This window comes from Triticum dicoccoides, chromosome 7A (genome assembly GCF_002162155.2).
Source record: "Triticum dicoccoides isolate Atlit2015 ecotype Zavitan chromosome 7A, WEW_v2.0, whole genome shotgun sequence".
NCBI classification, from domain to species: Eukaryota; Viridiplantae; Streptophyta; class Magnoliopsida; order Poales; family Poaceae; genus Triticum; species Triticum dicoccoides.
This window is the reverse complement of record NC_041392.1, coordinates 711,860,399-711,932,487: the sequence shown is the minus strand read 5'-3', so window position 1 is coordinate 711,932,487 and position 72,089 is coordinate 711,860,399. Positions and strand designations below refer to the sequence as shown.

The 72,089-nt window shown below is 43.4% G+C and overlaps 2 protein-coding genes across 5 annotated transcripts; both read left to right on the top strand.

Annotated features, from left to right (window-relative positions):
* The first annotated feature begins 37,944 nt into the window (after positions 1 to 37,944).
* LOC119331828 (protein MIS12 homolog) lies at positions 37,945 to 46,378 on the top strand. 4 transcript variants are annotated; one of them, XM_037604999.1, is made up of 11 exons: positions 37,945 to 38,275; positions 38,416 to 38,494; positions 41,401 to 41,423; positions 41,652 to 41,781; positions 41,879 to 41,942; positions 42,932 to 43,051; positions 44,342 to 44,434; positions 44,515 to 44,653; positions 45,481 to 45,615; positions 45,725 to 45,847; positions 45,998 to 46,378. In XM_037604999.1, the coding sequence occupies exons 4-10, from the start codon at positions 41,657 to 41,659 to the stop codon at positions 45,790 to 45,792; spliced, it is 744 nt and encodes a 247-aa protein (XP_037460896.1). In that variant the 5' UTR covers positions 37,945 to 38,275; positions 38,416 to 38,494; positions 41,401 to 41,423; positions 41,652 to 41,656; the 3' UTR covers positions 45,793 to 45,847; positions 45,998 to 46,378. The 4 variants fall into 4 exon arrangements, with proteins under 4 accessions (XP_037460896.1, XP_037460895.1, XP_037460897.1 ...); XM_037604998.1 differs by having other exon boundaries at positions 41,401 to 41,453; XM_037605000.1 differs by lacking the exon at positions 41,401 to 41,423 and having other exon boundaries at positions 46,069 to 46,378.
* Positions 46,379 to 48,910: 2,532 nt separating this feature from the next.
* LOC119327336 (isoleucine--tRNA ligase, cytoplasmic-like) lies at positions 48,911 to 61,854 on the top strand. The gene is made up of 27 exons (XM_037600458.1): positions 48,911 to 49,545; positions 50,496 to 50,561; positions 50,648 to 50,791; positions 51,576 to 51,772; positions 52,292 to 52,454; positions 53,175 to 53,288; positions 53,746 to 53,843; positions 54,408 to 54,486; positions 55,032 to 55,190; positions 55,339 to 55,428; positions 56,053 to 56,186; positions 56,572 to 56,731; positions 56,907 to 56,990; positions 57,143 to 57,355; positions 57,440 to 57,565; positions 57,811 to 57,948; positions 58,363 to 58,466; positions 59,096 to 59,159; positions 59,320 to 59,408; positions 59,479 to 59,620; positions 59,949 to 60,012; positions 60,086 to 60,153; positions 60,400 to 60,519; positions 60,603 to 60,668; positions 61,088 to 61,193; positions 61,328 to 61,419; positions 61,499 to 61,854. The coding sequence occupies exons 1-27, from the start codon at positions 49,012 to 49,014 to the stop codon at positions 61,598 to 61,600; spliced, it is 3,516 nt and encodes a 1,171-aa protein (XP_037456355.1). The 5' UTR covers positions 48,911 to 49,011; the 3' UTR covers positions 61,601 to 61,854.
* The last annotated feature ends 10,235 nt before the right edge of the window (positions 61,855 to 72,089 follow it).

Genomic DNA, 72,089 nt, shown 5'->3' with positions numbered 1-72,089 from the left:
TCTTCACAACCGTCAACGCCGTGAAAAATATATACTTAGACATGTCCCATGACACCAGTTTATGTAGTGCGCAGATACTCCTTCATTCTTTTTTATTTTATTTTTAGCACCAATTTGCGTCAAGGTACCAGGATCTTTTCAATTAGCGTGCAGGATCAGGCGCGCCTGAGACTTGAGAAAGGCTTTCGTTGATTAACGAGACACCAGGATCTCATTAGCGACTAGTGAGATCAGAGGTGCTCTATACGATAGCTTCATTATTGGCACGTGCTTTCGTGAAGACAAGTCGTTAAGAGAGTGTCGCGGCCGGCCGGGGTGCTAATGACCGACTGGTAGTCGTTCAGTCATTTTCCTATTCTGACAGTCCATCGATTCTCTCTCAGCAGACGTTAATGAGGTAGTGCTAACCCACTTGGGGTTGGGGGCCGTGGGTGCATATGCGCCTGTCGGCCTGGATGCATGGTGGGTGTGCACACGCGTGAGAGCACCATCTTTGCTTTCTTCGATTGGTCGATTGTCAAATCTATCAACTTCCATGACTGTTAAAACGATTCCAGTCAAGAGTCCAGGCGGTGCTGCATGTGGGCACGACGTGGCCGGAGATTTTTAGTTGGACGCGTCTAGTAGGCGACCGGCTGCCCACTAATGCAACCGAACGGCCGGTTGAAAAGGGAGACTCCTTATCCTCCGCGAAACAGAATAGAAAGGCCACCTACCCGACCGATCGACTGGCCACCAAAACAAACCGATCGAGCGGCCGTCAACAGAAACCGCCCCATGTGGCCAGCTGTCCCCAGCTCGCACCCACGCCCCGCTCGCCCCCACGCCTCAGCCCCTCCCACGCTGCCTTCTTCTTCTTCTCCACGCCAGAAGCAGATCCAACAGAATCGCCCCCAGCCCTTCTTCCTCCTCCTACACAGCCGCCATGGAAGCCCCAAAGTAGAAGGAGCTGCTTCAAAAAAGAAGATCTAAGGGCAGGGTGATCAGAGCCATACCAGGCAGTAAGATCAAGTAGGTAAGCCCCCTCTGCCCCTCTTCACTTCCCCCTTTCTTCTACTGCATAGGCATATATAAACCCCCTTCTCCATAGATCTAGGACAAATCCAAGGAGAAGCTGCTTCAAAAAAGAGGTGAATCTGGCACATCACACCAGCCTACTTGATGTTACTGCTGGATGTGTTAAACAAGCCAAAAACTACTTGATGCATGCCATACAATTTTCTACCACCTGAATGTGTTAAACAAGCCAACTAAAAATAAGTTCTCTGGCCAATTAAAACATGATTAAAGCCAACTCAACAAAGCATTGTAGCCAAAAACTAAACATGCATTCTACCAACTTGTAGCTATTGTTTGCAAAATGAACAAAAATTGACTGCCCAATAGATATGCAACGAAAAATTCATAAATGTGCAACTGAACATGCATCCCAACCAACTGAACCTATATTCTGGCAACTCGGCATGCATGCTAGCCAAAACTAAAACATGCATTGTACCTTACGTGTTTTCTGGCCAACTAAAGAACATGTATCCTGGCCAACTAAACATGTATTCTGGCCAACTAAACATGTATATTTGGCAATAGATGTTTGTGAGTGAACACTTTAGAAAAACTGTAGTATATGTGCAAATAAAAAACATGTTTTCTGGCCAACTAAACATGCATGTTGGCCAAAAACTGAGAAAATGTATCCTGGCCAACTGAGACATCTATTCTAGCCAACTGAATGCATTAACTGTCCAACTGAACATGCATGTTGGCCAAAAACTGAAATAAATGCAACCTGGCCAGCTGAGACATCTATTCTAGCCAACTAAAAACATTGAATGTCCAACTGAATATGTATGCTGGCCAAGTGGAAAAATGCATCCTCGCAATTGAGATGTCTATTCTAGCGAAAACCAGAAATCTGTAGTGCAACAGCAAAAACACAAGAATTTTTGTCCATGGCTAATGAAGCCACATACCATATTAACATATTCACACATATAATCTTGTCTCACACATATATTTTGGTCCCACACCTATTGCAAACCATATTAATATGTTCAAATATACCAGAACTAGAAACATAAACGGCTATGAAAAACATATAACTATAATCTGTCCTCCAATTCTTCTTTCTTCTTTCACCTGGATTTTCCTTATCAAATGTAACATCCAATTACGTGCAGAAAAATATGAAAAGAGCTCCTTGCGAAACGGAAACCTACAGATCATTGCAACAAAACAAAAAGGAAAAAGTCAGAAAACTCTGTAGTAAAAAGAAGTCATGCTCTTGCCAGCTATTTACTGCAAACTGTGCAACTAATATAACAACTCTGTGCAAACAAAAAAATTCATAACTATTATAATAAAGATTATGCTACAGTCATGTTGCTTTTGGAACTAAGAATATCACAAAATGGTGTGCAACTGCCTATTTACTAAATTTTTAGGTTGTTTGAAACACTCTTTTCTGTGGTTACCAACTGATGACATCAATTTCTTCTTTTATATATGTGCAGGGAGTGTGTGGCAGCATCCAAAAAAAGGAAAAAAATGCTTGATCTCAATGAGTTGCGCCCTGATCTCAATGAGCTTCCTCATGATATGGATCAGCAGCAACCCAACATACAACAAGGAAATTGGGCAGAAAGTGGTCGATCTGTTTACTACACGCAGGCAAGTCGTGATGGTAACCCTACGAGCCATGACGATGTGGCAGGTCAGTCATTAGCCCGTGGTGCCCCTGTAATGGTGTCTTTGTAGTCAGAGAGTCATACTCTTGATCACACGGGAACCGAGGCAAATGTTCCTGTTGGGGAACGTAGCAGAATTTTAAAATTTCTACGCATCACCAAGATCAATCTATGGAGTCATCTAGCAACGAGGGATAGGGGAGTGCATCTACATACCCTTGTAGATCGCGAACGGAAGCGTTCAAGAGAACGGGGTTGATGGAGTCATACTCGTCGTGATCCAAATCACCGATGACCGAGCGCCGAACGGACTGCACCTCCGCGTTCAATACACGTACGGTTGGGAGAGACGTCTCCTCCTTCTTAATCCAGCAAGAGGAGAGGAGAGGTTGATGGAGATCCAGCAGCACGATGGCGTGGTGGTGGAAGCAGCGGGATCTTGGCAGGGCTTCGCCAAGCACCAACGAGAGGGAGAGGTGTCACGGGGGGAGAGGAAGGCGCCAGGGACTTGGGGTGCGGCTGCCCTCCCTCCCCTCCACTATATATAGGGGTCAGGGGGGCACCGGCCCCTCTAGATGGGGGGGCGGCGGCCAAGGGGTGGCTTGGCCCCCAAGCCAGGTGGAGGCGCCCCCACCCCTAGGGTTTCTAACCCTAGGCGCAGGAGGAGGCCCATGGGGGCGCACCAGCCCACCAGGGGCTGGTTCCCTTCCCACTTCAGCCCATGGGGCCCTCCGGGATAGGTGGCCCCACCCGGTGGACCCCCGGGACCCTTCCAGTGGTTCCGGTACAATACCGGTGACCCCCCCGGTGGCCAAAACTGGACTTCCTATATATAAATCTTTACCTCCGGACCATTCCGGAACTCCTCATGACGTCCGGGATCTCATCCGGGACTCCGAACAACTTTCGGGTTACCGCATACTAATATCTCTACAACCCTAGCGTCACCGAACCTTAAGTGTGTAGACCCTACGGGTTCGAGAACCATGCAGACATGACCGAGACAACTCTCCGACCAATAGCCAACATCGGGATCTGGATACCCATGTTGGCTCCCACATATTCCACGATGATCTCATCGGATGAACCACGATGTCGAGGATTCAATCAATCCCGTATTCAATTCCCTTTGTTAATCAGTATGTTACTTGCCCGACATTCGCTCGTCGGTATCCCAATACCTCGTTCAATCTCGTTACCGGCAAGTCACTTTACTCGTTCCGTAACACATCATCCCGTGACCAACCCTTAGTCACATTGAGCTCATTACGATGATGTTTTACCGAGTGGGCCCAGAGATACCTCTCCGTCATGCGGAGTGACAAATCCCAGTCTCGATTCATGCCAACCCAGCAGACGCTTTCGGAGATACCCGTAGTGCACCTTTATAGTCACCCAGTTACGTTGTGACGTTTGGCACACCCAAAGTATTCCTACAGTATCCGGGAGTTGCACAATCTCATGGTCTAAGGAAAAAGATACTTGACATTAGAAAAGCTCTAGCAGACGAACTACACGATCTTGTGCTATGCTTAAGATTGGGTCTTGTCCATCACATCATTCTTCTAATGATGTGATCCCGTTATCAATGAGATCTAATGTCCATAGTCAGGAAACTATGACTATCTGTTGATCAACGAGGTAGTCAACTAGAGGCTTACTAGGGACATGTTGTGGTCTATATATTCACACATGTATTACGATTTCCGGATAACACAATTATAGCATGAACAGTAGAAAATTATCATGAACAAGGAAATATAATAATAACCATTTTATTATTGCCTCTAGGGCATATTTCCAACAGTCTCCCACTTGCACTAGAGTCAATAATCTAGTTACATTGTGATGAATCGAACACCCATAGAGTTCTGGTGTTGATCATGTTTTGCTCGAGGAAGAGGCTTAGTCAACGGATCTGCCACATTCAGGTCCGTATGCACTTTACAAATATCTATGTCTCCATTTTGAACATTTTCACGAATGGAGTTGAAGCGACGCTTGATATGCCTGGTCTTCCTGTGAAACCTGGGCTCCTTGGAAAGGGCAATAGCTCCAGTGTTGTCACAGAAGAGAGTCATCGGGCCCGACACATTGGGAATAACTCCTAGGTCGGTAATGACCTCCTTCACCTAGATTGCTTCTTGTGCTGCCTCTGAGGCTGCCATGTACTCCGCTTCACATGTAGATCCCGCCACGACGCTTTGCTTGCAACTGCACCAGCTGACTGCCCCACCATTCAAAATATACACGTATCCGGTTTATGACTTAGAGTCATCCAGATCTGTGTCGAAGCTAGCATCGACGTAACCCTTTACGACGAGCTCTTCGTCACCTCCATAGACGAGAAACATATCCTTAGTCCTTTTCAGGTACTTCAGGATATTCTTGACCGCTGTCCAATGTTCCATGCCGGGATTACTTTGGTACCTTCCTACCAAACTTACGGCAAGGTTTACATCAGGTCTGGTACACGGCATGGCATACATGATAGACCCTATGGCCGAGGCATAGGGGACGACACTCATCTTTTCTCTATCTTATGCCGTGGTCGGGTATTGAGCCGTGCTCAATCTCATACCTTGCAATACAGGCAAGAACCCCTTCTTGGACTGATCCATATTGAACTTCTTTAATATCTTGTCAAGGTACGTACTTTGTGAAAGACCAATGAGGTGTCTCGATCTATCTCTATAGATCTTGATGCCTAATATATAAGCAGCTTCTCCAAGGTCCTTCATTGAAAAACACTTGTTCAAGTAGGCCTTTATGCTTTCCAAGAATTCTATATCATTTCCCATCAATAGTATGTCATCCACATATAATATGAGAAATGCTACTGAGCTCCCACTCACTTTCTTGTAGACACAGGCTTCTCCATAAGTCTGCGTAAACCCAAATGCTTTGATCATCTCATCAAATCAAATGTTCCAACTCCGAGATGCTTGCACCAGCCCATAGATTGAGCGTTGGAGCTTGCACACCTTGTCAGCATTCTTAGGATCGACAAAACTTTCCGGCTGCATCATATACAATTCTTCCTTAAGGAAACCATTAAGGAATGCCGTTTTGACGTCCATTTGCCATATCTCATAATCATAGAATGCGGCAATTGCTAACATGATTCGGACGGACTTCAGCTTCGCTACGGGTGAGAAAGTCTCATCATAGTCAACCCCTTGAACTTGTCGATAACCCTTAGCGACAAGCCGAGCTTTATAGATGGTCACATTACCATCCGCGTCTGTCTTCTTAAAGATCCATTTATTTTCTATGGCTCGCCGATCATCGGGCAAGTCAGTCAAAGTCCATACTTCGTTTTCATACATGGATCCTATCTCGGATTTCATGGCTTCCAGCCATTTGTCGAAATCTGGGCCCGCCATTGCTTCTTCATAGTTTGAAGGTTCACCATTGTCTAACAACATGATTTCCAGGATAGGGTTGCCATACCACTCTGGTGCGGAACGCGTCCTTGTGGACCTTCGAAGTTCAGTAGCAACTTGATCTGAAGTTTCATGATCATCATCATTAACTTCCTCCCTAGTCGGTGCAGACACCTCAGAAACAATTTCTTGAGCTGCGCCACTCTCCGGTTCAAGAGGCAATACTTCATCAAGTTCTACTTTCCTCCCACTTACTTCTTTCGAGAGAAATTCTTTCTCTAGAAAGGATCCATTCTTGGCAACAAAGGTCTTGCCTTCGGATCTAAGATAGAAGGTATACCCAATAGTTTCTTTAGGGTATCCTATGAAGACGCATTTTTCCGATTTGGGTTCGAGCTTTTCAGGTTGAAGTTTCTTGACATAAGCATCGCATCCCCAAACTTTCAGAAATGACAGCTTAGGTTTCTTGCCAAACCACAGTTCATACGATGTCGTCTCAACGGATTTCGACGGAGCCCTATTTAAAGTGAATGCGGCAGTCTCTATAGCATAACCCCAAAATGATAGCGGTGGATCAGTAAAAGACATCATAGATCGTACCATATCCAATATGGTGCGATTACGACGTTCGGACACACCATTACGCTGTGGTGTTCCAGGCGGCGTGAGTTGTGAAACTATTCCATATTTCCTTAAGTGTGTGCCAAATTTGTGACTCAAATATTCTCCCCCACGATCTGATCGTAAGAACTTGATTTTCCTGTCACGTTGATTCTCAACCTCACTCTGAAATTCCTTGAACTTTTTAAAGGTCTCAGACTTGTGTTTCATTAAGTAGACATACCCATATCTACTTAAGTCATCAGTGAGGGTGAGGACATAATGATAGCCACCGCGAGCCTCAACGCTCATTGGACCGCACACATCAGTATTATGATTTCCAATAAGTTGGTTGCTCGCTCCATTCTTTCGGAGAACGGAGTCTTGGTCATTTTACCCATGAGGCATGGTTCGCACGTGTCAAATGATTCATAATCAAGAGACTCCAAAAGTCCATCTGCATGGAGTATCTTCATGCGTTTGACACCAATGTGACCAAGGCGGCAGTGCCACAAGTATGTGGGACTATCATTATCAACCTTACATCTTTTGGCATTCACACTATGACTGTGTGTAACATCACGTTCAAGATTAAATAAGAATAAACCATTGACCATCGGGGCATGACCATAAAACATGTCTCTCATATAAATAGAACAACCATTATTCTCAGATTTAAATGAGTAGCCATCTCGCATTAAACGAGATCCAGATACAATGTTCATGCTCAAAGCTGGTACTAAATAACAATTATTGAGGTTTAAAACTAATCCCATAGGTAAATGCAGAGGTAGCATGCCGACGGCGATCACATCGACCTTGGAACCATTCCCAACGCGCATCGCCACCTCGTCCTTTGCCAGTCTCCGTTTATTCCGCAGTTCCTGTTTTGAGTTACAAATATGAGCAACTGCACCGGTATCAAATACCCAGGAGCTACTACGAGCGCTGGTAAGGTACACATCAATAACATGTATATCACATATACCTTTGGTATTGCCGGCCTTCTTTTCCGCTAAGTACTTGGGGCAGTTCCGCTTCCAGTGACTATTTCCCTTGCAATAAAAGCACACAGTCTCAGGCTTGGGTCCATTCTTTGACTTCTCCCCGGCAGCTTGCTTACTGGGCGCGGCAACTCCCTTGCCGTCCTTCTTGAAGTTCTTTTTACCTTGCCTTTCTTGAACTTAGTGGTTTTATTCACCATCAACACTTGATGTTCCTTTTTGATTTCCACCTCCGCTGATTTCAGCATTGAATATACCTCGGGAATGGTCTTTTCCATCCCCTGCATATTGAAGTTCATCACAAAGCTCTTGTAGCTAGGTGGGAGCGACTGAAGGATTCTGTCAACGACCGCATCATCCGGGAGATTAACTCCCAGCTGAGACAAGCGGTTATGCAGCCCAGACATTTTAAGTATGTGCTCGTTGACAGAACTGTTCTCCTCCATCTTACAACTGTAGAACTTTTCGGAGACTTCATATCTCTCGACCCGGGCGTGAGCTTGGAAAACCATTTTCAGCTCTTGGAACATCTCATATGCTCTGTGTTGCTCAAAACGCTTTTGGAGCCCGGTTCTAAGCTGTAAAGCATGCCGCACTGAACCAGGGAGTAATCATCACTACGTGTCTGCCAAGCGTTCATAACGTCTTGTTCTGCAGGGAAAACAAGTGCTTCACCTAGCGGTGCATCAAGGACATATGCTTTCCTGGCAGCTATGAGGATAATCCTCAGGTTACGGACCTAGTCCGTGTAGTTGCTGCCATCGTCTTTCAGCTTGGTTTTCTCTAGGAACGCGTTGAAGTTGAGGGCAACATTAGTGTGGGCCATTTGATCTACAAGACATATTGCAAAGATTTTAGACTATCTTCATGATAATTAAGTTCATCTAATCAAATTATTAATGAACTCCCACTCAGATAGACATCCCTCTAGTCATCTAAGTGATACATGATCCGAGTCAACTAGGCCGTGTCCGATCATCACGTGAGACGGACTAGTCATCATCGGTGAACATTTTCATGTTGATCATATCTTCTATACGACTCATGTTCGACCTTTCAGTCTTCCGTGTTCCGAGGCCATGTCTGTACATGCTAGGCTCGTCAAGTCAACCTAACTGTATTGCGTGTGTAAATCTGGCTTACACCCGTTGTATGCGAACATTAGAACCTATCACACCCGATCATCACATGGTGCTTTGGAACAACGGACCTTAGCAACGGTGCACAGTTAGGGGGAACACTTTCTTGAAATTATTGCGAGGGATCATCTTATTTATGCTACCGTCATTCTAAGCAAATAAGATGTAAAACATGATAAACATCACATGCAATCAAATAGTGACATGATATGGCCAATATCATTTTGCTCCTTTTGATCTCCATCTTCGGGGCGCCATGATCATCGTCGTCACCGGCATGACACCATGATCTCCATCATCGTGTCTTCATGAAGTTGTCTCGTCAACTATTACTTCTACTACTATGGCTAACGGTTAGTGATAAAGTAAATTAATTACATGACGTTTATGTTGACACGCAGGTCATAAATAAATTAAGACAACTCCTATGGCTCCTTCCGGTTGTCATACTCATCGACATGCAAGTCGTGATTCCTATTACAAGAACATGATCAATCTCATACATCACATATATCATTCATCACATCCTTTTGGCTATATCACATCACATGGCACATGCTGCAAAAACAAGTTAGACGTCCTCTAATTGTTGTTGCAAGTTTTTACGTGGCTGTTATAGGTTTCTAGCAAGAACGTTTCTTACCTACGCCAAAACCACAACGTGATATGCCAATTTCTATTTACCCTTCATAAGGACCCTTTTCATCGAATCCGATCCGACTAAAGTGGGAGAGACAGACACCCGCTAGCCACCTTATGCAACTAGTGCATGTCAGTCGGTGGAACCAGTCTCACGTAAGCGTACGTGTAAGGTCGGTCCGGGCCGCTTCATCCCACAATGCCGCCGAATTAAGATAAGACTAGTAACGGCAAGTAAATTGACAAAATCAACGCCCACAACAACTTGTGTTCTACTCGTGCATAGAAACTACGCATAGACCTAGCTCATGATGCCACTGTTGGGGAACGTAGCAGAATTTTAAAATTTCCTACGCATCACCAAGATCAATCTATGGAGTCATCTAGCAACGAGGGAGAGGGGAGTGCATCTACATACCCTTGTAGATCGCGAGCGGAAGCGTTCAAGAGAACGGGGTTGATGGAGTCGTACTCGTCGTGATCCAAATCACCGATGACCGAGCGCCGAACGGACGGCACCTCCGCGTTCAACACACGTACGGTTGGGAGAGACGTCTCCTCCTTCTTGATCCAGCAAGGGGAGAGGATAGGTTGATGGAGATCCAGCAGCACGATGGCGTGGTGATGGAAGCAGCGGGATCTTGGCAGGGCTTCGCCAAGCACCAACGAGAGGGAGAGGTGTCACGGGGGGAGAGGGAGGCGCCGGGGACTTGGGGTGCGGCTGCCCTCCCTCCCCTCCACTATATATAGGGGCCAGGGAGGCGCCGGCCCCTCTAGATCCCATCTAGATGGGGGGGCGGCGGCCAAGGGGTGGCTTGGCCCCCAAGCCAGGTGGAGGCGCCCCCACCCCTAGGGTTTCTAACCCTAGGCGCAGGAGGAGGCCCATGGGGGGCGCACCAGCCCACTAGGGGCTGGTTCCCTTCCCACTTCAGCCCATGGGGCCCTCCGGGATAGGTAGCCCCACCTGGTGGACCCCCGGGACCCTTCCGGTGGTCCCGGTACAATACCGGTGACCCCTGAAACTTTCCCGGTGGCCAAAACTGGACTTCCTATATATAAATCTTTACCTTCGGACCATTCCGAAACTCCTCGTGATGTCCGGGATCTCATCCAGGACTCCGAACAACTTTCGGGTTACCACATACTAATATCTCTACAACCCTACCGTCACCGAACCTTAAGTGTGTAGACCCTACGGGTTCGGGAACCATGCAGACATGACCGAGACAACTCTCCGGCCAATAGCCAACAACGGCATCTGGATACCCATGTTGGCTCCCACATATTCCACGATGATCTTATTGGATGAACCACGATGTCGAGGATTCAATCAATCCCGTATTCAATTCCCTTTGTCAATCGGTACGTTACTTGCCCGAGATTCGATCGTCGGTATCCCAATACCTCGTTCAATCTCGTTACCGGCAAGTCACTTTACTCGTTCCATAACACATCATCCCGTGACCAACCCTTAGTCACATTGAGCTCATTACGATGATGTTTTACCTAGTGGGCCCAGAGATACCTCTCCGTCATTCGGAGTGACAAATCCCAGTCTCGATTCATGCCAACCCAACAGACGCTTTCGGAGATACCCGTAGTGCACCTTTATAGTCACCCAGTTATGTTGTGATGTTTGGCACACCCAAAGTATTCCTACAGTATCCGGGAGTTGCACAATCTCATGGTCTAAGGAAAAAGATACTTGACATTAGAAAAGCTCTAGCAGACGAACTACACGATCTTATGCTATGCTTAAGATTGGGTCTTGTCCATCACATCATTCTTCTAATGATGTGATCCCGTTATCAATGACATCTAATGTCCATAGTCAGTAAACCATGACTATCTGTTGATCAACGAGCTAGTCAACTAGAGGCTTACTAGGGACATGTTGTGGTCTATATATTCACACATGTATTACGATTTCCGGATAACACAATTATAGCATGAACAATAGACAATTATCATGAACAAGGAAATATAATAATAACCATTTTATTATTGCCTCTAGGGCATATTTCCAACAGTTCCTGGTCCAACCAGGACTGAGCTAGGAGCTGGGGCTGTTGACGGAGCTGTGCAAGGAGAAGAAGGAGAGGATGAGGCTGGTTCTCAACCTATGGAACCCTATGTTGGCATGAGGTTTGACAGCCTTCAAATTGCTAAGGATCACTACAATAGCTATGCACTATGGATGGGTTTCTCTATCAAGATGAACACCTCTAGACGGACACCCCGCACCAATGAATTGATAAAACAACGGTTTTGCTGCAACAAGTTCAAGAAGCCCAAAGCTGATGATGGAGGAGCCGAGGCTCCTCCTGTCCTGGACCCTATTCCAGATCCAAAATCTGTTGACAGTGATGAGGAGATGAAAGAAGAACCTCCAATATTTGCTGAAGAGGAGGCTGGTACTAGTAAGAAGAAGAAGAAGAAGGGCAAACGCGAGACAATAAAGCAGACTGAATGCAAGGCGAAAATGTTGGTGAAGCTGGTAGATGGGCGATGGGAGGTGACACACTTTGTTCGTGACCACAATCATCCGCTCGTGAACAAACCTTCATTGTCCAAATATTTGAGATCCCACCAAGGCATCTCACCTGATGAAAAGGAGTTTCTGCGCATCTTGTATAACTGCAACTTGACTACAGGTGTGGTGTTTTCTATATCCCTTAAAGAATTAAGTTTCCCTCTAGGCAGTCCAGTGTGCAACTGTTATGGTACTACTGTGCAACTAAAATGGCTTAACTGTGCAACTGCTATCCAACTTCCCATGCTGTTTGTACATCACTTTTGGTGCTTGTTGTGCAACTACATTGTCTTTACTGTGCAACTACACAATGTCCTGTATGCAAAAACTACAAAGTGATTTTAAAAGGTGCAGCTAGGTGTCCATTTCCTGCGATTATCTTCTGTGCCAACACATGTCCTATTACTGTGCAGCTGGATGTGCACATTCATGCAACTAAAAAAGGATATACTGTTTGTTTTTGTATTATGCAGGACGAATGGTGCATGTAATGGCAGAGTTCTATGGATCTGAGATGATGGTGCCGTTCGGACCAAAGGCAATAACAAATCTTTGTACAAGTTTTCGTAGAGATGACACAAAGGAGGGTGATCTGATTGAGACAATTGCGCACTTTAAGGATATACAAAAAACCGATCCAGACTTCTTCTATAAGGCGAAATATGATGAAGAGGACAGAGTTGTCAATATATTTTGGGTTGATGGCTTAGCTCGAAAAGCTTATGCGGAGGCGTACCACGATTGCATATTGTTTGACACCACCTACATGACCAACATGTACAATATGCCGTTCACGTCCTTCATAGGAATAAACCGACATGGCCAATCTTTCATGCTGGGTTGCGCGTTTGTGAGGCAGGAGTTGGCATCGAGCTTTGATTGGGTCTTTGGAGCATTCCTAGAGGCTATGGATGGCAAACCTCCTGACAACTTCATCACCGATCAGGATGGTGCGATGAGGCAGTCAATACAGAGCATCTTTCCAACCACCATGCACCGTTGTTGTCGATGGCACATCATGAAAAAGGCTCAGGAAAAAGTTGGTTGGCTGTTGTGCCGGAATCCAGGACTCTCTGATGATTTCAACAAGTGTGTTGACTTCAGCTTCACTATAGACGAGTTTGAGCAGAATTGGGCTGGGTTAATGATGAAGTACGAGGCTATGACACACACGCACTTTGAGAAGTTGTACGAATACAGGTCAACTTGGGTGTCGTGCTACTTCAAAGTTCAAACACAGGTTCTTCCCCTTCCTCCAGTCTACACAGCGTAGTGAGGGGTTCAACGCCGTCCTGAAAAGATATGTGAACCCACACAAGTCAATGCTGAACTTCGTCAAGCAATATGAAAAAAATCCAGAACCACATCCTTGCCAAGGAAGGCTGCAATGATTACAGGACAGAACACCTTGAGATTGAGTTGTAGTCCAACTTCCCAATAGAGAAGCAAGTTACAAAACCTATACTAGGGACCTTTACCGCAACTTCAGAGAAGAGTTTGAGCTGATTGGACGTTATAATGCATTCCAAGTTGGTGCTGATATATTTGAGCTCAGACCGAATCAGGAATTTGTTGCCAAATATGGTTCTCGAAACTAGTTGGTGCGGGCAAGGGTGGAGGAGGGTTCCTATTTGTGTGAGTGCTATAAAATGGACAAGGACGGCATCCTATGTTGCCACATCCTCAAGGTGTTCACTCATATTGGAGTTGATGTCATACCGGAAAGGTACCTGCTAAGACGGTAGACACCTACTGTTGTACCTAGTGCGCCAGGGACTGGTTATGAGCAACCGGATGAAATGCCTCCTCAATCAAAGAAGCAGATAAGGGAGAGGAACATGATATACGATTTTCGGAAACTAGCAAAGTTTGCGAGTGGTTCTGATCCGGCACAAGCTATTGTATACAAGCATATGCGTGCAGCACGTACCGAGATCGGCCACCTGAACAAGTTCAAGAAAAAGAAAAAACTGACTGCTGCCACGGGGCCATCAGATGATGGCAACCCTCGAGGACCTCCTCCACCTCCAGGCAGCAATCAAGGGGCTCATCATCCAGGTAATTACCTGCCCCAACTCCTGATCTAACTAGGTGTGTAACTTCAGTTGCACACATCATTGTGCCCAGTTGCACACACCATGGTAGCCAGTTGGACAGAACAGGATGCCTAGTTGCGCACATTGTGTTAGTTCAAGCATCAAAGATAACACAACTAACTTAATTTTCCTGTTCTGGATATAGGTGATGTCAACCCTCAAGGACCTCCTCCCCCTTCTGGCTGTACACGGCATCCTCCTCCACCTCCTCCCCCGCGTGCTCCTCCCAATGGCTCTACAGGCAGCACTCAGGGGGCTCATTGTCCAGGTAATTACCTACCCCCAACTCCCCATCAAACTAGGTCTGTAACTCCAGTTGCACACATCATGGTGCTCAGTTGCACCGAACAGGCTACCTAGTTGCGCACGCTGTGTTAGTTCGAGCATCAAAAGATAAACACAACTAACTTGTTTGTCCTGTTCTGCCTATAGGTGATGTCAACCCTCAAAGACCTCCTCCCCCGCCAGGCCCAACTAGTAGTGCCCTGCGTGCTACTCCCAATGGACCTACAGGCAGGACTCAGGGGGCTCATCACCTAGGTAAGTACCTTCACCGACTCCAAACAAAAACTAGGGTGTGTGACTTTAGTTGCACATATCATAGTGCCCAATTGAACAAAACATGCTGCCTAGTTGCGTGCGCTGTGTTAGTTTGAGGATCAAGCTAAAAATCTAACTTGTTTTTCATGTTCTGCCCATAGGCGATTACAATCCAAGTACCATGACGGGCCGAGCTACTACAGGTGTTTTTTTCAACTTAACTTGCATACAGCAACTAGTTAGTTGCACAAAAATGTGTTGTGTGGTTGCACAGAACATCAGTGCTGGATGCACAATAACAAAAATACTAAACTTTTTATATGATTATTACACAGGTGATCGTGACGATCCTACTACCCCGTTGGAGGCTACATCCCTTGCACAAGCTTCTGATGATTTTGTGCCCAGGGATCCTCCAAGGTCTACTACAAAGGGTAGGGCAAAGAGTCGACGGTACAAATCGGCGCTGGAGCTACACCCAAAGAAGAAAAACAAATGCAGCAATTGCCAATCTACAGAGCACACTGTTGGTGTGTGTCCACTCAGGCTCCTGTGATTCTGTTTCCTCATTTGTAACTTTGGAACATAAAAGGAAAAAGAATGATGTTTTTTTAGCAATGTTGGGACCAAGTGAACACATTCAGCATCTATGATTCCTCTTTATCTAATTTATGCTCCTTGAATTAGTTCATGCACTGTGTAAACAAAAGTTGCTATTTGTGCCTTTGTTGGCAACTGGTTAAATATTTAGTTGTTGAACAATTGTATGTCCAGTGCTCCTAATGTATCAACAAAAGTGATGGTATTGAGTTGCAAACGGAATTACTAGTAGTGTGCAACTACAAAATCTTCTTAAACAAATTGTGCAACCCAGCAACTTCCTCCATGGAGCAGAAAAAAAGAAAAATAGTATTGACCTAGTCCTTGTCGTATCTCAGCAACTTCCTCCATGGGGCGGTGTTGTGCACGCTGGTGACCCAATCATATGCTAGCTTCTTCCTAATGTTGAGTACTTCCTTGGGGTCGTAGTTGGGCAGTTGGCTACTATTCCACTCGATGGCGTTAAGAAGTGCGAACAACCCACACTCATTACTGCGATGGGCAAAAAAAATTTGTCACATAAAATTAAAACCAATAAAGATAATGCACTCTGTGCAAGTGCTTATGTTCTACTGTGCAACTGCTTATGTGCCAGTGTGCAACTACTTATGTGCCACTCTGCAACTGGCTAGATAATCCATTAGAAACCCATAAAAATGATAAACAGATTGCAGACTAGTTCTGTGTCTTGAAAAACTAAAGATTGCACAAGTAGAAAAATTGTAAAAGCTACAAATTGATGGTGAGAAATTGAGAACAATGCCATTCTTAATGTCTTACTTGCCGAGCTGCTTTGGTATGTCAATGTCAATAATTTGGAAGTGCTCGATGCTGAACTTTGGGTAATGCTTCCTCCATAGCTGGCGTACTGCCCCCGCGATGGTAGAGGCAGTGTTCATTGGCTCAATGTTGTCCAACTTCCTGCTTGAATCAAGAACTTCGAAGCGTCCGTCCCTCAAGTTGACATTGAAGACCCAATAATGCCTCCCTCCGTCCTTATCGGTTACATCGGCGCACTCGAGCACTGGCAGCATGACCTGCAAGTGTGAACGATTTCAGACACAGATCAGGTTGTAGCTAAGAAAAACAGTAAAAGACTTGGTCAAGTTAAAAACAGGTTGCAACAAGTATTTGCCAACTAACAGATGTATCATGTGCAACTGAACATGCTGTGGGTGCCAACTAAAAAGAGATGGATCATGTGGGCGCAACACTCACCAAGTCTTTCTTGTCGAGACGGTTCTTGTAATCAAACTTCTTATTTATCTCATTCACATTGTGGATCCCTTGCTGTAAATTTATCTGCTGAGATTATAAAAACATGGCTCAAAACTCCTTAGTAGGTGAAAGGCCTCCCTCAAATGGTCAATGAAAAAAGTGCTACAGAACAAAGATGAGGGTAAAAGAAGGTTTTGGAAAAACTTACAGAAAACCTCAGTGGCATAACAACCTTCTTTGACCCTTCTGGTAAGTTATCCATGATGTGTAAGATTCCAGTCTCAATAATAATTTTTGACAACCATTGAACCGGCTTCATCGAATCAACTAACTCCTTTAAAGAAACATAGAAAGCACCATACCTGATTATCTCATGGCTGATTATTTTTTGAAAGCAATAAAAAGACAAGTTAGCTCGAAGGATCACAGCAGCAAAAAAATGTGCATGAAATTGAAAACAGAACAGTGTGCAACTAAAAGCCCTGTTCTGTGCAACATGCTATGCTTTCTGTGCAACTAAGTGGCTGGTCCTGTGCAACTGAAAAAATATGTATGTAGGTTGTGGGGAGTTAGTTTACCTGGTAGCTTCATCATTTGCTCATTTGTGATGCCTGGCCCAATACAAGAGGGCAGCGTAAAGCTTGTTCACTGCCTCATTGGAGCTGAAAGTCTTCTTCTTGTTGTAGTCAATGAATGGAGACCTTTGAGATGTTGCGGGCCTTATTACCCTCCTCTGTCTTCGTGCAATAGGTGGTCCTGAAGAACTGCTCGTGCCAGCTTCTGGTTCTGCGCATATCGGGGTGTGGCAATTCTCTGGTGAACCAACATCTAGCTCTTGAGCTATTGCCTTGCCAGCATCGGCAGCAGCACATCCTTCATTCACATCTGTTGGGTCCAACTCACACTCATCAATGCAAATCACACCGGCTTCTGCTGTTTTTGCTGCTGGAGCAGGTGCTGGAGCATCACCATCTATGCCGAGGTCAAAAGATGGTGCATTGCAGAACCCGTCACCATGATAAGACTTTGATCTTCGTAAGGGTTCAAGGACCATGGCATCTCCTTGCGGCACAAACACGGGTGCATCATTCACTGACTTGGTTCGCAATAGTGTTGTAGTTGGCGGTCTTGGAGGCTTGCACCTACTTATAATGTTGAACACCTCCTCTTGTGTTAATGGTTGCTGAAAGTCAGCTCTTGGTGATGTAGGCTTGCTTGGCTGCTGTGTGCTAGCTCTTGGGGACGGCACTTTGATAGTTGGATCACCTCCTTTTGTGTTTGGCATTGAAGCATCTCTATGAGTAGGCACCTTGGGGCTTGCAGTTGCAGTGGTGCCTTCCTGATCAGCTGTGGTGGTTTTGACTGTGACCATGCTGCTAACTGACACATCAGTTGGCACACTGGTATCTGTAGTTAACATCTTTCCAGTCTGAGTTGGCAGCAACCTAGCAGAACTTGGCACCCTTGCATCAATGGCTGCGGCTTGCAGTTCTCTCTCGTCTCTGAACCCCAAACCTTTTGTGGCATGTTCCCCCTTTGTGCCCCTGGCAAACTTGACAATCTTCTGCTTAGGTGGTTTTGGTGGGACTGTTGAAAGAGGAGTCTTCCACTTGATCTGTTGAACTTCTGTGACATTGGTTGGCTCTCTGCTCACTACAGTTGGCATATCAGTTTGAAGCACAGCTTCCCTGACCATATTTACTTCAGCATCTGCACTCACCATCTTCTCCTTGGTTTGAGGCAAGTGCAGATTCTTCTTCATTGAAACTGCTTTACGCTTCTGGACCACGTGAGGGTTTGCCATGGATGCTGCTTTGCTCTTGCTGGAGCTTAGATCTGAGAGCTGCTTTAAATATTCCTTGTATTTTTCTTTTGAATGAACCCAGTCAAGACCCTTTCCTGCTTCCTCCATGTCAATTTGATTCTTTTCAGCATCACTTGATAAGAACAGACTCTTGTCAATGGCAAAGTTGATCTTCTCACACATATCTTTGTCGCTGAAATCTGGCACAGGAAAGGTGGTTGGCAAAGCTGGCTTCAAGTTGCAGAGCTTGAACATATCAATGCTGCCCTGAGACTCTGCTTCATCATTTTTCTTTGACTTCGGCAAATCCTTGTCTTTCCAGCAAGTTTTGTCAATCAACATCTGTAGTGTGCTCCTGCTACTCAATGAATTACCGCTGCTGGCAGGGGTGGCAGAAGTGCTAGTCCTCCTGGATGTGTTGCCACCTGTACCACCAGAACCAGGGGCGTTGTCATCATCATCGTCATCGCTGCTGTCGCTGCCTCCATTGGATCACCCTTTATCAACACCATAACCATCCTCATCTTCTTCATCATCGTCTTCTTCCCTCTCACTGCCATCAGCTGCTGTGCCTTTGTCTTCTCCCCTCTCACTGCCATCAACTGCTGCCCCTTTGTCCATGTCCCCCTCTTTGGCCTCACCTTCTTCTTCCTCCTCCTCTGCCTCACTATCTTCTTCCTTGTCCTCCTCCTCTTCTTTTTCCTCTTCTTGTTTGTCCTCCTCCTCCTCTTCCTCTTCGTCCTCCTCCTCCTCTGCATCTTCTTCATTGTCATCCTCATCCTTGTCCTCCTCCTCTGATTCATCCGCATCTGTGTACTCGTCGTCGTCAGCATCTATCGATGCTTCCATTTCCTCATCTTCTTCTGACTCATCCTCAACAAACTCTTCTTCTTCTTGTATAGTTGACCCCCGTCTCTTTCTTCTTGGAGCACGGCGTGACGCCCCAGTTTGCATTGATGGCTGCTGTACGTAAGGATCAATATCTGGTTCCTCATCATCGATCTTGGCAACTGCTTCAATGAAGGTGCCAACCTGTTCAGTTACAACCTTGCACAGCTCATTGACCACTTTCGCAATCTTTGCCTTTTCTGCATCAACACAAAAAGATTCAGTACTGATTCAGTTAGAAAAAATAAAAAGTAAAAATGTCTGTAACTGACCATGATGTGATAAGCAAAAACGACTAATACACACTTTCTAGCCAACTAAAGACATGATTCTAGCCAACTACACATGCACTGTGGCACAAACTAAAAAACATGCATTCTGCCAAAAGTTGATGACAATGGTTGTAAATGAACACTTTGACTGTCCAAAAGAACATGTGCAACTACAGAAGCTTATATGTGCAACTGAACATACATCACAGCCAACTGAATTCTGTATTCTCGCAACTACAAAAGTTATACATGTCCAACTGAACATACATCCCAGCCAATAGAAAAATACTGGTAAGTGGTACAAGTTTCTGTATGCAAAACACTAACCTGCGGATTGTAGGTTATTGGTAACTTGGATGCCACGAATGCTTCAGCTTGCAAAATTCCACCAAACAGTGGTGTCTGCTCCGTGCCTCTATACTCCTCTTTAAGCTGATGTGAAAAAAAAAGAGAAACAGAAAATAACAAGGTTATCAAAATAGATTTGTGTATTGAACGAAACTACACATTACAACCTGTGCAACTACAACAAGATATCGGGGTAGACAAATTCAACTATACATATATGCAACTGAACAAAGACACAAAAACTCTGCAACCCACATGGCACCTAAAAAAATTTTCTACCAACTGATGCAACACATCTGTGCAACAAGATTAGTAAAATTGTGCAACTTAAAAAAGATGGTGTGCCAATTTAAAATGAACATGCGTGCAGATTGCCAAACTTAAAGCTACAAGCTGTGCAACTACATGCATTGTTGTGCCAACTGATGACAGTTTTCTGTGCAATTTCCAAAAAAGTGACTAGACATCAAAAGAACATAGAAGGAAGACACTGTTGAAAAAAAACAAAAAAGAACTCACTTGTAATTTGTCGGACACACCAGGAGAGATAGTATTCTTCTTGATCACCTTGACAATTAGAGTACTATCCCATGCATTCGATCGTATCGCGTAGTTGCTTACTGGGATGTCATGTACGAGCGCATCAAGGTATAGTATCTGCACCAGACCCAAACAAAAGAAAAGGCCAAGTTCAGTTATTGTTATGAGTATTTCAGCAAACTATAACTGCACAGAAAGAACAAGAATAGATGGAAAAAGTAGTCATTTTCACTAACCATCAAGTGATACAAGCAGCAGCAGATAGTTTGCTTCTCCTGGTCCATATTCCAGAAAGCTTCATTAATGTGTTCTGCTACAAAGAGGCAGATGTTTGTATTCTTTAGCATTTGATGATCTAGCACAAGTCCATAACACTTTGGGCTGAGCTTCAAGGCCGTGGTTGGTGCTAGAAAAGTGTTGAAGGCAACCGCAAGCCAGGCCATAAAGAATGTGTCATCCATTCTTCCAGCCATATCCTGAATCATCTTGAGCCATGTAGTGATTTGGGGATGAGAATTTCTAGTTATGTTGAAAGCCTCTCTGAATCTCCTAGTGGCATCATTGTCAACTAAATATCTGACTTTTTGACCCCTGTTTGGGAGATCAAATACCCTCTGAACACTATCAGCATCGACACAGATCCTTCCCCTTCCTGGGAAAACTATTTCAGAGGTCTGTGGCTGGTAGGACTGCACCAGGAACTTAGTGAGGTCCGCTGGAAGTGTGTCTGATAAGTTCAATAGTCCCCCGAACAACCTCGAAACTAGCTCTGACTTCTGTGGTGGGGCTAGAGAGGCATTGAAATTTGCAAACCGCGCTGGTGATGCCCTTATCCTGCCTGCTTGTGATGGTCGCTCTGTTGGGAACATAGTAATTTCAAAAAAATTCCTACGCACACGCAAGATCATGGTGATGCATAGCAACGAGAGGGGAGAGTGTGATCTACGTACCCTTGTAGACCGACAGCGGAAGCGTTAGCACAACGCGGTTGATGTAGTCGTACGTCTTCACGGCCCAACCGATCAAGCACCGAAACTACGGCACCTCCGAGTTTTAGCACACGTTCAGCTTGATGACAATCCCCGGACTCCGATCCAGCAAAGTGTCGGGGAAGAGTTCCGTCAGCACGACGGTGTGGTGACGATCTTGATGTTCTGCCGTCGCAGGGCTTCGCCTAAGCACCGCTACAATATTATCGAGGATTATGGTGGAAGGGGGCACCGCACACGGCTAACAAAACGATCACGTGGATCAACTTGTGTGTCTAGGGGTGCCCCCTACCCCCGTATATAAAGGAGCAAGGGGAGGAGGCCGGCCGGCCCTATAGGCGCGCCAAGGAGGAGTCCTCCTCCTAGTAGGAGTAGGACTCCTACTAGGAGGGGGAAGGAAGTGGGGAGGGAGAAGGAAACGGGGGCGCCCCCCCCCCCTCTCCTAGTCCAATTCGAACCAAGGGGGGAGGAGGCGCGCGGCCCACCCAAACTGCCCTTCTCTCTCGCTCCACTAAGGCCCATATGGCCCATTACTTCTCCCGGGGGGGGGTCCGGTAACCCTCTGGTACTCCGGTTTTCTCCGAAATCACCCGGAACACTTCCGGTGTCCGAATATAGTCGTCCAATATATCAATATTTATGTCTCGACCATTTCGAGACTCCTCGTTATGTCCGTGATCACATCCGGGACTCTGAACTAACTTCGGTACATCAAAACTCATAATATAACTGTCATCGAAACCTTAAGCGTGCGGACCCTACGGGTTCGAGAACAATGTAGACATGACCGAGACATGTCTCCGGTCAATAACCAATAGCGGAACCTGGATGCTCATATTGGCTCCTACATATTCTACGAAGATCTTTATCGATCAGACCGCATAACAACATACGTTGTTCCCTTTGTCTTTGGTATGTTACTTGCCCGAGATTCGATCGTCGGTATCTCAATACCTAGTTCAGTCTCGTTACCGGCAAGTCTCTTTACTCGTTTTGTAATACATCACCTTGCAACTAACTCATTAGTTGCAATGCTTGCAAGCCTTATGTGATGTGCATTACCGAGAGGGCCCAGAGATACCTCTCCGACAATCGGAGTGACAAATCCTAATCTCGAAATACGCCAACCCAACATTTACCTTTGGAGACACCTATAGAGCTCCTTTGTAATCACCCAGTTACGTTGTGATGTTTGGTAGCACACAAAGTGTTCCTCCGGCAAACGGGAGTTGCATAATCTCATAGTCATAGGAACATGTATAAGTCATGAAGAAAGCAATAGCAACATACTAAACGATCGGGTGCTAAGCAAATGGAATGGGTCATGTCAATCACATCATTCTCCTAATAATGTGATCCGTTAATCAAATGACAACACATGTCTATGATTAGGAAACATAACCATCTTTGATTAACGAGCTAGTCAAGTAGAGGCATACTAGTGACGTTTAATTTGTCTATGTATTCACACAAGTATTATGTTTCTGGATAATACAATTCTAGCATGAATAATAAACATTTATCATGATATAAGGAAATAAAATAATAACATTATTATTGCCTCTAGGGCATATTTCCTTCAGTCTTCCACTTGCACTAGAGCCAATAATCTAGATTACACAGTAATGATTCTAACACCCATGGAGCTTTGGTGCTGATCATGTTTTGCTCGTGGAAGAGGCTTAGTCAACGGGTCTGCAACATTCAGATCCGTATGTATCTTGCAAATCTTTATGTCTCCCACCTGGACTAGATCCCGAATGGAATTGAAGCGTCTCTTGATGTGCTTGGTTCTCTTGTGAAATCTGGATTCCTTTGCCAAGGCAATTGCACCAGTATTGTCACAAAAGATTTTCATTGGACCCGATGCACTAGGTATGAGACCTAGATCGGATATGAACTCCTTCATCCAGACTCCTTCGTTTGCTGCTTCCGAAGCAGCTATGTACTCCGCTTCACATGTAGATCCCGCCACAATGCTTTGTTTAGAACTGCACCAACTGACAGCTCCACCATTTAACGTAAACACGTATCCGATTTGCGATTAAGAATCGTCCGGATCAGTGTCAAAGCTTGCATCGACGTAACCATTTACTATGAGCTCTTTGTCACCTCCATATATGAGAAACACATCCTTAGTCCTTTTCAGGTATTTCAGGATATTCTTGACCGCTGTCCAGTGATCCACTCCTGGATTACTTTGGTACCTTCCTGCTAGACTTATAGCAAGACACACATCAGGTCTGGTACACAGCATTGCATACATGATAGAGCCTATGGCTGAAGCATAGGGAACATCTTTCATTTTCTCTTTATCTTCTGCATTGGTCGGGCATTGAGTCTTACTCAATTTCACACCTTGTAACACAGGCAAGAATCCTTTCTTTGCTTGATCCATTTTGAACTTCTTCAGAATTTTGTCAAGGTATGTGCTTTGTGAAAGTCCAATTAAGCGTCTTGATCTATCTCTATAGATCTTAATGCCCAATATGTAAGCAGCTTCACCGAGGTCTTTCATTGAAAAACTCTTATTCAAGTATCCCTTTATGCTATTCAGAAATTCTATATCATTTCCGATTAGTAATATGTCATCTACATATAATATCAGAAATGCTACAGAGCTCCCACTCACTTTCTTGTAAATACAGGCTTCTCCAAAAGTCTGTACAAAACCAAATGCTTTGATCACACTATCAAAACGTTTATTCCAACTCCGAGAAGCTTGCACTAGTCCATAAATGGATCGCTGGAGCTTGCATACTTTGTTAGCTCCCTTTGGATCGACAAAACCTTCTGGTTGCATCATATACAACTCTTCTTCCAAAAATCCATTCAGGAATGCAGTTTTGACATCCATCTGCCAAATTTCATAATTATAAAATGCGGCAATTGCTAACATGATTCGGACAGACTTAAGCATCGCTACGGGTGAAAAGGTCTCATCGTAGTCAATCCCTTAAACTTGTCGAAAACCTTTTGCGACAAGTCGAGCTTTGTAGACAGTAATATACCGTCAGCGTCAGTCTTCTTCTTGAAGATCCATTTATTCTCAATTGCTTGCCGATCATTGGGCAAGTCAACCAAAGTCCATTCTTTGTTCTCATACATGGATCCCATCTCAGATTTCATGGCATCAAGCCATTTTTGCGGAATCTGGGCTCACCATCGCTTCTTCATAGTTCGTAGGTTCATCATGATCTAGTGGCATGACTTCCAGAACAGGATTGCCGTACCACTCTCGTGCGGATCTTACTCTGGTTGATCTACGAGGTTCAGTAGTATCTTGTTCTGAAGTTTCATGATCATCATCATTATCTTCCTCACTAATTGGTGTAGGTGTCACAGAAACTGGTTTCTGTGATGTACTACTTTCCAATAAGGGAGCAGGTACAGTTACCTCGTCAAGTTCTACTTTCCTTCCACTCACTTCTTTCGAGAGAAACTCCTTCTCTAGAAAGTTTCCGAATTTAGCAACAAAAGTCTTGCCTTCGGATCTGTGATAGAAGGTGTATCCAATAGTTTCCTTTGGATATCCTATGAAGACACATTTCTCCGATTTGGGTTCGAGCTTATCAGGTTGAAGCTTTTTCACATAAGCATCACAGCCCCAAACTTTCAGAAACGACAACTTTGGTTTCTTGCCAAACCACAGTTCATAAGGCGTCGTCTCAACGGATTTTGATGGTGCCCTATTTAACGTGAATGCGGCTGTCTCTATAGCATATCCCCAAAACGATAGCGGTAAATCAGTAAGAGACATCATAGAACGCACCATATCTAGTAAAGTACGATTACGACGTTCGGACACACCATTACGCTGTGGTGTTCCGGGTGGCGTGAGTTGCGAAACTATTCCGCATTGTTTCAAATGTACACCAAACTCGTAACTCAAATATTCTCCTCCACCATCAGATCGTAGGAATTTTATTTTCTTGTTACGATGATTTTCAACTTCACTCTGAAATTCTTTGAACTTTTCAAATGTTTCAGACTTATGTTTCATTAAGTAGATATACCCATATCTGCTTAAGTCATCTGTGAAGGTGAGAAAATAACGATATCCGCCACGAGCCTCAACATTCATCGGACCACATACATCTGTATGTATGATTTCCAACAAATCTGTTGCTCTCTCCATAGTACCGGAGAACGGTGTTTTTGTCATCTTACCCATAAGGCACGGTTCGCAAGTACCAAGTGATTCATAATCAAGTGGTTCCAAAATTCCATCAGTGTGGAGTTTCTTCATGCGCTTTACACCGATATGACCCAAACGGCAGTGCCACAAATAAGTTGCACTATCATTATCAACTCTGCATCTTTTGGCTTCAACATTATGAATATGTGTGTCACTACTATCGAGATTTAATAAGAATAGACCACTCTTTAAGGGTGCATGACCATAAAAGATATTACTCATATAAATAGAACAACCATTATTCTCTGATTTAAATGAATAACCGTCTCGCATCAAACAAGATCCAGATATAATGTTCATGCTTAACGCTGGCACCAAATAACAATTATTTAGGTCTAATACTAATCCCGAAGGTAGATGTAGAGGTAGCGTGCCGACCGCGATCACATCGACTTTGGAACCATTTCCCACGCGCATCGTTACCTCGTCCTTAGCCAATCTTCGCTTAATCCGTAGTCCCTTTCTTCACCTTGCCATCCTTCTTATCCGTCAAATACTTGGGGCAGTTCCGCTTCCAGTGACCAGTCTGCTTGCAGTAGAAGCACTCAGTTTCAGGCTTAGGTCCAGGTTTGGGTTTCTTCTCTTGAGTAGCAACTTGCTTGCAGTTCTTTTTGAAGTTCCCCTTCTTCTTTACTTTGTCCTTTTTCTTGAAACTAGTGGTCTTGTTGACCATCAACACTTGATGCTCCTTCTTGATTTCTACCTCTGAAACTTTCAGCATTGCGAAGAGCTCGGGAATAGTCTTATTCATCCCTTGCATATTATAGTTCATCACGAAGCTCTTGTAGCTTGGTGGCAGTGATTGGAGAATTCTGTCAATGACGCAATCATCTGGAAGATTAACTCCCAATTGAATCAAGTGATTATTATACCCAGACATTTTGAGTATATGCTCACTGACAGAACTGTTCTCCTCCATCTTGCAGCTATAGAACTTATTGGAGACTTCATATCTCTCAATCCGGGCATTTGCTTGAAATATTAACTTCAACTCCTGGAACATCTCACATGCTCCATGACGTTCAAAACGTCGTTGAAGTCCCGATTCTAAGCCGTAAAGCATGGCACACTGAACTATCGAGTAGTCATCAGCTTTGCTCTGCCAGACGTTCATAACATCTGGTGTTGCTCCAGCAGCAGGCCTGGCACCTAGCAGTGCTTCCAGGACGTAATTCTTCTGTGCAGCAATGAGGATAATCCTCAAGTTACGGACCCAGTCTGTGTAATTGCTACCATCATCTTTCAACTTTGCTTTCTCAAGGGACGCATTAAAATTCAACGGAACAACAGCACGTGCCATCTATCTACAATCAAACATAAACAAGCAAGATACTATCAGGTACTAAGTTCATGATAAATTTAGGTTCAATTAATCATATTACTAAAGAACTCCCACTTAGATAGACATCCCTCTAATCCTCTAAGTGATTACGTGTTCCAAATCAACTAAACTATGTCCGATCATCACGTGAGATGGAGTAGTTTCATTGGTGAACATCATTATGTTGATCATATCTACTATATGATTCACGCTCGACCTTTCGGTCTCCGTGTTCTGAGGCCATATCTGCATATGCTTGGCTTGTCAAGTATAACCTGAGTATTCCGCGTGTGCAACTGTTTTGCACCCGTTGTATTTGAACGTAGAGCCTATCACACCCGATCATCACGTGGTGTCTCAGCACGAAGAACTTTCGCAATGGTGCATACTCAGGGAGAACACTTCTTGATAATTAGTGAGAGATCATCTTAAAATGCTACCGTCAATCAAAGCAAGATAAGATGCATAAAAGATAAACATCACATGCAATCAATATAAGTGATATGATATGGCCATCATCAGCTTGTGCTTGTGATCTCCATCTTCGAAGCACCGTCGCGATCACCATCGTCACCGGCGCGACACCTTGATCACCATCGTAGCATCGTTGTTGTCTCACCAATCTTATGCTTCCACGACTATCGCTACCGTTTAGTGATAAAGTAAAGCATTACAGCGCAATTGCATTGCATACAATAAAGCGACAACCATATGGCTCCTGCCAGTTGCCGATAACTTGGTTACAAAACATGATCATCTCATACAATAAAATTTAGCATCATGTCTTGACCATATCACATCACAACATGCCTTGCAAAAACAAGTTAGACGTCCTCTACTTTGTTGTTGCAAGTTTTACGTGCCTGCTACGGGCTTAAGCAAGAACCAATCTTACCTACGCATCAAAACCACAATGATAGTTTGTCAAGTTGGTGCTGTTTTAACCTTCGCAAGGACCGGGCGTAGCCACACTCGGTTCAACTAAAGTTGGAGAAACTGACACCCGCTAGTCACCTTTGTGCAAAGCACGTCGGAGAACCGTTCTCGCGTAAGCGTACGCGTAATGTCGGTCCGGGCCGCTTCGTCCAACAATACCGCCGAACCAAAGTATGACATGCTGGTAAGCAGTATGACTTATATCGCCCACAACTCACTTGTGTTCTACTCGTGCATATAACATCAACACATAAAACCTAGGCTCGGATACCACTATTGGGGAACGTAGTAATTTCAAAAAAATTCCTACGCACACGCAAGATCATGGTGATGCATAGCAACGAGAGGGGAGAGTGTGATCTACGTACCCTTGTAGACCGACAGTGGAAGCGTTAGCACAACGCGGTTGATGTAGTCGTACGTCTTCACGGCCCGACCGATCAAGCACCGAAACTACGGCACCTCCGAGTTTTAGCACACATTCAGCTCGATGACGATCCCCGGACTCCGATCCAGCAAAGTGTCGGGGAAGAGTTCCGTCAGCACGACGGCGTGGTGACGATCTTGATGTTCTACCGTCGCAGGGCTTCGCCTAAGCACCGCTACAATATTATCGAGGATTATGGTGGAAGGGGGCACCGCACACGGCTAAGAAAACAATCACATGGATCAACTTGTGTGTCTAGGGGTGCCCCTACCTCCGTATATAAAGGAGCAAGGGGAGGAGGCCGGCCGGCCCTATAGGCGCGCCAAGGAGGAGTCCTCCTCCTAGTAGGAGTAGGACTCCTACTAGGAGGGGGAAGGAAGTGGGGAGGGAGAAGGAAAGGGGGGCGTCGCCCCCCCCCCTCTCCTAGTCCAATTCGGACCAAGCGGGGAGGAGGCGCGCGGCCCACCCAGGCTGCCCTTCTCTCTCTCCACTAAGTCCCATATGGCCCATTACTTCTCCGGGGGGGGGGGGGTTCCGGTAACCCTCCGGTACTCCGGTTTTCTCCAAAATCACCCGGAACACTTCCGGTGTCCGAATATAGTCGTCCAATATATCAATCTTTATGTCTCGACCATTTCGAGACTCCTCGTTATGTCCGTGATCACATCCGGGACTCGGAACTAACTTCGGTACATCAAAACTCATAAACTCATAATATAACTGTCATCGAAACCTTAAGCGTGCGGACCCTACGGGTTCAAGAACAATGTAGACATGACTGAGACATGTCTCCGGTCAATAACCAATAGCGGAACCTGGATGCTCATATTGGCTCCTACATATTCTACGAAGATCTTTATCGATCAGACCGCATAACAACATACGTTGTTCCCTTTGTCTTCGGTATGTTACTTGCCCGAGATTCGATCGTCGGTATCTCAATACCTAGTTCAATCTTGTTACCGGCAAGTCTCTTTACTCGTTTTGTAATACATCATCTCGCAACTAACTCATTAGTTGCAATGCTTGCAAGGCTTATGTGATGTGCATTACTAAGAGGGTCCAGAGATACCTCTCCGACAATTGGAGTGACAAATCCTAATCTCGAAATACGCCAACCCAACATTTACCTTTGGAGACACCTATAGAGCTCCTTTATAATCACCCAGTTACGTTGTGACGTTTGGTAGCACACAAAGTGTTCCTCCGGCAAACGGGAGTTGCATAATCTCATAGTCATAGGAACATGTATAAGTCATGAAGAAAGCAATAGCAACATACTAAACGATCGGGTGCTAAGCAAATGGAATGGGTCATGTCAATCACATCATTCTCCTAATAATGTGATCTCGTTAATCAAATGACAACACATGTCTATGGTTAGGAAACATAACCATCTTTGATTAACGAGCTAGTCAAGTAGAGGCATACTAGTGACGTTTAGTTTGTCTATGTATTCACACAAGTATTATGTTTCCGGATAATACAATTCTAGCATGAATAATAAACATTTATCATGATATAAGGAAATAAAATAATAACATTATTATTGCCTCTAGGGCATATTTCCTTCACGCTCCACATCTTCCCCTGCAGCCACCTCAACTCCTTCACCGCTGGCCTGTTGATGAGAAAATGAAAACATTACAGAAACATTAAACACAAGAGAAAAAACAATAATGAAAAAAACTAGCAATCATCATTTGGATCAATATTAGAGTGAGCTATATATTCATAAAATGGATCATGCCAACTAATATGATGTATTTGTGCAACTAATAAAGCTCATGAGGACAACTGCAAGACTGCCAGTGTGCAACCTTGAAAAAAATAAAAAAAAGTACGAGACCTGTCAGCTATAAAAAGTTCTAGTGGATGTGCAACAATAAGAAATGATATTACAAACAAGAAAAACAGCAACTAAAAAAAGGTTTGCAAAGAACTATTCAAATAGATCATAAACACACACAAAAAACCCACATACATCAGCATCTGCTGTGGAAGATGCGACAGTTTCTCCAGCAACTGCTGCCTGCACAAAAAAATGACCATTGATGTCAACTATGAAAGATGCCAACTAGTCAACTACAAGATGCCAACTAATGCCAACTAATGTCAACTGTATTTAAATCAAATATGACTAGAGATGTCAACTACAAAAGGTTGTTATTGACAAACTAAAAACAAAAATAGTGGTGCGAACTGCTGCATAATTTCATCACTATCTAAAAAAGTGAGAAAAACACTTATATTCGACATTTTACTTACCCTAGAAGATGACTCAGCTCCCTTACCAAGTGTTGCACGTCTAGTCCGCTTTACAACATGGAACTGATCAGCATCCTAAGAAAAAAAAATATGAGCATGGGAAAAAACAAAAAAAAATGTTATATGACCCAAACAAAACCAAAAAAATTGGACTTGTGTCATCAGCATGCCACTTACCTCAACATCCTCTCCCTGCTCAACACTCCGCGCAGGTCGTGGCTGGCGATTAGCAGGACGCTTCGAGTTCCGGCGAAGCGCGGCTGACTTCCAGAACGCTGATTAAGCAACCAAAAGAAAACATGAAAAAAAGACATTAGCATACATGCATAAGTTGAAAATAACTCAAAAACAAAAAAATGAAAAAAAATACATCTCCTTCATTGCCATCCGCATCTCCTCCTATTATAACCATTGTTTCCCTGTGGCAGGAAATACAACAAAAAAACATAGTTAGAAGATGTGGACAACCAACTACTACAATGATGCAGCCAACTGGCCAGTAAATCTTGTGCAAACTGGACATCAAATAAGCCAACTAACTATTTTCTGCCTAGGTATTACTTGCCAACTGTGACAAGTAATACCTAGGCAGAAAAAAGTTAACTAAAGGCAACAAGCTCAGTAAGATAACTTATTTTGAAAAAGCGTCCCTGGTTGCACATGAGGGAAGACACATGAAAACAACCACATCCACAACAAAAGGTTTGCACATTGAGAAAAATTAAAATGGAAAATTGGCAAGCATTGGTACTAATTTGCACAAATCAAGGGGTCCTAGTTGCACAAAGCAGGAGAATAACACATAAACCACCACAGCCACCACAAGGCTGGTGGATTGGGTAGACTATATTGGAAAACTGGCAAGCATTGGTGCTAAAATTGCACAAACAAGAGTCCCTAGTTGCACACAACAGAGGAGGAAATAGCAAAACCAACTAAGTACAGCAACTGGCACAAGTGTATAACATATGAACAGCCAACTAGTAAAAGTGCTGCATCCAACTGAGCAGGCAATTTGTGCAACTGAACACCGTATAGACAACCACCTAGTATAAAAACAGTGAGCCAACTGACCAAAACAACTGCTGCAACTTCAGAGCATATGGACAGCCAAGTACTATATGGACGCAACCAACTGAGGAGAATTTTGTGCAACTAACCACTTGAATCTCTGAACACCAACTACAAAATCAGCCAATGCATTGCACACAAACATTGCGCACATCTAATGCAACTTGCAGAATGACTAAGAATCATGAACAGATCTCAAATCTCTGCAAAATTGAACGGAACATGAACTAAACAGCCAAATCGCCCTAAAATCGCGCAGCGGGCGCCGTGGACATGCATCCCTTCTACCTAACGACTACCGCGTACCCTGGCCAACTACACGTTGACCTTGGCCAGCCACCACGTGCCGTGAACTACGCCTCCAGTGATTCCCCGCGAGGAGAACCACCTGCAAGCCGCCGCCAAACTAAGCACTCCGCCGTGACGCCCCGTTCGGTGGAGAGAATGGCGAGGAGGAAGACGAATACGGAATGGGGAGAGAGCTCGTTGCGGCGAGGGATTTCAGGCCACCTTGCAGATCCCAACCACCGTTGGGCGCGTGCTACGAGATAGGAGAAGGGAACTCAACGTAACCAGGAAATCAAGGATAAGCGGGGGTAGTTCGCGCCATTCCCGAACCCTAGAGAGCACTCCCCTCGCATTTCGGAACCATCCGCGCTCCGCAAGATAGAGAGAGGGAGGAGAAGCATGTAGAAGTGGAGGGCGAGCATACCTCCGACAGCGAGGAGCACCGGCGATTCCCCCGCGAGGAGAACCACCTGCAAGCCGCCGCCAATCCGAGCACTCCGTCGCGACGCCCCATTCGGTGGAGTGGATGGCGAGGAGGAAGACGAAGACGGAATGGGGAAGAGAGCACGCTGCGGGCGAGGGATTTCAGGCACAGATTTTGAAACCGCCGCCCACGACCCCCACTACTCTCCTCCTCTACTGCTTACAGGCGGGGCCCCCACGTCCGGATGTGGACAAACCGCCCACGACCGCGGTACGCGACCAATCCAGACCAGGTGGCACCTGGTGGATCTGGGCGTGATCGCTGGCGCGATCGAACGGCCACGAGTCGTCCGCCCGACTCTATTAGTTGGTGGCCGGCCACTTTTTAGATTTTAGGTTTTTAGTTACTACTCCCTCCATCAAGAGCTCTTTTTACTTGCAGTGGTAAAGATCAAAAAGGAAACAATACAATAAGATTTTCCATGTGTCTATGTCACATAACCTGGGCCTGTCCTTTTTTTTTAAGTTGGGCCTGTCCTTTTTTAGCTGTGGTTGTTTATGTTATTGGTTGGGCTTTGTTGTTGAAAAGGAAGAAAAAACATTCAAGTACCCCGCATTGACAGGCTGGTAGCACCGAAGCCCATACCCTATTTACTTGAGATGAAACAGAGCATCAACTCTCTCGCTCGTGTTGCCCGATTTGGAAAAAAAAGTTAGCAAAAATAGAAAGAAATTACCAAATTTGAAAAAATGATCACGAATTCAAAAAGATTGGCGAATACAAAAACTATGTTAAACTACTAAAAATTACCCATGAATTTGTAAAAATTGTATTATCTTTCAAATAATTTAATGGATATAAAAAATCATGATAAAAGTTCATAATTTTAAGAGGACGTTCATGACTTGTTATAAAATATGAAAATTAAAAAGAGGGGAAAACATGATTGTTTTTAATGTGGACATGCTACCGACCGACAATCCTCCTCACGTCCCTAACTGCAGTGTCGTTATGCGCATGCAGTTGTGTGTTGCTGGTGGACTCGCAACTGGGATAAAAAGGGATCGGACCCAATTATGTGTTGAGGATGGACTTGTAATAGGGACGAAAATGAGCCAAGCCCCAAGTTGTGTATCGAGGATGGAGTTGCAAGTGGGACAAAACGGGGTCGGGCCCTCCTCCCCGGTTGTGTGTCGAGGGTGGATTTACAACTATGACAAAAATTGGCCATACCACCAGTTACATATCAAGGGCGGACTTGCAATGGGGACAACCCCCCCCCCCCCAACGCACACACACAGAGACACCAAATTGCATGTCAATGGTGTAGTTGGACTTGCAACTAAGACAGAAAATGGGTGGGCCGCAGTTGCGTGTCGAGTGTGGACTTGCAATTAGGGCACAAAAAGCGTCTCCCCAAGTTGCACGTTGGGGTGGAGTTAGGGACAAAAAGGGGCACCCCAAGTTGCGTGTCGAGGATGGACTTACAACTGAAACAAAAAATTGGCCGGGCCCAGTTACATACAGAAGGTGGATTTGCAACTGGGAAAAAAAGAAGTGCATCTAGTTGCATGTCGAGAGTGAATTTGCATCTAAGAAAAAAGGATCAGGCCTCAGTTACGTGTTGAGCATGTACTTCAAATGGGACTGGAAAAATGGGTCAGGCTTCAATTGCGTGCTAATCGTGGACTTCTAACCGAGACAAAATATGGACAGACTAGATTATGTACCAATGATGGAGTTGCAAGTGTGGCCAAAATTTGACGAGACCTCGAGGATGAATTTGTAACTATGACAAAAAAATGGATCATGAACTCAATTGAATGCCAATGATAGACTTGTAACTGATAAAAGAAAAAAGATCAGACCCACTTAAGCCCGAGCAACTAACTAGGTAAATAAGAGAGTATTTCCCGAGCAAAATACTCCCTCCATACGAAAATAAGTGTCTCGGATTTATGGACATTTATTTTGAGAGGGAGGGAGTAGTATAGTAAACCAGATTCTGCTCCTCGCGGTTTTGCTGTTTCGAGGTTTGCATGCAGGGAGCAGTGCTTGCGTTCGCTCCTCTTTGGGTGTCCTGCACTGCAGACGAACAAATAGTACTCCCTCCGTTTCAAATTACTCGTCGCAGAAATGGATGTATCTAAAACTAAAATACATCTAGATACATCCATACCTGCGACAAGTAATTCGGAACGGAGGGAGTAGTTCGCTCCTCGCGCCGTTGCCGCGGCTAGCACAGGCACAGCACGCGCCGCCGTGGTTGCGTCGCCGGCCCATTCCCGCGTCCCGCGCTCGTATACCTTAGTCGCCCCCGCACAACACCGGTCGCGCGCGTGAGTCAGCGAGCACGGGGCTTGGAGGAGCCAGAGGGACTGCGTGATCGCCGTGCATGGAGCTCCATTTTCTTGCGTGGCCACGACGAGCGCTCGAGCTCCATGCCAGAGGGGAGGGAGTAGCACGATGGTGGGGCGGGGTGGAAGCCGATGAATCGGCCGGTGGTACGCAAGATGGTTAGAGGAGGAAGGCGAGCCGGAGGTTGAAAAAGACGATCTCGCTGTTGATTCTGCATCCAACGGTCCAAAATGATAGACTGATCCAAAACCAGTTTTCCAGTCGACTGATTATTAGCCACGCCCTATTTGTTCATCCATTTTCTAGGTGTCGATTCTAGTCCAGTCGCCACCGCGCGAGTAGCAGATTAATTTTATCACAATAAGAAGATATAGTTGTAAATGCAAGGGAGTAAACACGACAAATGTGCGTCACACCGAAGTGTCAAATGATGAATTTAAAATCTAGCCTATTGTCGTATTCTTCTTTCCAGTAATTTACTATAATTCAGTACACCAAATAGCTTTTGTTAATCTGTCGTGAGCTGATGTGGACTTTTACGCCTTAGAAAAGAGCTGGTAATAAAGATCAACTTGGAAAAAAAAAATTCTACACAAATATACCCTACCATCACATCAGCGTAACACAATTTAAATAGTTCAAATTCTACCATGCATCTCAAGTACATTCCATATTTGCATCATTAATATTTTGAACAATTCTTTTCTATTTTTCTATCATCATTGTTTGGAGATGGGCAGGCGCGCCAATATGCACTTTCATGTTCTACTAGTTTTTAGGATAACTAGTACAATGCCCGTGCGTTGCCACGGGTTTTTAAAATATTTTATCATAACGCATATTAAATTTTACAAATGTCAGTTGATAATTTTAAAACATCATCCAAATCCATTAGTTCTTATCTCTGACGAATAAAAGTGGAAATAAATTTTATACTACATTATATAAGTATAGCAAACATGATCGTGCGTTGCAACGGAAGTAAATAAATAAATATGTGCTTAGAAACCTGAAAAAACTTGACCATAATGAATAGTTAGTTTGATACATAAGGTTTTCATTAATATGATCATAAGCATCACCGTCACGAAAATTGTTCATCAGAAGTTTAACTGACATAATGAACGTAGCTCAAGATTCCCAACGGGTCTACATCCTCTATCTCCAATGTAGATAGCACTCCCCGCTTATCCCTTTTTCTATCCTTGCCTATGATGGCTAGGGAAAATTTAAAACTTTAAAAAACTAATTTGTCAAGTTGGACATGAGGACACCCTCTGCGCCCTGCACCTGTCTCTACATCTTTCCTCGTATTCCTACTTATTTTTGCACAAAGCATGCCGCTACATAGCCTATTGCTATGAATTTAGTCAACGTTGAGGAACTGTGTCACGACACATTAAGGGAGGTGAAAAGTTCGGTAGGGACAGAGTGATAGGGGAGGATATAGATGCCAGGCGAGACATGGCGAGATGTGATGCCGGCGTCTAAGGGCACCAGCGGGTCGAGCGAGACGGACTTCTGCCCAGCAGCAACGTCGAGAAAGAAGTGTCAATTACAGGCGTCGACCAGTCTACGCGTATTATGGGCTTACATGGTCTAGTTTTAGTTTTTCATATCAAGATGATTTGTTTTTTTCTTTGATTGAGCGATTCGTATGAACATGTTTGATGCACCTTTGGATTTCAATGAATCTGTGATATATGCTTTTTTGGATCATATTTCAAAGTTACAGCCCAGCGATTGGTGTTCTCCTATGCCAAACGGACGCCGCGCTGGAGACGCACTCACGCATGACTTGGGACATGCACACAGTCGACCAGTTATCCTATATGCTTCGACGCCCGTGTATGTACTACACGTCACACACATGTTTAACTGGACAGGGCCTCCGCATGCCAGCCACGCACACCACACACACAGCCACGAGTCAGACACATGCAACAGCAATAAGCACAGCTGCTGCTGCCGCCAAACCCGTGCAGGAAAAAGGCTGGATGATCCATCCCACCCATACCATGCAAAAATGAAAGATGACTCCCATCTCTCTCTCTCTCTGCTTGGAATAATGGTGGTCCTCACTTTGCTGCCTCTCCACCACTCCTCCTCTACTTTCTTCCTCCCCTCTTTCTCCTCCTCCACGTCCTACCTCCGCCACACCTCCCCATCCCTGCCATGGCAGGCTCCCTTTCCTGCCTTCGCCACCACGACTCCGTTTCTTCATCCCTCTATTTTCCCTACAAGAACACCCCGCGCGCCATGGAGTTTGCACTGGACCTCCCCTGCCTCGCGCAGCCGCCTCATTAGCCCCGCCGACGGAGCGCGCCACCGCTAGCGGACCAGGCCGCTTCCCCTGCGGCACCTCTCTTTCTCCTTCTTTTCCTTCTCCTCACTGGATCGTCCTCACCCCCCACGCATATCTCTCCCTATCTGTGTTCCAGGAAATGGCCATGGCCGAGTGCCAAGCCGGATCGAGCTTTGTCGCCCTCTGCTGTCCGTCGCGCCAGCCAGCCTCCTCTACGCTGAGGTCCTGCAGCCATCCCACCGACTCGGATCTCGCCGGACCCATCCGGATCGGGACCCGTGTTGCCCGCCGAGCTTGCCACCTGCGCTGTGGCTGCCTCTTCTATCGAGCACGAGCTCGTCCCTGGACTCCTCTGCTCGCGTTGACCCGAGCGAGCGAATGCCGATGACGCCCGTGGACAGCACCGCCGTGGGTGCACCCTGCACCGCGCTGCTGCACCTCCTACTCCCGTTGTCGTCTGGTGCAGCAAGCCGCCGCCTCGTCTCCCCTCCTTTCTCCAGTTTTTCCTCTCCCTGTCTCCTTTCTGACAGGAGCCCAGATGCCATGAATTCGCCTAGGAAATCGTGCTCCTACCTTAATCTTCGTCACCGGCGACCCCCTTCCTCACCGCCCGCCTCTGAATCCTCCCCGCCCCTGCCGTGTACGGATCCGTTCGCTGCAAGCTCTAGCCGCCGCCGCTGTTCTGCAGATTGCGGGTTGAATAGACGAAAATACAGGGTCATGTTTGTAAATTCGAAACGGTTTTTTGACTTACTAAAACCGGTAGTGCGGGTTGATTTCACGGAACTATATGGGGTTTTCTGTAAATATGCACGACGGACCACCAGAAGCATTAGGTGCTTTATTATTAAAAAAATTAAAAAAAAAGGGAAGAAGGGGAAGATAAAACTGTGGCTAATCCCAGCCTCTCACGTCCTTATCATTTATAGCCGTTCGTTTTTGTGATCAATTAGTTTCTAGCCGTCTGATCTCCATCAGCGAGAGAGAAATTTGCTCTTTTGGCGCTCGTACAGAGGATTCAAATGAAAAATGAGAAGACCCACCGAACCACCCAAGCCCAGCCCAGCCCAGCCCGCTGTCTTTCTTCCTCTACCCCCGATTCCCTCGTCTCCCGCCGCCGCCGCCGCCCCCGCACACCGGCGACCTCGCTCCCGGGCTCGGCCCTCTCCCCACCGCAGCCGCCCTCCACCCCCACTCCCTCCTCCTCCCCTCGCCTTCTCCCCCAGATCGAGCAGCAGGTCAGGCGGCGGCCAGATCCGCCACGGTGCTTCAGGATCCGCGCCGTCATCACGCGAGGGAGGTCGGCTGCTTCTCCCCAGTCGCTCGCGCGCCAGGAGGGAGCTCGCTGCGGCTCGGCCGCTCCGACCCTAGCGTCAACGCCATGGAGCTCGTCAACAAGGTCCTCTCTCTCTCTCTCTCTCTCTCTCTCTCTCTCTCTCTCTCTCTCTCTCTCTCTCTCTCTCGATTCGGTTCGATTTGGAGTTCGTGCTGCTCCTGTTGCCCTGTTCGTGAAGCTCTTGCTGCCCCTCTCTGCCGCAGGAGAACTTACCCCTGGAGGAGGGATTCGGGAGCCTGAGATAAATCTTCGGGCCCAACAAGCAGGCTCCAGGAGGAGGAGGTTTGGTTTTGCTCCTGCTCTACACTGTTGTTACCTGCACTTTGCGTTCCTGCCACTCATGGACGCTTAACTGAGCCTGGAGGAATTTGACTCTGTTATTAGTTCGTTGGAGTTTTATTAGTTTACTTTTTCTTAACAAAACATTTACCAGGGACTAGATTATGAGAGATGATTAGTGCTAGGGAAAAAGAAGAAGATGCCCACATACACACGGATCACACACAATAATTATTCAAACACATGATGAACATCTCAAAATGACAAAATTGCAGTTTAAAGTGTCATCCGGAGTGTTGCCTTGAGAAAAAGACATAATGAGTAGTTTATGCCTGACCATCTACTTGTTGAGGTGAGTTCACATCTCACAAAATTATTGGAAAAATAACTTCAAACGTCGCAAACTTGATAGAAAAGAAGTTCCAATGACAGCATCACAAAATAACTCTCTCTAACGACTGAAACAAATATCACAGATTGAGTTTCTTCCTCTCAGGCGTGAGCTTTTTTGAGAGGTTTTGTCGTTGTTCCAAATGAAGTGATTGTATCTCTTCTTCGCCCCATTGTAAGGACATCCAGCTTCCCTATGCCCAAGTTCATGGCATTTTTTGCATATGTTCTTTCAACCTACCTTAGGTTTATTACCTAAACCCCCTCAAGAGCAGCCTTTATCCTTAGTTTCCTATGCCTTCTTGCACCTGCTTTGGTAGTGTTGCTTGCAGAACAAAACCTGGATCCACCGCAGGACACTGAACCTTGTCTGCGAGTGGTTCTATCTCCCCTTGATATGCAGCCTGAATTTTTACACGGAGTAGTAATTGTGCACAAAGTCCTCCAGCTTGACATTAGACTGCAGTTAGAACAACTAATGCATGTGTACATGGCTTGTTTGTATGTTGCCACTCCATGCAAGTACATTCATGTGCAAGTGCCTTGTTTACATGCCTTTTAGTGTGATCTTTCTCTATATCAGTGACCTTGACACTACAATCCCTTTAGAGATGGCCTAATCCTCTAGTCCTATCGTTTAATTGTTTAATGACGCCTGGCAGAATTTTTTACCTTGCAAACACTCTCCAATCCTTCTCCTCTTCCTAATTCCTAAAGAGCTCCATAACCATCTCTCTCAACTTGTCACAAAACTGGACGATAGGCAAATCCTTTATCTCCCTGATCCAACTATTAAAACATTCTGCAAGATTATTGTGTATGTAGTCCACCTTGATATCCTTGTTGAACGTGCACCTAAGTTATATAAGAGAGTGGACAATGAGACCAAATGGCAAGAAAAATAGCTTGTGATGAAAAATAAATAAACAGTTGACAACAGTAAGAAATGTACCTCATCCATAACAAATTGTAGTATTGTTGTAGGTAGTCTTGCACCTTAGGCTTTTCTGTTATTAAAGATTCATATGATAATCATATGTCGATTGCTCATGTGCCTTAGCAGCAGGCCCACATGCGGGAAAAGTTTTCACCATCAAATTTCTTAACTGCATTTCCCATAAGGTGCCTAAAACATTCTCTTTGCTTGGCATCAGGAAAAACATTCTTCACTGCATTTTTTCCAACCCCTTGCAAACATCTGTGCATAGAGTCAACACAGGAAGATCACCTATTGCCTTCTTTAGTTGTCTCATGAACCAAGTCCAGTTTCTTCCTTTTCAACATTGAAAAAACAAAAGGCTACAAGAAACATCCAATTATGTCCATCTAAAGTTGTAACCACAATGAGGTGCCTATTGCACTTGCCATTCAAATGAGCTGAGTCTATACTTATGTATGATCTACACCCATTCCAAAATCCATCTATGCAAGGCTTAAATGCAATGAACAACTTGTCAAAAAGCATATTGCTGTCTATAATTGGCTTTTCAGATGAGTCAGTTTTATACTTAGTGGCGCTCTCTACAACACTTCCTGGTAAACTCAACTCAATTTCAGCTTTGAAGTTATGAAGCAATCAAAAGCTCTCTTCCCAGCTCCATATAGATCAAATAAGTGCTATCTCCCTACAAAAAAAGCTTCAGAGCGACTATAATGCCACGGTTCCATATCACACTATGTTTAAAGTCGACAACGAGCTATTGCCTACAAAAGAAGCTTCAGAGCGACTATAATGCACGGTTCCATATCACACTATGTTTAAAGGTCGACAACGAGCTATTGTTGATCTATATGGGAGCTGGGAAGAGAGCTTTCGATTGCTTCATAACTTCAAAGCTGAAATTGAGTTGAGATCACTAAGAAGTGTTGTAGAGATCGCTACTACGTATAAAATCGACTAATCTAAAAAGCCAATTATAGACGGTAATATGGTTTTTGACAAGTTGTTCATTGCATTTAAGCCTTGCATAAATGGATTTTTGAATGGGTGTAGACCATATAGACTCGGCTCATTTGAATCGCAAGTGGAATGGGCACCTCGCTGCGGTTACAACTTTGGATGGACATAATTCGATGTTTCTTGTAGCTTTTAGTTTTTTCAATGCAAAAACAGAAGGAAACTGGACTTGGTTCATGAGACAACCAAAGAAGGCAATAGGTGATCTTCGTGTTGGCTGTATGCACAGATGCTTGCAAGGGGTTAGAAAGATGTAGTGAACAATGTTTTTCCCAATGCCAAGCAAACAGAATGTTTTAGGCACCTTATGGTAAATGTAGTTAAGGAATTTCATGGTGAAAACTTTTCCCGCATGTGGCCTGCTGCTAAGGCAGATAAGAAGTGTCATATGATTATCATATGAACCTTGTAATAACCGAAGAGCCTAAGGTGCAGGAGTACCTACCAACAGTACCACAATTTGTTATGGATGAGCTACATTTCTTACTGTTGGCAATTGTTATTTTTTATCACAATCTATTCTTCTTGCCATTTGTTCTTATTGTCCACTCTCTTATTTTAGGGTTGAGGCGTGGATCGATGTAGGTAGCTATGCTGATCGCCAGGCCTGCACATGTATACGGCCAGTGTATATGGGAATCTTCTTTTTCCCTAGCACTAATCATCTCTCACAATCTAGTCCCTTGTCATGTTTTATCAAGAAAAAATCAACTTTGTAGTTATAATCAAACTCCAACGAACTTAATAACAATTAGTGAGTTCCTCCTAAACTTGGGGTTTACCTTTGTTTCTTGATTCATGTGTGGGTGGCAGGAGGTATGGAAGGGGACGACGAGACCTCGGCGGTGGAGGCAGTGCTGGGGCTGAGCCCTCAGATCTTCATCAACGAGGTCCTCAACATGGTTGACGACATCCGCTTCCAGGCCTTCGAGTACTGCCTCCAGTTACGCCTCGGATCCCTCTCTGTAACAGCAGCTCACTTTCCCCCCTTTGCCGCCTATTGGTTTTGTTAACTTTGCCCTTTCGCTGTCATTCTACAGGGAAGGTGCCCCCGCGGCCGTCAGCACCGCCACGGCGACCAATCAGGCTGAGGAGCTAAAACGGGTAGGTTTTTTCCAACCTCAGGATCCAATATAACTGAACCCTCCTTTGGAATTTTGGAGAATTCAGGGCACTACCAGATTCTAAATGGTCTCCTGGCCAGAGTAGTTACTTTTTACATGCTAATAATGCTACTAAATCTAATTCAGTGATTACACGGGGAAATTGTTAGGTTTGAATCTGAACTAAACACCCTCAGTGGTTTGCTCAGTACTGTGTTAGAATACTGACCGTAGTATACGGCTAGTGTACGTGTGTGTAGTTTTCCTAGTCAACACACATGTTCCTCCTCTCCTGATCAAGTGTGTTCAAGTGGCCAAGTGCCTCTCTGTAACCTGTATAAATATGCCCAAGTACTAATAGATCAAGTGTGTTCGATCTGAACTTGCTATCACTCAGGTCAAGATGAGTTTGCTTTCCTTGTAGTTCCACAGTGGAGAAAACTAAACTGTATCAGCCATGTATAGATAGTTTTATTATGTTGGAGTATACCATTCCAAAGGAAATTGATGCAGCGATGTTGCCTTAACTGCCTAAGTAGATGCGTCTTTCATGTGTATGGGATATAGCTCTTATGTTTGCATGTTTGGTGATCCCTTTCTGTAGCAAATGAATATTAATTTCTTCCGCTGCAAACTGTGTCTTGGTACTTCAATGTGCCAGGAATGAGATATTCTTTATAACACATTTGATATAAGGCATTATATGCAAATTTTGAATGTAAAATGATTACCGAATGGAAGCTTGAAACAGTCAGAACAATCATCATAATAACTTTTGGTTCGGCCTATAAGGCTATAATTCATCTGGTTTTACATATTCATGCTTTAAGATATTTAAATACTGATTTTTTTTCTTATGTAATATTTATGCCATTGAGTTCCCTCTTCCTAGAGGCATTTTGTAACACATATGATTAATGCTGTATTTTTTTGTCAAAACTTCTGCTGGAAATTTCTGAAATGTGGACTTTGTGATGATTTTTGTCTTAGGGAGTAAATGCAATTTGCAACTTGGTAACGGATGTATTGAACAAAAGAATGAGCAATTGGGAGATGTATTGCCTTCGGAAATGTTTAACTGTACCTGAAGGATTTGTGGCACCTGAAGATGTATGTCTCTTATCTCAAAGTAATTGTTTTTTTTTTCAATCCAGAATTGCCAATTTGACCCACACAACACTTTGATCCACACAATTCACATCCCTGTTTCACATGATTCACTATAGATTATTGCTTCAGATACTTTTTGTCCTGGGGGTTCATAATGTGGAAACTGACGCCCTATCTTCACCCTTTTGTGAAAAGTATTTAATTCAGTTGACTCGGCAATTGACAAGGAAACCTTTCAAGATAAAAGTTATGCACAGTCAATACCAGTCAAGCTTGAACTAGTTTATAAGCTAATTGGAGAATTTGAGTTCTGTTCTCTACTCTATATTGATTAACATTCCATCATTTCTGACTTTCAGACTTTCTCTCAACTATGAAAGCTTGAGCTTTAATTTATCTATGTTTTAGCCGCTTACATTATTCAATTGCAGTTTTTCTAAGTGGCCATGGTGTACGCTATGCTCAACTAGGAAGTAATATAATAAATAGTAATATCAGCAAGACCTTCTGATTCTCAGGGCAAAATATATCTGGGCATTTCTTATTGATATCTTATTTTAAATTACCCGACTAATGCACATCATTAATTTGTCGGTCGTTGTATTGAAATAGGATACCTTTTTCTGTTATATGTTTAGCATATATTAATGTAATTCTGTTTTCTATCCATCTCTGTCAAAAATATTCCACTTAGATTTCAGTGCCAGATGTCCTAACAAGCAAATATAGATTTACTAAACATCAATTAGAACATTTTACTAAACTGTTTCTAGGGAAACAGAAGTTTAATATTACCTCCGTCCCAAATAACTTGTCTTAGATTTATCTAGATACGGATGTATCGAACACTAAAACGTGTCTAGATACATCTGTATCTAGACAAATCTAAGACAAGCTTTTTGGGACAGAGGGAGTATTAACTAAGTGACTTAAGTCATAAACATCTGTGGTTCAGTTCTTATGTCTAGTAAACGGAATCAGTGTGAAACATTTAATTAAGCTTAAGGTTGAGGGCCAGTTCTTTTGGGGCTTATGGCTGGCTGTGGAAATAAGCTGCCCCTTCCCCAGTTTATTCTAGAAGCCCAACCTAAAATTTTATTTTAGAAGCCTAGTATTGGTTAACCCCAAAGCTTGTTTGCAATAAGGTACTCAATAAATCATACGTTTACGGCTTTATGCACCATTTTGGTTCACTGAAGCCATGCATTATTTATATTTACTTTACAACCTGCATTTTCAAAAAGCAAGAGGCATGTAAATGAGTATAATTATATTATGTTTTTTCATCAGGATAATTCTTCTGCAACGGTGTTGCATAAAGATGGGAATTCTGATTCGGAACTGGATGCAGAACTTAATTTTTTGAGAAAAAAACTGGCAGACGTAAGTACCATACTCACAAAGAATTAGATTGATAATAATATCTACACTTAATCTAACAAACTCTGGTGTTGTTTAATTAGGCTAACACGGAATCTGAAGAACTTAGAAGAGAAAGTACTTCCTTGGAAAGGCAAGCTACATACAAAAGTAACCTTAATTCCTCTATAACTGAAGTACTGAAGTTGTATGAAGACAAATCTGTTAAGGAGAATATTCAAGGTATGCCACTAGATTCAGTAATGAATACCTCAAGTAAAGGGAAAAGAGCAAAGAAAATTATACACAATTAGCTGTAAACTTCCAAGGCTCATCAGCTTTGTTCTGCCTGTCCAAATTACACTTTTGCTGCTCACCAATGTTGTATTAGTACACTCAGGTTTTAGTTCTGACTTCAATGTGATGGCATGCCAAAGCTTTGGTTTATTCTGCTTTCTGAACATCACAAGCTTTTATCCATTAAATAAGATGATTTGATAATTAAAATTTTCTCAAAATAATCAGAATTTTCACTTCGTTGAACTATTTATTTGAACACTCACCAGTTCAGATGATTAGTGAAGGGCTATTGTGTGAAACGACACCAGATATGGTTTGTTACCACCTTAAGCCCTGAAGTCGATGTTCTTCCCTATCTCCTTGTGTGAAACGACATCCAGCTGCTAGCTATTATTTTGGTAGTAAGTGCTGCACCTATTAGTATTAGCCATGAGTCATTGATTTTTGAACAAAAGTTGAATAGACCATCAAGCTTTGGTCATCTGTTGATCTTTTTGGTCTGATGTGTTAGCTTTAGCAATCAGAAGGTTTTCTCACACTTAATTATGACTTTCAGTTTTTGTCTGGCAATCCTCTATCCTTTTTGCTTCTTGTATAAATACAACTGAACTCGGTTAACAGTATGCTTGACAGAAATCACAAAGATCATATCCCTACATTTAAATTTGGTGTAGATAGTGCTGTTATCTACTATACGAGAAGTAGCACTTTTGCTCAGTTATCTATGGTTCAGAATGTATGCCTACTCATCAACTGTCGTGAACCTGCAGGTATTGTGAAGGCAATACCGAAGTTGCACCAGAAAATGAAGGTTATGAGAAGGAAAAAGGTTGAGGTTGAGGCCATGGTGGGTCAAAATGTTTGGAATGTCGATTGTCTTAGAGACCAGAAGCGTTTAGCACCGGGTACGTAAGGGTGGGTTCCACCGTCATTTTCCTCTGGACTCTTCCTTTTTCATATATGTATGTATCTATGCCACACACTTTTCTCTCACCTCTCTGTTTCACAAAACAGGTTCTAGTCCTAGCACCGAGGACATTCAAGAGGTGAACACGGCCATGAAAGGCTTGCGGAAGGAGTAACTTGTGTTGTGGGTGTTTGCAATATGAGGATGTCGACCACTCCTTGCACTGCCAGGTCCGCTGTAATCTTTGTCAAGCTACCCTCTCGCTAGCTACCTGAACTGCAGTTTTATCAGAAGACCTGCATGTACATGTATGCATACATGATCAGCAGAGTCATAAATATAGGCAATACTTGTTTGATAGCAAGACTGTCTTGTTATAGGTGCATCAATGAAAAATAGAGCATATACTAAGGAAGGGGCCCCGGCGTATTCTAACTTGTATAATCAGCAGAAGCTACAACTGCAACCAATTGACCCAGCAGGAGTTGAGCACACGAAGGCCAAGCTTGCGTCCAGCTCTTTCTTCAGCAACAGACCGCTTGTTCCTCTATAACTTCAACTGGGTAATACCATGGTGCTTGCGCTTACCATCGACAATACCCTTGGGGACTGGCTTCTTCCTGCCACAGATACCACTATAGGGTTACTAACACTGTTGAACACAGACCTTTTGTTGTAAAAAATAATAATTCCAATGCTCATTTGAGCTGGGCTTTCTTCGTGGTTCAACCATTGTGGCGTTTTGCGCTGCTGCAGATTCATGTGCTTTTCTTGGAGCTGCTTTCTTACTACTACTCCCTGTGTTCCAAAATATATGATGTTTTTTGAACTGCCAAAACGTCATATTTAGGAACGGAGACGGAGGGAGTATCTTTTCTTTTTCAACGATACACCATGGAAAAGGTGCATCAGTATCATTGAAGAAGAGCCAGGCGGGCTATACAACGCCTTTCGGCATACAACACACAAACACCCCAGCTACAATGACGAAACAACTCGCCTAGTCAAACCTCGAGACACAAAATGGCAAGGAGGTGAGACTCAAAGATCAAGGATCGCGTCACAACCAACACCATGACAGCACGACCCTGTCTTCACCTCAGGCTGGGTCAAGGCACCCTTAGCGCCTAAGAATCACCAGCCAGACTCAAATAAGACATCTCCAAGAGTGCCGGTGACGGCGTGTATTGCGCCCCGAGAGCCCATGCCCATAACAGTAACCATCACCGAAGAGCCGATTAGGCCACCACCTCCAGCAACAACTCCAGTAGCACATGGTTATTCTCACTTACAAGAAAGACAAAGAAGGTCTACATTTTGTATTGTCAACGTAGTAATTTTTAAAGTCACAAAATGATTTTTCTCAACCATGTCATTTATAGTTTTTGTGGCTAGCTTTTAAGAAAAGGACAGAACATGATCATGGTCTTCTATGGGGTAAGTTAATACTCCCTCCGTTCGGAATTACTTGTCGCAGAAATAGATGTATCTAGACGTATTTTGATTCTAGATACATCCATATCCGAGACAAATAATTCCGAACGGAGGGAGTAGTTAAGAATGCAGTACATCTCCCGATTATTCATGGCACTTCTGGTCCAGAAATTATTTTTTTACTCGATCAATATTTAACTATTATAGTTCTTTTATTGAGACAATTGTGTGGATATTATCTGGTCTTATTCATTTACCCATGCAAAGACCGCAAAATGTCTTAATCCATCATCCTCTGATACTGCAACAAGAGGAAACAAGTTGTCCACCAACAAAGCAACACATTACACATGGATTATTTCTTTTATGCTTCTTTGGACATGTTTGTGCTGATGCCCCCGGCAGACTAGTCTATTCCCTGTGTTGCACTTGACCTTCTTGTGTGAACGTGGTGGTTGCTTTATTTATAAAGCGGGGCGAAAGTCTATTTCGAAAAGAAGAAACAAAGTAACACATGGATTTCACTTAACTGAAAGAAGATCTGACTATGACATGGAAGACTACCTTGCAGCAAGGTATAAGTTCAAAAATTATCATGAACTTGGTCTCTTTGCCATCTACGATGTCCATCAGGGAGATACCATGTTCAGTTTTTTGAAATCTAATTTTGTCAGCAACATACTAAAGGACGTAGCTCATGCCTTTTTGTTCTTCTTTTCCATTCGTGTCAACCTTGATATAGATGGTACCTTCTATGCTATTTTTGTAGCCTTTCTTATAGCAGAACCCTCAGTAAGCATTAAAAGTGTTTCCCATAAAAAATGCATTGAGAGTGCATACAAATAAATATATTCCTGAAGATTTGTTTGTGAAGTATTCATGTTTTTGTAGCTCTATCGATTCCGTCCAGATGGACGAACTCGAGGAGGATCGAAACCATAAAGATCAACTCGATGAAGAAACGCCGCCCTGCGAGGACTAAAATCCATTACCTAAACTACTAGACAGAGAAAAGGCATTGAGATTCTCTCGGTTTCCACGCTTCCTCGTGACGTCATGTCAAATACCAACGTTTTCAATTTAACCAAAATAGTGATTTCACGTTTAAGTACGCCAAAATACCTCTGGCACCCGGTCTACACGGTCAACATTCAAACTTTTCCTTTGTACTCCTTAAGGTTGGTCAAAGCAGCTGACCGAGCGTGACCAAGGTACACCGCCTAGTCTCATAGCTCTGTCAACAATCAAATATACCAACCATGGTTGCTTGGGCGTCAAGCTCCATGACTTCGGTTATCTACTGATAGGGATGCAAGGGCAGGCTAAACCTGGGCAAACGTCGGGCCGGGCCGGGTTTGTAAAAGCCCGACCTTCATTTCTCAAGCCCGAGCCCGGCCCGAAGCCCGAAATACTCCATATTTTCAAGCCCGAGCCCGGCCCGAAGTCAAGCCCGAAGCCCGAAAGCCCGGTCCGAATGCTAGTGGACAATACCGTAGCACAAATATAGTGTTATCGTTGGCGCTACAGCGGTGGGTGGTTACTTGGGCGTCAAGCTCCATGCCCAAGTTGAGCTGAAATTGAGTTTCGATTGCGACGTAAACAAAAGGGAAATAAAGAAAGTCCTCTAAATAAACAACTCAAAGCCTGTGGTAACGGTAAAAAACCTTTTTTTTTTCGTGAGAAGAAGGAATGGTAGTAGACTACTACAAACTCTTCCGTGACTTGCACTCCACTCCTCCTCAACGAGGGACCAAACTGAAAATTTCCTCGGGACGACGGCAGGAGGCACGCGCGCGGCACGTGAACCCCACCCCTAAACCCTTCTCCCCCTCTCTGTCCCAAGTCCAAAGCGTCCCCCACCCCCCCTCCCGCCGCCGCCACCACCGCCGCGTCGCCCCAAACCCTAGCCGCCCCCGCCCCCGCCGCCGACGCAGCCGGCGCGGAGGCCGCCGCCGCCACCATGGAGGACGTGTGCGAGGGGAAGGACTTCTCCTTCCCGTTGGAGGAGCAGCGCGTCCTCGAGCTGTGGGCGCGGCTCGACGCGTTCCACGAGCAGCTGCGCCGCACGGAGGGCGGGGAGGAGTTCATCTTCTACGACGGGCCGCCCTTCGCGACGGGCCTGCCCCACTACGGCCACATCCTCGCCGGCACCATCAAGGACGTGGTGACCCGGCACCAGTCGATGCGGGGCCGCCACGTGATGCGGCGCTTCGGGTGGGACTGCCACGGCCTCCCCGTCGAGTTCGAGATCGACAAGCTCCTCGGCATCACCAACCGCCAGCAGGTGCTCGACCTCGGCATCGGCAAGTACAACGAGACCTGCCGCGGCATCGTCACCAAGTACGTCGCCGAGTGGGAGGCCGTCGTCACGCGCACGGGCCGGTGGATCGACTTCAAGGCCGACTACAAGACCATGGACATCAACTTCATGGAGAGCGTCTGGTGGGTCTTCGGCCAGCTCTGGGACAAGGACCTTGTCTACAAGGGCTTCAAGGTAGAGTCTCACTCACTTGCTCACTCGCCCCTTGTTAGCTCTGAATCTGTGCTTCCTTTCCATAATTCCGAGTCCAGACTTCTAGAGTGTGGTATGAACAAAGCTTAGGCTCCATGGAAATGGAATTTTCGTAATGTTTGGAACGAGGGATGCTATTCCGCGTGCGCTCGTTGCGACGAGCGATTTCCGACAAGAGGTACGAAGTAAACTTTCCATTTTAAATAAGCCAGGATTAGAGATAGAAAAGGAAACATCCCAGCCCCATCAGTTCAAATCACGGAGGGAGATAAAAAATATGGAAGGCACACCCCGGCCCCACCAGTTGAAATCACGGGGGTTGATTTTCTTGATGTTGAAGACACATGTGGTGGGCCCGTTTGTCCCTGTCCGAAAGCACACAACGCCTGAGGCTAATCGCGCGTTGCGACGCGCGGCCGCGAAGGAGCCTTTTCGGTTTGGAACTATGCAACCGCAACTAATGGGCAGTTTTGCTTTCAATTTGGGGATATCTATGTCTGAAATTGGAACCACACTGCAACCGTTCAATTGTTGTGGATGACATTGCAATCTCTGTTATGTGCCGGTAAGAAGATTAATTAGCCAATGTCTAGAAATGGTGGACAAAAGCTGCTTCTTATTTCACAGTTAACGCTGTTCCTGTTCTGATGACTGGTGAGTTGGGGGTCGTGTGTGTTTGGGGCCTTTGGGGCGGGGTTGCCACTTGCCACTAACAAATTAAATTGTGCATTGATTCGAATGTATCTGCTGCGTTGAAATTCCCTCTTATGCGAAGCAAGTGTTGTTTCTGTAGAACTTGCCTCCCTATTCTTTCCAAAAGAAGAAAAATGGAAGGCACACATAGTGTTGCTGATTATAGTTTTTTCTTCCTTATTTGGTTGTAAGGAATCCCTTCAAATTCAAATCGTCCTGAACTCTTGTTCTTGTTCCAGGTGATGCCTTACAGCACAGGTTGCAAAACTGCACTATCAAACTTCGAGGCAGGCCTGGACTATAGGGTGAGTAATTAATTGACTTTGTTCCTGGTTTAGCTCATATTCTGTTGTTGCAGCTTGTAGTAACCATCTCTTTAATCATGTCATAGACTGTCCCGGACCCAGCAGTGATGGTGTCTTTCCCTGTCGTTGGTGATGCGGACAATGCAGCTCTTGTTGCATGGACTACAACGCCTTGGACACTCCCAAGCAACCTAGCATTGTGTGTCAATGCCAATCTTGTGTATGCCAAGGTTAGCGCTCCTCTGTTTTTCTGGGTATTTTGTTTCATATTTGTAATGCTACCGACTGTTGTCGAGTTTCCTGACTATTAACAGTAGTCCACACTTGAAAACCTCGTTGTGCAAGGAGCAGAGCTGTACCGAAAACAAATTAGAAAATGCAATGAAAAACTGAAGATACCGAGAAATTTTCTAACTCAAAGAACCTCAAGCTATTAACCTTGGATGTTCATCTAAACTACGGCATAATGCAAGGCTAACATGAGCTTGTCAATCAGCTGCTTTCATATTATGTAATGTATGGTAGATTGCAAGTATTCACTTTTATCTTATTCTTAAATTGCTATGCCTTGTTCTCTGTCTCTGCAATGCTCTTGCATGTGCAATGCATGCTATTATTGTCTTTATATAGTGGATAACTGGATATTGCCGCAATTTCCAAAAACAAAATTAGATATCTCCTATCACAGTATCATTGTTGAGAAGCATATACCTTCCAGCAATGCCAATTGCACATTTTCCTAATGTTCGTACACAAAGGCTATTTAACTCTTCTTAATTGGGTTATGTTGTAACAGTGATATTGATATAATTAATCTCCTTTTGTGATAACTGTATCTAGTTTGTTGCAAATGAAAGGCATATTTGTCATACCGTCTGTCTATTTTGCTCCATGTGACCATGTATGCTGATTACTTTTAAGTCATTGTGCACAAGAGAATTCTGTTTTTGAGGCTCTTCTCAACTTGCGCTATGCTTTTTGTTTCTGTTTTGAGGATGCATACTGTGTTGCCAGGTTAAGGACAAGTCAAATGGAACAGTATACATCGTTGCAGAAAGTAGGCTTGGGCAGTTGCCAGTTAAAGCCAAAGCTTCTGGAAAGAAACAAGCACCTTCTAAGGGAAGCAATGCTGAAGCTGTCCAGGGTGGTTTGGATACCGAATCATACGAATTATTGGCAAAGATTCCTGGCTCAAGCCTAGTAGGCCTAAAGTGAGTTATCTTCTATTTCTTTCTTAGCCATGGGATTTGTTTATCAGTAATATAAGGAAAGTACTTTTACATTATCGCTTTTTATACCTGGAGGTATTCGTAACTACTACCTCCGTTCTGAATTATAAGATGTTCTAACTTTTTTCTGAATCGGATGTATATAGACGCGTTTTAGTGTGTTTGTTCACTCATTTCAGTCCGTAGTAGTCTATATTGAAATATCCAAAACATCTTATAATTCCGAACGGAGATAATACTTAACAACGCTCCTTAGGTAGTCACATGTTGTTCTTGTCAGACTTCAGTGCTAATATGGCAGAGCTAAACAATCCACACCACTTTATTTTTGGATTTTCAAGTTTAACCTTTAGAAATTTCTTCATTTTGATATATGGGTTTGGTTGACTAGTCCATAGATACTGGTCGACAATTTTTCCCCGTTCTATTGTCACTTATCAAGAATTTCATAGCCTATCTAGAGATTTTCTATGTCTTTACTGTAGTTTTCTCTTGTCGCAGATACACTCCTCTGTTTGATTTTTTCTTGGAGTTTCAAGACACTGCCTTTAGGGTGATTGCCGATAACTATGTGACTGATGATAGTGGAACTGGTGTTGTCCATTGTGCTCCTGCATTTGGTGAAGATGATCATCGCGTTTGCCTTAGTGCTGGGATAATTGAGGTTGGAATAGTTCTCTGATATTATTTGAGTATTGTGCAATTAACATGCTGTGTTGCTCCGTCCGTTCACTATTTATTATGAGATGTTCTAACTTTTTTCTGAATCGGATGTATATAGACACATCTTAGTGTGTTTGTTCATTCATTTCAGTCCGTATGTAGTCCATATTAAATTATCCAAAACATCTTACTCCCTCTGTTCCGAATTACTTGTCGCAGGTATGAATGTATCTAGATGTATTTCAGTTCTAGATGCATCCATTTCTGCGACGAGTAATTTGGAACGGAGGGAGTATAATAGTGAACGGATGGAAGAACATTGTTTTGTATGCCAAAATTATTGGGTAGTGTATAATGCAATATTTCTCAATGTCCATAATTTGTCTTGAAGAACATTGTTATGTGTTCTCCCAAACATTTAATAGTGTCATCTGATTCATCTATCTTATTCTTCTATGCTGTGCCCCCACTGTTTATTGCATGCCTTCTACCATGTTGTTTTGCAGCCTGTTATGCCTAGTTAATGATCTTTTGAAGGGGTTGCCTTTTAACGCTTGTACTATTTGTTTGACAATGTAGTTTTCTAGATTGTAATGCCATGTGTTCCTTTCTTAACCAAAAGCATTCAAAGTTACATGCATCTTTCACGTCTAATCTGTTGCGATCAGGACTTACTTGAATGTTCTTTGTTTTCTGTCTGATGTTGTCTGCTTCCGTCCAGGCTAGTGGACTTGTTGTTGCTGTTGATGATGATGGTCACTTCATTGAGAAGATATCTCAGTTCAAAGGGCGACATGTCAAAGAGGCTGACAAGGATATCATCAATGCTGTTAAGGTAAGTTGTTTTTCTAGTGTTCAATGGGCATCTTAGCTGTTAATAACACATGTGCATTTAGTTGCTTGCTTAGCATTACTGGTAACTGCCATACATATTTTGGAGTTGGGTTGTAATCTAGTTGAACAAGACATTAATAATCATTACAAAGTTTTGGACAGTAGTATTTTACAATCTTATAAGCTTGTGCATACATCTTGATGTATTATCATATTTCTCATTGGGATAACCTTCCAAGAGATCCAAGCAAAGGAAATCAGGTGTATAGCATGAGCATCTCAATCTATGCTAGTGTACGCTGTAGACCGCAGGCATGAGCGTGCTTTACTTTGTCAACATATTTTGTCTTGTTATCTTAGATAAATACTGTGCATTGTTTTGAAGGCACCTCAGTTAAGTTTATTGCATAAGTTGGATAGTTTATATTGGCCCTAGAATTGATAATCTACATGAACAGGATAAAGGAAGACTTGTTAGCAAAGGGAGCATTGAGCACTCTTATCCATATTGTTGGCGCTCGGGCACTCCTCTTATTTACCGGGCTGTTCCAAGCTGGTAAACATCTTCTATTACTACTGTGCAAATTATTTTGTCCATGTGCTGAGTGGTGATAACTTCTGTTGTACATGAGCTAACACACCACAAGAAACACATGCTATTTGGGGAGGGGCAGCCTTTTATTTTGTCTTAGAATTCAGATTGTTATGGGGGAACTCACCTCAAATGTGTGTATATATGAGCCTATATTTGCTACAAATCATCGGTTATTTTCTTAAGTTTCTTCCGTGAGATGTAAATAAATTTGATTGTGATCTGACTAAATTTATTTTCCACAATGCGCACATTCATTGTTCTGCCTGCTTTTAAGTTAGCAACTAAGGCTTTGTCTTTCCTAATTCTAAAGTACACCTGATACCTGAATCCATTTTTTACGTTCTTCTTACCACATGGAGCAATCCCTTTATGAAATCTGACTTCATCATTACATGATATGCTTTCTGTTGAATCTTCTGTGTTCACCTTTTGTTAGCTGTGTTCCTCCGCTTTTACGCCCAATACAGTTTCCCAATTGCATTACTCATATTTATTGAGTATAGGTTTGATAGAGATTTTCTGTAGGTTTATCAAGGTTGAAAAGATCAGGGATCAGTTACTAGAATGCAACAAGGAGACCTACTGGGTTCCAGATTATGTCAAGGTGTGTTACCGTTTCTAGCCTGTGACAGTGCTGTCAGGTTACGGAGATGTCGTATGGATGTACCCTTCTTAGCCACTTGATCATGTATACTAACATACATGTGGGATGACCGCTAAATTTGACACTTTCCACCAATTTGCTTAAATATTCATTTGGATATGTACCTGCAGCTCTCTTGGTTGTTCCATCAATGCACGCATTGTCGCTACAACAATTTCTGTTCCCTACCCTCGTGTATTTGATCACAGATGCAAATTTATGACCCTCAGGGTACCCTCTGACCCTCATTAGTTCTACCAAATAAACTAAAATTTTGTAAGTGATGTGACTTTTGAAATTTATTTCATTTGGTTGAACAGAGTTTGATGCCAGTCCTTGTTTCCAGTATTTGTACTAAATATTTGTATACAATTTAGTTGAATGTTATGAAACTGCTTGGAAAGGCCAATTTGGTTGAAAGGTCATGCTATAGTTATGAAAGATGAAAGATGATGTGGTACAGTTTGTTTGACCAATAATTCTTTGCTAACAATGAATGTGTGCAGGAAAAGAGATTCCATAACTGGCTAGAAGGTGCTAGGGACTGGGCTGTTAGCAGAAGTAGATTCTGGGGTACTCCACTTCCAGTGTGGATCAGCCAAGACGGTGAAGAAATTGTAGTTATGGATTCCATTGAGAAACTTGAAAGATTATCTGGCGTCAAGGTTAATATCTCTACTGTGCAAGATAAATTTCAATGTTTGTGCTATTTGTGGCTGAATATAATATTCTTTTGATTTCATTCTGTTTTAATTGAAAAATTGAAACAATAGCGAACTTCCTGGAAGCATTCTTATTTTTGTGTGTGCTCAGGTTAACGATCTTCACCGCCATCATGTTGATGATATTACAATTCCTTCTAGCAGAGGACCAGAGTTTGGGGTTCTCAAGCGCGTTGAGGATGTAAGTTCATTTCGACCCACAATAAGGATGCCTCAGTTATCCAGTACATATTCTTTTATATTGACACATAGTACCTTTTTCCTACCTTCTGATCGTATACATTTATGTTGTACTCCTACTTTGTTCTATCTGTTTCAGTAGAAACTTGGTCAAACTCTGTCCTTACTCGTATAATTAAGAAATAGAGGCTTAGGAGGAAGTATCAGGGAGAGAGGGAGGCTGGATTTGTAGGGAAAAGGGAATGAGACAAAGGCGGATCATGGATAGTAGATTTAAGGTCATCTAGATGCTAGTTAATATTTCTGTACTATAATATGTTAACTTATGGGTTTGAAAATAAATTATATATGTCAGTCAAGGAATGGGATTACCTTCTTAGACTTGATTAAGTAATATCTTTGGAATGTCTAGGTGAACCCTCACACAACACATTTTACAGATTTTTATTTTATTATTGTTGCTAAATATTCTATTGCATTTCTTATGATTATTTTCTATTGCTGCTTATTCATTCCAAGATTATGAGTTTACTTGTCAACTGTCATATATGTGAATGTTTGGGACTGCATATCAATGATTTCATTTTTACTGGTTCTCATTCAGCAACGGTTGTGATGTCTTCAGGTTTTTGACTGCTGGTTTGAGAGTGGGTCCATGCCATATGCCTACATTCATTATCCATTTGAGAATCGTGAACTATTTGAGAAGAATTTCCCTGGCAACTTTGTGGCCGAGGGTTTGGACCAAACACGTGGATGGTTTGTTACTCCCTTCAGAATCTTTTGATTTACAGTTTACTCCCTTCAGAATCTTTTGATTTACAGTTATTGTTACCATGTTCTTGTTAATGAATACAATTTTTAAGGGCCTTTAATATTCATTCCAGTCCTTATGTTCACCACTCATGTGATCAAAATCTTGTTTGGGCATCAAAACAACATGGAATATTCAGATTAATTTGGCAAAGATAAAATTTCAAGACCAGCCCAAAAAATGCACAGCATAGCCATACCTAGCCCCCCAAACCAACAAAATACGCAGCACCGCAAAAAAGAGAGCTAATTGAGTAGTATATTTTTCTTCATGTGCTGCTCATTCATGTTATCATCTCATCCTCATTCATGTTTTGACTTCATCCTGCAGGTTTTATACTTTGATGGTGTTATCAACGGCATTATTTGGGAAGCCTGCTTTTAAGAATCTTATATGCAATGGTCTTGTTTTGGCAGAGGATGGGAAGAAAATGAGCAAGAGTAAACAGAATTACCCTTCACCTATGGAAGTCATTGATGAATACGGAGCGGTAAGTGGTGTCTCTTTGAAAGTCAACAGTTGCTGGCTTGCTGCTCAGTTTTCACTTACATAACTGATGCTTTAGTGTGTACAGTATCACTGTTTTGTCTGAACCTACATGCATTTGGAGGTCTCAAGGCTTGTGATTGTGTAATTTGTCTGAGTTATAATTTCCTTTTATGCAGGATGCTTTAAGACTGTATTTGGTGAATTCTCCAGTTGTACGCGCGGAGTCTCTACGATTTAAAAGGATTGGTGTTTTTGGGGTTGTAAGTGTCTTTTCAATATGTTAGGCTCCATTGTATTAATATGTTCAGGCTACTGGTCTGCATGTAGATTATGTCAATTATCGTATGCTCCAGTTATATGGTTTCTCTATGAAGAGTATATTGTGTCGCTTAACATATTTTGATTTTTTCAGGTGAAAGATGTCTTCCTCCCGTGGTATAATGCTTATAGATTTCTTGTCCAAAACGCAAAGAGGCTTGAAGTTGAGGGTTTGACAGCATTTTCTCCAATTGATCAAGCTTCACTTCGGAAGTCATCCAATGTATTAGATCACTGGATACATTCTGCAACTGAAAGTCTGGTTAGCTTTGTTCATCAGGAGATGGATGCATATCGGCTTTACACGGTAGTTTTTTCTGGATATTTTACTTGGTCATGTTTTCATCTTCCCATGCTATGGCCAAATTTGATAGCTACTTTATCCCTTCAGGTTGTGCCATATTTGGTAAAATACATTGACAATCTTACCAATATATATGTGCGCTTCAACCGCAAACGGTTAAAAGGACGTACTGGAGAAGAAGACTGCAAAATTTCTCTTTCAACTCTCTACCATGTAAGTAAATATAGCAATATACAGTTTTGACTGCTTTTTGATTGACTATTGCAATTGATGCAGTGGTGGAATTTTTATCCTTCAGTGCCGTATTCATATATTAAAACCTCTTAAGGTGTTCTACTGACTAGTCTGCAGATGGTGTTCTGATGATTTTGTTCCTGTTGATTACTGCTAATGCAAAATGCACCTTTTGTTGTTTTTCTCTACAGTTCTCTAAGGCATCTTAACCATGAATTGTGTAGGCACTTGTAACTACTTGTGTGGCGATGGCTCCATTTACGCCCTTCTTTACTGAAGTTCTTTACCAAAATCTGCGGAAAGCGTCAAGTAAATCAGAGCAGAGCATTCATTTTTGCAGTTTCCCTTCCACAACCGGGGAGGTAAAATTTTCTCACCAAACAGTCTTCACTCCTTCCAACTCCTTTTACACTGCGCGTAGTTTCCTTCTGTATTTTTCACTATATAAGGTGAACACAAGGACCAACGAAGCTATAAAGCTTTATTTACCCATATCACCCTCTAATGCTCTCCCTCACTGTCCTACAACATGCATAGAGCATAGATGTCTCAACAACTCTCCCATCATCTCTCTCTCTCTCTCTCCCATTTGCACACTGCATGTCCCAAGCTTTCATTGCATGCACAGCTCATATCATATTTAAAGGGTACTGGAGGGTTCTTATTCTGTGTGCTCTACCAAAATATGCCCTATAACTAGAAATGGGGAAAGTACTTTGTTTTCTTATATCAGAGTTACTTAAACTCATTTTCTGTTTGTTTCCCTACATGATCAGAGAGATGAGCGTGTTGAGCGAAGTGTAACTAGGATGATGACCATCATTGATCTTGCGCGCAATATTCGGGAACGGCACAGCAAAGCTCTCAAAACACCACTGAAGTAGGTCTTGACTCCATTTGCATGATTTAATTTTCTGCAACTGTTTGTATGTAGGGACATTCAGGTTAGGTTGTTGGCATTGTATTATGCCATCTGTACTTTCCTGCAGATTGCTGCAATGTAATGATAAAAGATAATTTCAAGGATTTTTTTTCCTTGTGTACATATTTTGGTATTAGCTTTTTGTCTTCTCAACAATATAAGTCTATGTTATCTTTTTGGATGTGGTAGTTGTCATAGCATGTGCAGTTTTAGTTGTGTTTTTGAATCCCCTTGTATTTCCAAGCTGAAGAATACCTGTGTTAGTTGTCATAGCATTGTTAATATAGCAACTCGAAGAATAGTGTATGTGTGTGTCAATATCAGATGGTCCAAGTTGCAATTCAGTTTATTATTCAATATGTATTCTACTCCCTCCGTTCCTAAATATTTGTCTTTCTAGATATTTTAACAAGTGACTACATACGGAGCAAAATGAGTGAATCTACATCTAAAATATGTCTACATACATCCGTATGTGGTAGTCCATTTGAAATGTCTAGAAAGACAAATATTTAGGAACGGAGGGAGTAAAAAACATGTTCTGTTTGGCATCGTACTATCATTGCTTAACCAATTTAAAATCTCAGGGAGATGGTGGTTGTTCACCCTGACAGTGAATTTCTTGAAGACATCACTGGAAAACTGAAAGAGGTTTGTTCATAAAGCCAAAACTCCGAGATATACGTGTAATCCTTTTTTGTTCTGAAATTATGGAACTGCCTTAAATACTTGCTTAATTTTCGTTACGTGCAGTCTCTCTTTGCCCAGTGTTAGTGTTTAGTGCTGAAACTATGTACTTTCTACTGTGTAGTATGTCATGGAGGAGATGAATGTTAAGACTGTGACTCCATGTAATGATCCCATGAAGTATGCTTCTCTGCGGGCAGAACCCAATTTTAGGTATGTATTCCTAAATGCACAAGAATTGTTGCCATTTTTACACATTGCTCAGGACCTTTTGTTTTCTCAGTGTGCTAGGTAAAAGACTAGGAAAGGACATGGGCAAAGTATCAAATGAAGTGAAGAAAATGACCCAGGAGCAAATCTTAGCCTTTGAGCAAAGCGGAGAGATTTCGTTCCTTGGTCATTGCCTGACGCTAGACGATATTAAGGTAATATTACATGCTTCCAGTCTCAGGTCATCATTTTCAAGACGTGATTTATTCCTAGCAGATGAGAATTGAAAAGTTTCAGTACATCTGTGATATTGTGTAGTTACATTTCCCTCAAACTTCTGTTGGTTGAATTTTGTATTCAGTAAGAGGCGAAATAAGATCACTAATTACTTGAATGCCAAGATAATACAATGTGTTTCTTCTTAATTATCATGAGCTCATGAGTCATTACCCTTCATGAAGTTGAACTTTAGTTTTGGCACTGAACTCACTGCATCACTTTTCACCATGTCCGAAATTTACCTGCTTAACTTTGTATCTTTAGGTGGTCCGACAGTTCAAGCGTCCTGTGGATGTATCAGAGAAGGAAATTGATGCCGCGGGAGATGGTACGTCATAAATATGCCACTTCATTCTAATAGTTTTGTTACTATGGATAACATCGATATCTTGTTTTTATAGGTGATGTGTTGGTCATTTTGGATCTCAGAGCCGATCAATCATTGATTGAAGCTGGAGTGGCTCGAGAGGTAGTCTTTTTTCTCCTTTGTATAGGATTGGTGTTCTTGGGTTTGTGTTACACACAGATTGTGTTGGTCTTTGGTCTATCGCAATTTACAATAGATGTTTGCTGTCTGCTGTCGCATAGGTTCATTTTCTAGATGCCTGAAAATTCACTAATTTTGTCTGACACACATCAAGCTGGAAATTCACTAGTTTCGTTTTGATGAACAGTCAACAGTCTGGTCTCCTAATTCATGAGCAACCCTTTTCAGGTTGTAAACAGAATCCAGAAATTAAGGAAGACTGCTCAGCTTGAACCTACAGACTTAATTGATGTGTACTACGAGTCTGTAGACAACAGCAATACACTTGAAGAAATTTTACAGTCACAGGTCTGTCAAATTGTTTCAAATAAGGTTTCTTGTTTCAGAGCCCGGAACATTTTTTTCATGGAAGCTATTATTATTGTGTGCAGGATCAGTATATTAGGGATGTGCTTGGTAATTCACTAGTTCCAAAGGCAGCGGCAACATCAGATATGGTGAGCTTGGTTTTTTCAACCTTTAAAACCTATATCAGTCATCATCAAATCAATTTAAATTGCACATTCTAGTCGATCACTTTAAATCTTTAATACGTTTACTCAATACTATCTTCTTTACCAGACTCTGGTGGTTGGCCTAATTAATTATTAAGTTTCACATCATAATAAACACCAAAGTTAACCAGAGGTTGGATTGTTTGCCAACTTTGAGAGCATAAGCAGCTGGGCAGTGTTTGTGCTGTTACGTTTTGATCCTATCCTGTAGTTTCGGTTTACATTGTCATTTTTATCATTTATTTTGTAACTTTCCAATACATGTACAAACTGGCTTGCTGAAAATAGCAAGCACCTTGGTGCTGGAGTAATTTATAATGGCTGTAACGCTTTCCATTGCAATGTCATTGTGGGGTTTGCAGGTCGTTATCTGCGAGGAGTCTCATACTGTACATGACATGTCATTTGTCATCTACATTGCAAGATGCATGCCTGTGCTCGCAGCTGATCTCCTTTCCTATGCCTCAGGTAAATAAATACCCCTGTTTCTTTTCAAGGGTGCAGTTTTAAAGGGAGTACTTGCTATTATTTGGTGTTTCATACCATGGCATTGTCCGAGAAGTCATGCGAGTGATGTGTATGTCTGACTTTGAATGGAACAGGCAACAGTGACCACGTTGAGGCGTTAAGAGTGTATTTGTTGTCAAGGTCCATTTCCAGATTGAAGAATGAATTCCAGACTGGAAATGGCAAGGTAGGGAATCTACAGCGCTGTAACGATGTTGCTGATGTGTATCCTTTGACTCTTATATGTTTTGACTTTGTTCTCGCAGATTACGGTAAAGTGCATCGAAGGCTATCCCCCAATTGATCTGCAGCTAGGGAAGCATATTTTCCTTAGCGCTGGTGATTTTTACCAGGCTAATCGCTCTTGATTTTTGTCTCTGAGCATCCCAGTTTTGAGTAGTTTTGTCATTTTCAACCGCAATTCATTCTAATCAGGCTGATTCTGTTTGTGCCTCACAAAAGCAATGTATTTACTTAAATGTGCTGCCAAGGATTGAAGGGAAAGGAAATTGTCAATTGTGTATTCAGAGACTCATGTGTATGAAGTATTACAGTGTGCTTGTGTTATTACACATTGCAAATAGCAGCTTGCCACAAGTATTGCGCTTTGTATGTACTTAAATCCAGTGGGCTGATGTCGAGTTCTAAAGTCCAATTTCTTGAACTATGACAAAGTTTATAGAGGAAAATTATCATTGTAGATAAAAACAATTTTATTTATATTTTATATTTAGTTTTGTAGATTATAATATATTTTGCTACAAACTTGGGCAGGCATAAAAACATTTGATTTTTAAACAAATCAATACACCTTGTATTTTAAAAAAGAGGGAGCAGATAATAAGGCCAAATTCATCAACAAGCAATGTGCAGTAGATTGCCACAATATAGTTTTGGCGGCTGGCTTTACATTCTTTGCCGGCTAATGATATCAGGAAGAGTGAGAAGAGGAGCAACTCAACAAGTCCAACACCCGGTATGGAAGGTGCCTCCGATAGGGATTGTCAAAATTTGAATTGTCAGAAGCTGTCGGTTGTCTCGGACTGCTTGAATGCCATGTCAGATATAAGAAGGCGTAGGGAGAAACAGGAGCTATAAATCAGGAGCTTTTATCACTAGGCAGTCTTGTTTTATTCATTGTGATTTCATGTTTGAATCTAGGAGCACAAATGTTGATTCTCACAACCTTGCTAGGTTTTTTGCTCTTAATTTGGGGCGCCACTTGTGGCTGGGATCTCCTCCTGCACAAGCAAACATTCCTGTGATAGTTTCTATCGACCAATAGGTTGTCCTCAAAAAAGAAAAAAGTAAAGCTGCCTTCTACTTTGTTTTTCTGCTAAAAAATCCTGACCAGGATATCCCCAAATTCTTAGAGGTGCACTTGTACATCTAAGGAGGTGTTTGGTTCGCGGATTGCCTCCAGCTTGAAAATGATATGGTTGTCTCGTTTACATTGGCTCACAATTAGTTACCACATAATCGTATACATATTAGTTAATACCGCCCAAGATCTCCCGTAACAAAGGTGATACCGGAGGCAGAGAGGAAGTCATTTTCTCGCTGCACCTGCACCTTCCTCCTCGGCTTCCCTAGGTAACGAGGCATGTCTCCTTCCCATGTCGACCCATCTTTCCATGGAGTGGCCTGGCCTCCTGCGTGATCGGCTTGGTTTTGGCATGCAATAAGGCGCTGATTCGGCCGGCGAGAACGCTCTTGTTCCTGCTGGGGAGGAGGTTGTGGCTTGTGAGGCCATGAGGGGACGATATCTCATATGGTTCTTGATTGTGCGTCGGCAACATGAAGCACGGGTCGTAGAGGACACGGTGGCGCCTCCGCCAGTGGGAGTGCCAACGCGCAACTTAGGTGAGGTGACACTGGTGGTGGTGGTCCTGAGTGATGCGGCCGAGATGGCCGTTGCGACCGTCTTCTCATTCTCCATGTCACAACGGAGCTGCCGACAGCTGGATAAGAGGAGCAGAAACACCAATTTCGCTTTTCAGGCTCTTTCAGGTTTTCCATTTCGTTTACGTCCAGCAAACAAACATATTTCGATTTTCTACATGGTGTACCACCGTATTATGATTACGTTATTACTATTTGTGTTACCTTTTTCTCAACCGAACATCTCCTAAGATTCAAGCTCATCCCCTGTGCTTTCCGTAATCTAGTTACTAAAGCGAAAGGTTTCAAATTTAAATCTAAGGCCTTCATAACTAACATTCCTTACAAAATGTTTGAAAGTTGGGCAACACCCCCCTACTACTGGCGGAAGATATTTCCATGTAGGGAATATTTTTGTCAAACGATTCAACTTGAGAGAAGTGTTCATTAATGACAAAGATCCCGCTGACAGGAACATAGGTTGTAACTGATGTTAGAGAAGAAAAATGTGGATGCTGCTATATCACCTCGACGGTGGGCAACGAGGGATTTCGCAACACCAAAACATGGATTCTGGAGCAGTTGTCTGTGCAACAAGTCATTGAGTGCGACCTGAGTGGGAGGAACGACAGTTGCTATGCGGGTCATCTTTACATTTTGGAACATTGATCCCAAGATGGAGAAGGAATCTCTGCACAAGCGATACAAGAAATGTAAGCATGTTGGTTTAGAAAAGGTAGCTAATATTAGTGGTGGGATGGCCGTGGCTCCAAATACCGATGCTTTTTCAGAAAGCCTTGCTCGTCAACCCGCTTGTTGTTGAGATTGTGACGAATGACAGTTTCAGACGATACACAAGTGGGATACTCACATTGAAGGTTTCCCTGCTCCGTCCCTGTTGCAGCTTGCAAATGAACAAAAACGTGGGCTCATCATGCAGTGCTGCTTGTAGGCTTTGATCAAGATGAATCTGGAAGAAAATATTGGATACGGAAAAACTCTTATGGTGAGCACTGTGATGAGGGTGGTTATATTAGTCTAGAGAGGGACTGGTTATATTAGTCTAGAGAGGGACGTGAGTCACACATATGGTGTAGGGGATGACTCACCTCACATGGGGTGTACGGTGAAAGACAAAATATAAGTGTTTGGGGGAGGGGGGGCATTGCCCCCCTCCCCCAATGAATTGCTCATATTTTCTGTATAGGGGATGTGATATTATTTTCTGTACACTTCCAGCACAATTTGCATCTGTTCTGGCGGGTACAGGGTGCACATGTGAGACCAGGTAAATGGAGAAAGCTGATATGCATAGTGGAAGAAACTGACAACATGGTGAGATCATTATCAATACAAAAGTGCAACGACTCAGAGGTATACAGCGAGCGCAGGCTTAGAGATACAGAGTACATATGTGCATACACTGACTTTATTATTACAACTAAAGAAGCGATAGTTCCAAAGATTAGAAAGCTAGAGGTTCCATGAAGCTGACGATGACAGGTCTAGCTATTTAGAAGGCGGTCTGGGGCTCATTTGTGTCTTGCTTCGTCTGGAGAAGTTGCTGATCATGTGTCTAGCTAGTTGGAAGCTTCAGTCTCAGGTGCTTGTCTTCTTTCCTACCAACATTCTTACGATTCTCTGGAGAAAATAGTTGCTTCGCAGTGCGACTGTATCACAAAAAGAAGTGGTGCAAGATTAGTACACATGATTTTTGCATCCTAGAATCTCTCAAAAGAAGTTTATATTGACCTTTTTTTAAACTGGGCAAAAGATTTGCCACTTTCATTGTTTAAGAAGAAGGTTTAGAGGTTTTGGCCAAAAAGCCGAATTACAACACATTACTCTCGCGGCACTACATTACTCAAATACTTTGCCCCTGCAAGACACCATAGCTTGGATACATCCTTGATTCTAGCAACAAGAACCCCTACCGGCACCGCGGTGTTACGGAACACATGTGCGTTTCTCTCATTCCAGATTTCCCACGAGATAAGCATCATGAGGGACATCATCGACCGTCTAGATTGCGACATATTGGAATCAATAAGGTTCCACCAAGCCTTTACCGAGTGGATGGCCATCCAAGCAGAAGGGTGCACATCCACCAAGCCGAGCCAAGACTTGATCATTCCCCAAACTCGAACCATGTAGCGGCATTGGAACAGTAGGTGGGCCGTGGATTCTTGAACTTGTTTGCATAGGGGGCAGCGGTCGCAGTTAGGCCAACCCCGGCGTTGAAGCCTGTCGGCCGTCCAGATCCTGTTATTGATAACGAGCCAAGCAAAGAATTTGCATTTGGGGGGAGCCTAGATCTTCCACACCAATTGTTGCATGTTGGAGTCGACCAAACCCAGGAACTGGGCCTTGTAGGCTGAGGATGCAGAGTAAATGCCATCTTTAGTGAGTTTCCAGGAAATAGAATCAGCCATCTCGGGGTTTAGGTGCACCGTAGAAATCTTCTCCCAAAGGTTGACGAACTCGGTCAGATGTCTAGTGGAGGTGATCCCGCCCGTGTTAATTTGATAGACCCAGAAATTATTCTGCAATGCCTTTTGAACCGAACAACCCCTTCTTTTTGATAGATCAAAAATCTTCGGGGTGATGTCTTTGGGCCTCAAACCGTCGAGCCAAGCGGACTCCCAAAAAGAGGCCCGAAGACCATTGCCGAGAAGCACCTTGGTGGCAACCGCAAAAATGTTTTTATCATTTTCGTCGCAAGGGTTGCCCAAGCGAACCCACGGCTTAGGCGGATCCGACCATTCTGCCCAAAGCCATCGGATGCGAAGCGCAGACGCAAACTTCTTTAGATTTAAGATGCCCAGCCCCCATGAACCTTGGACTTGCAGACCTGCATCCAGTTGATCTTGCATTTGCCTCCAGTGACCTTGTCACAGCTAGCCCATGTTGAGGAACGTAGTAATTTCAAAAAAATTCCTACGCATACGCAAGATCATGGTGATGCATAGCAACGAGAGGGGAGAGTGTTGTCTGCGTACCCTCGTAGACCGAAAGCGGAAGCGTTAACACAACGCGGTTGATGTAGTCGTACGTCTTCACGGCCCGACCGATCAAGCACCGAAACTACGGCACCTCCGAGTTCTAGCACACGTTCAGCTCGATAACGATCCCCGGACTCCGATCCAGCAGAATGTCGGGGAAGAGTTCCGTTAGTACGACGGCGTGGTGACGATCTTGATGTTCTACCGTCGCAGGGCTTCGCCTAAGCACCGCTACAATATTATCGAGGATTATGGTGGAGGAGGGCACTGCACACGGCTAATAGATCTCAAGGATCAATTGTTGTGTCTAGAGGTGCCCCCCTGCCCCCGTATATAAAGGAGCAAGGGGGAGGGGCGGCCGGCCAAGAGGAGGCGCGCCAGGGAGGAGTCCTACTCCTACCGGGAGTAGGACTCCCTCCTTTCCTTGTCCAACTAGGAGAGGGGGAAGGAAGGGAGAGAGGAGAGAAAGGAAAGGGGGGGCGCCGCCCCTCCCTCCTTGTCCAATTCGGACTAGAGGGGGAGGGGGCGCGCAGCCTGCCCTGGCCGCCCCTCCTCTGCTCCACTTTGGGCCCGTGAGGCCCATTAACCCCCCCCCCCAAGGGGGGGGGGTTCGGTAACCCCCGGTACTCCGTTTTATATCCGATAACTCCCGAAACCATTCTTGTGTTCGAATATAGTCGTCCAATATATCAATCTTTATGTCTTGACTATTTCAAGACTCCTCGTTATGTCCGTGATCACATCCGGGACTCCGAATAACCTTTGGTACATCAAAATATATAAACTCATAATGAAACTATCATCGTAACGTTAAGCGTGCGGACCCTACGGGTTCGAAAATAATGTAGACATGACCGAGACACGTCTCCGGTCAATAACCAATAGCGGAACCTGGATGCTCATATTGGCTCCTACATTTTCTACGAAGATCTTTTATCGGTCAGACCGCATAACAACATACGTTGTTCCCTTTGTAATCGGTATGTTACTTGCCCGAGATTTGATCGTCGGTATCTCAATACCTAGTTCAATCTCTTTACCGGCAAGTCTCTTTACTCGTTCAGTAATACATCATCCCTCAACTAACTTATTAGTTGCAATGCTTGCAAGGCTTATGTGATGTGCATTACCGAGAGGGCCCAGAGATACCTCTCCGACAATCGGAGTGACAAATCCTAATCTCGAAATACGCCAACCCAACAAGTACCTTCGGAGACACCTGTAGAGCACCTTTATAATCATCCAGTTACGTTGTGACGTTTGGTAGCACACAAAGTGTTCCTCCGGTAAACGGGAGTTGCATAATCTCATAGTCATAGGAACATGTATAAGTCATGAAGAAAGCAATAGCAACAAACTAAACGATCAAGTGCTAAGCTAACGAAATGGGTCAAGTCAATCACATCATTCTCCTAATGATGTGATCCCGTTAATCAAATGACAACTATGTTTATGGTTAGGAAACATAACCATCTTTGATCAGCGAGCTAGTCAAGTAGAGGCATACTAGTGACACTATGTTTGTCTATGTATTCACACATGTATTATGTTTCCGGTTAATACAATTCTAGCATGAATAATAAACATTCATCATGATATAAGGAAATAAATAATAACTTTATTATTGCCTCTAGGGCATATTTCCTTCAGTCTCCCACTTGCACTAGAGTCAATAATCTAGATTACACAGTAATGATTCTAACACCCATGGAGCCTTGGTGCTGATCATGTTTTGCTCGTGGAAGAGGCTTAGTCAGCGGGTCTGCAACATTCAGATCCGTATGTATCTTGCAAATTTCTATGTCTCCCACTTGGACTAAATCCCGAATGGAATTGAAGCGTCTCTTGATGTGCTTGGTTCTCTTGTGAAATATGGATTCCTTTGCCAAGGCAATTGCACCAGTATTGTTACAAAAGATTTTCATTGGACCCGATGCACTAGGTATGACACCTAGATCGGATATGAACTCCTTCATCTAGACTTCTTCATTTGCTGCTTCCGAAGCAGCTATGTACTCTGCTTCACATGTAGATTCCGCCAGGACGCTTTGTTTAGAACTGCACCAACTGACAGCTCCACCGTTCAGTAAAAACACGTATCCGGTTTGCGATTTAGAATCGTCCGGATCAGTGTCAAAGCTTGCATCAACGTAACCATTTACGATGAGCTCTTTGTCACCTCCATATACGAGAAACATATCCTTAGTCCTTTTCAGGTATTTCAGGATGTTTTTGACCGCTGTCCAGTGATCCACTCCTGGATTACTTTAGTACCTCCCTGCTAGACTTATAGCAAGGCACACATTAGGTCTGGTACACAACATTGCATACATGATAGAGCCTATGGCTGAAGCATAGGGAATATCTTTAATTTTCTCTCTATCTTCTGCGATGGTCGGACATTGAGTCTTACTCAACTTCACACCTTGTAACACAGGCAAGAACCCTTTCTTTGCTTGATCCATTTTAAACTTCTTCAAAACCTTGTCAAGGTATGTGCTTTGTGAAAGTCCAATTAAGCGTCTTGATCTATTTCTATAGATCTTAATGCCCAATATGTAAGCAGCTTCACCGAGGTCTTTCATTGAAAAACTCTTATTCAAGTATCCCTTTATGCTATCCAGAAATTCTATATCATTTCCAATCAATAATATGTCATCCACATATAATATCAGAAATTCTACAGAGCTCCCACTCACTTTCTTGTAAATACAGGCTTCTCCAAAAGTCTGTACAAAACCAAATGCTTTGATCACACTATCAAAGCGTTTATTCCAACTCCGAGAGGCTTGCACTAGTCCATAAATGGATCGCTGGAGCTTGCACACTTTGTTAGCTCCCTTTGGATCGACAAAACCTTCTGGTTGCATCATATACAACTCTTCTTCCAGAAATCCATTCAGGAATGCAATTTTGAAATCCATTTGCCAAATTTCATAATCATAAAATGCGGCAATTGCTAACATGATTCGGACAGACTTAAGCATCGCTACGGGTGAGAAGGTCTCATCGTAGTCAATCCCTTAAACTTGTCGAAAACCTTTTGCAACAAGTCGAGATTTATAGACAGTAACATTACCGTCAGCGTCAGTCTTCTTCTTGAAGATCCATTTATTCTCAATTGCTTGCCGATCAACGGGCAAGTTAACCAAAGTCCACACTTTGTTCTCATACATGGATCCCATCTCAGATTTCATGGCTTCTAGCCATTTTACGGAATCTGGGCTCACCATCGCTTCTTCATAGTTCGTAGGTTCATCATGATCTAGTAGCATGACTTCCAAAACAGGATTACCGTACCACTCTGGTGCGGATCTTACTCTGGTTGATCTACGAGGTTCGGTAGTAACTTGATCTGAAGTTTCATGATCATTATCATTAGCTTCCTCATTAATTGGTGTAGGTGTCACAGAAACCGGTTTCTGTGATGTACTACTTTCCAATAAGGGAGTAGGTACAGTTACCTCATCAAGTTCTACTTTTCTCCCACTCACTTCTTTCGAGAGAAACTCCTTCTCTAGAAAAACTCCGAATTTAGCAACAAAAGTCTTGCCTTCGAATCTGTGATAGGAAGTGTACCCAACAGTCTCCTTTGGGTATCCTATGAAGACACATTTCTCCGATTTGGGTTCGAGCTTATCAGGTTGAAACTTTTTCACATAAGCATCGCAGCCCCAAACTTTCAGAAACGACAACTTTGGTTTCTTGCCAAACCACAGTTCATAAGGCGTCGTCTCAACGGATTTCGATGGTGTCCTATTTAACGTGAATGCAGCCGTCTCTAAAGCATAACCCCAAAACGGTAACGGTAAATCAGTAAGAGACATCATAGATCGCACCATATCTAATAAAGTACGATTACGACGTTCGGACACACCATTACGCTGTGATGTTCCGGGTGGCGTGAGTTGCGAAACTATTCTGCATTGTTTCAAATGTAGACCAAACTCGTAACTCAAATATTCTCCTCCACGATCAGATCGTAGAAACTTTATTTTCTTGTTACGATGATTTTCAACTTCACTCTAAAATTCTTTGAACTTTTCAAATGTTTCAGACTTATGTTTCATTAAGTAGATATACCCATATCTGCTTAAATCATCTATGAAGGCGAGAAAATAACGATATCCGCCACGAGCCTCAACATTCATTGGACCACATACATCTGTATGTATGATTTCCAACAAATCCGTTGCTCTCTCCATAGTACCAGAGAACGGCGTTTTAGTCATCTTACCCATGAGGTACGGTTCGCAAGTACCAAATGATTCATAATCAAGTGATTCCAAAAGTCCACCAGTATGGAGTTTCTTCATGCGTTTTACACCGATATGACCTAAACGGCAGTGCCACAAATAAGTTGCACTATCATTATCAACTCTGCATCTTTTGATTTCAACATTATGAATATGTTTATCAATACTATCGAGATTCATCAAAAATAGACCATTCTTCAAGGGTGCATGACCATAAAAGATATTACTCATATAAATAGAACAACCATTATTCTCCGATTTAAATGAATAACCGTCTCGCATCAAACAAGATCCAGATATAATGTTCATGCTCAACGCTGGCACCAAATAACAATTATTTAGGTCTAATACTAATCCCGAAGGTAGATGTAGAGGTAGCGTGCTGACCGCGATCATATCGACTTTGGAACCATTTCCCACACGCATCATCACCTCGTCCTTAGCCAATCTTCGCTTAATCCGTAGTCCCTGTTTCGAGTTGCAAATGTTAGCAACAGAACCAGTATCAAATACCCAGGTGCTACTGCGAGCATTAGTAAGGTACACATCAATAACATGTATATCACATATACCTTTGTTCACTTTGACATCCTTCTTATCCGCCAAATACTTGGGGCAGTTCCGCTTCCAGTGACCAGTCTGCTTGCAGTAGAAGCACTCAGTCTCAGGCTTAGGTCCAGACTTGGGTTTCTTCTCCTGAGCAGCAACTTGTTTGCTGTTCTTCTTGAAGTTCCCTTTCTTCTTTCCTTTGCCCTTTTTCTTGAAACTGGTGGTCTTATTGACCTTCAACACTTGACGCTCCTTCTTGATTTCTACCTCCGCGGCTTTTAGCATTGCGAAGAGCTATGGAATAGTCTTATTCATCCCTTGCATATTATAGTTCATCATGAAGCTTTTGTAGCTTGGTGGCAGTGATTGAAGAACTCTGTCAATGACACTATCAACAGGAAGATTAACCCCCAGTTGAGTCAAGTGATTATGATACTCAGACATTTTGAGTATATGTTCACTGACAGAACTATTCTCCTCCATCTTGCAGCTATAAAACTTATTGAAGACTTCATATCTCTCAATCCGGGCATTTGCTTGAAATATTAACTTCAACTCCTGGAACATCTCATATGCTTCATGACGTTTAAAATGTCGTTGAAGACCCGGTTCTAAGCCATAAAGCATGGCACACTGAACTATCGAGTAGTCATCAGCTTTGCTCTGCCAGACGTTCATAACATCTGGTGTTGCTCCTGCAGCAGGCTTGGCACTTAGCGGTGCTTTCAGGACGTAATTCTTCTCTGCAGCAATGAGGATAATCCTGAAGTTACAGACCCAGTCCGTGTAATTGTTACCATCATCTTTCAACTTTGCTTTCTCAAGAAACGCATTAAAATTCAACGAAACAACAACACGAGCCATCTATCTACAATCAAACATAGACAAGCAAGATACTATCAGGTACTAAGTTCATGATAAATTTAAGTTCAATTAATCATATTACTTAAGAACTCCCACTTAGAAAGATATCCCTCTAATCCTCTAAGTGATCACGTGATCCAAATCAACTAAACCATGTTCGATCATCACGTGAGATGGAGTAGTATCAATGGTGAACATCAATATGTTGATCATATGTACTATATGATTCACGCTCGACCTTTCGGTCTCCGTGTTCCGTGGCCATATCTGTTATATGCTAGGCTCGTCAAGTTAAACCTGAGTAT

What these genes read in the sequence shown, in the direction of transcription:
- LOC119327336 (XM_037600458.1), top strand. Translation starts at nt 49,012, where the DNA reads ATGGAGGACGTGTGCGAGGGGAAGGACTTCTCCTTCCCGTTGGAGGAG. An exon ending in GGATTGGTGTTTTTGGGGTT is followed by an intron (nt 56,991 to 57,142) that starts GTAAGTGTCTTT and finishes TGATTTTTTCAG; the next exon opens with GTGAAAGATGTCTTCCTCCC. An exon ending in TCTCCTTTCCTATGCCTCAG is followed by an intron (nt 61,194 to 61,327) that starts GTAAATAAATAC and finishes TGAATGGAACAG; the next exon opens with GCAACAGTGACCACGTTGAG.
- LOC119331828 (XM_037605000.1), top strand. Translation starts at nt 41,657, where the DNA reads ATGGAAGGGGACGACGAGACCTCGGCGGTGGAGGCAGTGCTGGGGCTG. An exon ending in TGTTAAGGAGAATATTCAAG is followed by an intron (nt 44,654 to 45,480) that starts GTATGCCACTAG and finishes GTGAACCTGCAG; the next exon opens with GTATTGTGAAGGCAATACCG. An exon ending in CCAGAAGCGTTTAGCACCGG is followed by an intron (nt 45,616 to 45,724) that starts GTACGTAAGGGT and finishes TTCACAAAACAG; the next exon opens with GTTCTAGTCCTAGCACCGAG.